Raw genomic sequence first — 69,776 nt, 5'->3', positions numbered from 1 at the left:
TCCTGGTCATATGTCAATCAAAAAAAAAAAAAAAGAAAAAAGAAAAAAAGAAAATAAGTTGCAAATCTCACAAAAAAGTCAACAAATTTCCTGGTCATATGTCAATAAAAAAAATAAAAAAAAAAATAAAAAAAGTCTAAATTTTTTTTTAATAGAAATGTCCTGGTCCTATGTCTATCAAAAAAAAAGAAAGAAAAGAAAAAAGTTGCAAATCTCACAAAAAAGTTTCAAGAAATGTCCTGGTCATGTGTCAACCAAAAAGAAAAAAAGAAAAAGAAAAAAGGAAGTTTCAACAGTTTCATGACAGTGAAGCACATTCAGAACCTCCTTCCTAATTCTCAATAGCTTTTGACATGTAACATTTTTTTAAAGTAATTATTTAATTACTAGAATTACATCAAGGTAGCATTTCTTTTTAAAAACCTCAAATTTGTCATGAACAAAAGTCATAACGTGATGCAAAAAGCTTTATTTTCATTATGCATTTTCTTTTAATTGATCTCTTGATTTTAAGATGAAATATGACCACGTTGCTTTGTGAGCATCTAGGTTCTTGGTTTTAACTGTCAAGAGCTTTCTGAATAGTTTAATGTTTTATTGCATAACTGTCTCAAAGACATCACGATAGTGTCAACAGTCCAAACGCTAAATCTAAAATCAGACCCGTTCGTTTTTGCAGAATTTTAACTCATTTAGCACAAATAATCACCATCCATCAAACTAAAATGCATTCACTTAAACATAACACTCAAAAACACGCATCAACCGTTAACACACAGGTTTGATGATACCAGCTTAAAATAGATGTACATAATAGTACACTGAAACTTAACTGTACATTTCTTGGCCTATTACGTTTTTTTTATATTGTTGAAAGGTGGTTAAATGCAAAACAGACACAAAGCTGAGTCTACAGGTCTGTTGAATACATTTTATTACATTAGCCACATTTTTTAGACAGATGACCGGAAACCAGACAGGAAAAGAAATGCGTGTGTGTATATGAACGGCATGCAATGACAAGCCATGTACAATTTAAATGAGGAAACTTTCACTAACCAACTGTTTTTCTCCTTGTGAACTGCAGATGGAGCAGAGGATAATAAAAGTAGAGCACGTTTCGGACACAAATTATTCCATGACAATGTTTGATTGCTCATCCTAGCAATACTTTACTTTTTTTTTCTTCATGTAGAAATTGGTGGGCGCATATTTTAAGGGCTTGCGAAGACATTATGAATAAGAACATAGTCATTCTCCTTAGCAAACATTTGATTTTGCGATAAACAGGGCCGTAATTCAATTCTAGATCAATTTCTAGAACTTCAGTCCACAAAGGCTTCATACACCAAATTCTCAAAGAGTTTCCCTCTTTCATATGGTCTCTCAGCCCCAGTTGTATTTGTCGTTCTCTGTCATGGGGAGGATTTCTGTGACCAGGCCCGTGCCGATGGTTTGGTTGCCGTCCCTGAGCGTGAACCTTTGGCCTTTGTCAAGAGCCATGGGCTGTCGGAGGGCCAGGATTATAGACGTGTCCTCGCCCGGCATCACCATCTCCTACCAAACGAGAGACGGAGAAAATTCAGAGCAAACGCTTCAACAAGAACTAGTGCTGATATTCAGTATTTCTACAGTTGAAACGAACCTTCCCGGGAAGCAGCTCTACTAGACAGGCCATGTCCCAGGTGTGGGAGAACATGATAGGCATGAAGTTTGTGCAGAACGGCTTGTGCCTGCCGCCCTCCTCCTTGCTCAGAATGTAGACCTGCACACGCACAGTTTAATCGGTTGGTGAAGCAGGACAGAAGGTGCTGAACTGATGTTTAATGTTCACTAATGCACACACCTGAGCTTTGACCTTCTGGTGAGGCTGGATGGATCCAGGTTTGCTCATCACCATGCCTCTCCTGACGTCCTCTCTCTTCAGACCACGGACCAGAGCGCCCATGTTATCGCCCGCCTCCGCCCGGTCCAGGGACTGATGGAACATCTCGATACCTGAGAGAAGCAGAGCTGGAGTTTCATTTCTGTGTAATGACACAGTCGGACCCTAAAAAAAGTGACTCAAACACTTAAAAGATTTGATTTTATCTATTCTGTTTGCTGTCAGAAGAGAAATCCACATTAGAGAGAGAGAGAGAGAGAGAGAGAGAGAGAGAGAGAGAGAGAGAGAGAGGAAAAAAGACAATAACTGAAGCAACATGTTAAACATTTACCATAACAATAATGTAGTATTATATATTAATATTTTTAATTAGCTTTTAGAATTCAGAAAGTATTCAGCTTGAAATAATTTTTTAGCAATTTTAGCACTTCAAACTAATAATCAAACTTAGTTGGTTTCAAACTTATAATAATCAAACTTAGCATTATATACCATTGTAGCATTTATCAATATTTGAGTTAGCTTTTTATATTTATATTTAAATTTTTCTTTTTAATTTTGAAGTATTAGTAATTTTATTATACACACACACATAATATTTTAGTTATGTTTTAGAAAAATTTTGTTATCTGAAAAAAAAAAAGGGAAACCTACAGCTATAGGCTTTATTTTACTGTGCAAAAAAATGCATAGGAAAAGCATACATTGACTACAGCAAAATCCGTTATTCATATTTTTCAGTTCTTTCTTGTTTTTGCATGCGTTCATATTTTCTTTGTATGACTGACTGGCCAAAAATCACGTCCGCAATATTTCACGTTTCATAGCGTTATCACCACAAATAAAACAATTGACAACAAGCACAACTATGCAATATGCTTACAAAATCTATAACAATTTTTTAATAAAATTTGAATAAATCCTGTAGATTTTTTTCTCAGGCCATACATCACTTTTGGCCACTACTGTATATATTACTTAAGCTTTATTTCAATTAATGAAAATTATTTTATAATAGTTTTAGTTAACAATTTCAACACTATATTTATATTGCTACTTTCTAAAACTCAAAGACACTTTCAGATTAATACAGAAAAAAAATCTTTCTTAATCTTTCCTATTAGCTTGCCATAATACAATGTTATGCTTTCAGATTTAGATACTATTATTATACTATTATGACACTATTATACCATCATCTGATTCTACTGTGCTTATATTTTTCCCAATAATAATATTTAAGCACCAAATGGTGTTATTTTTGCACCACAACACAGAGACATTAATTGTGTTCAATGCAAGATCCATTCTAAATGCATTAACCATATTTTGCACATTGACTGCCTATTATACATGTGCATGTTTGTGCAATGAGCAGGAAAAAAGTAACTTCTCACCAGTGATGACGGATTTAAAGGAACGACTGTGTCCGAGAAATTCACATTCATCTCCTTTCTTGATCACTCCTCGCTCTAGTGTGCCAGTGACCACAGTACCACGACCTGCACACACACACTTCTGAGAATCACAGGCAGAAATACTCTGACAAAATCATGCTGGATATGAAAACAAAAACTATTATTTATTAATTTTGGAGATGCTTTTACCCAAAGCAGAAAAGCACAAATAAATCATACAGAGTATAGATACTATATCAGCAGCACTACAATAAGAAGACTTGTATTACACACACCTGGAATAGAGTAGACTGCCTCTATGGGCAGCAGGAATGGCTTATCCAGATCTCTCTTTGGCAAAGGAATAAATGTATCTACCACATCCAAAAGCTTCATAATGGAGTTGACACCCAGCTCCGGCTGCTTGTTCTAAACACACACAATCATAACAGAAGCAAAGCCGTGAAATTTAGGAGCCACTTGTGATTCAACACAACTTAAAACATCCCAGTTTCTTCATTTCGGCACGTGTTGTGTTTGTGTGTGTGTGTATATATATTAGTTTATGAGGATTCATATTTAAAGTCACCCAGGAATAAAAAGAAAACACACAATTATTTTAATGGAATATAGCAGTACTTATTATAACTGATTTATCTGTGCATATCATTTTTTTTTTTTTTATTCATGTGCCTCATAATCTTATTTAAAATAACTTCCCCTCCTCTTGCATCTCTTCTTTTCTCTGTGTTTACTGGCATGAGGGCGGGGCAACCTGTCTCTCACATGAGATCCACCAATAGCACACCACAACCATCCAATCAATTCCACATAAACAAAATCAAGTCCCGCCCTACATTTACTCTTGTGAGTTTCACTCATATACGTCACAATAGGGAAGAAAAAAACTATCGCAACTTCCATTTCACGCCGACTTCTAATCAGTTCAACTCCAACTCTCCATCCTTACCTCCAGAGCGCAGAGTGCCGATCCAATAACAACCGGTGTATTTTCGCCATCGTAGCCGAACTCGGTGAGCAGCTCTCTGATCTCCAGCTCCACCAGGTCCAGCATCTCTTTGTCCTCCACTGCATCGGCCTTGTTCACGAACACCACCACGTGCTCCACGCCGATCTGCCGCGCCAGCAGGAGGTGCTCGCGCGTCTGGGGCATCTGACCGTCGGTGGCCGCCACCACTAAGATGCAGCCGTCCATCTGAGACGTGCCTGTGATCATGTTCTTCAGAAAGAGATGTGCATTTATAATACACATGCAATGACAACACACGTACACTACTGTTGGGTCGGTTAGATTTTTCTTGTTTTTGAAGTCTTCACCAAGGCTGCATTTATTTGACCAAAAATAAAGTAAAAATTGTGAAATATTATTACAATTTAGAAGAAGTGTTTTCTATTTGAATATATTATAAAATGTAATTTATTCCTGTGATCAAAGCTGAATTTTTAGCATCATTACTTCAGTGTCACATGATCCTTCAGAAATCATTCTGATATGATGATTTGAAAAACATTTCTGATTATTATCAATGTTGAAAACAGTTGTGTTGTTTATATTTTTGAGGAAACTGTGATGCATTTTTTTCTCACAGGATTCTTTAATGAATATAAAGTTCAAAAGAAAAGCATTTATTTGAAATATAAATCTTATGTAACTAAATAAATGTCCTTACGGTCACTTTTGATGTATTTAATGCATCCTTGTTGAATAAGCGTATTAATTTATATAAAAAAACAACAACATACTAACAGACAGACAGACGCTATGCTATCTGTGTGCAATACCTTGACGTAGTCGGCATGACCGGGGCAGTCTGTGTGAGCGTAGTGTCTGTTGGCGGTGGTGTATTCCACATGCGAGGCGTTTATGGTGATTCCTCTAGCCTTCTCTTCCGGAGCGTTGTCAATATCCTCATACGTCTTATAACTTGCACCACCGGCTTCGGCAAGGACTGACACAAACACGGGAACAAAATACAGTCAGCACACTGCTTTTTGAATAGTAAGAAATGAAAACAAGTCGACAATATACCTTTGGTAATGGCGGCGGTCAGCGTGGTTTTGCCGTGGTCTACATGACCGATAGTCCCGATGTTCAAATGGGGTTTAGAACGAGAGAAAACCTTCTTCGCTTCTGCTGCGAAATTCCTCCGACTTAGAGGAACTGCAAGCTAACAGAACATAATAAAAGAAATACATTAATGCACATGATGATAATCACAAATAATTATTTTACTCTCTTATTAAATATTTTATCCCCTGGTTTCACAGACTAAGCTTAAGCCTAGTCCCAGACTAAAATGCATTTCAGAGCAGTTTTAACTGAAAGTAATTTGCACTGGCATATCTTAAAATATGTGAGTGCCATTTTTTTTTTGTCTCAAGATGCACACCAGTAATGCTTTTTTCTAAGGCACGTTTATAAAAGATACTTAAATGCCCTAATTGAACTAAGGCCTGATCCCGACTTAATCAAAGCCCTGTTTGTGAAACCAGGCCTATATTGCATTAAGTTACAAATATTTTAAACATGAAAACTTACCAGTTTATAGGAGCTGTGCAGTAAACTCGGGGAGGTCAACTGAAGGGCTGGAAACAGGAGAGAAAATGTGCTTAATGTCATGTAAAATTTCATTCATTAGCATGATTTATAGTGGCTTATGGTTTAGATGTGTCTAAGCATTACTTCAGCAACTATTCCAAATAAAATCATGGCTAATAATCAACACACCACAAAACAACCATTTAAAAAGTTCAATGCCTCAAAGTCTCAGTCTCATGGCACAGCTGTCAAAAGTATCTGAGACTGAAACAGCCCTAATCTATTTCCCAGATGTCTAATCTTTATACAGGACAGATCTTCAATTACGTATGCATTAAAGTCACTATGCATTTATCTCTCTCGATGATGTAAGGTACAGGCAGCCGCTGAGGAACTTGACCTTGCTTACGGAACGCACGAGCATCCTTTCTCAATTCACAATCATTGTCATTTCCACACTCACATATACACACACATGTATATGTGGTACATCTCGCACGCAAAACACTCGTAGCATAAACACAATGTCAATGGCACGCGAAAAGAAAAATACACAGATTTTGTAACTTACCGGAGAGGCACGCGCGGACGCTCACGAGCGCAGCCATTTTGCGGACACTGGCAAAAGCGCATGCGCGGAGAAATACACATACGCCATCAACACGCGTCTTTACCGTAACAGTTCTAAACAATGGAAGTTGATATTAAGCGGCCTCTTTGAAAACCAAATTTCTTTCATTTCATTAATGACTACTTACTCATTTATTGTATTACAATGAGACTATTGCTAACACTAGCTACCACTGTTATAAACATAAGTTAAACAGCAGAAAAATAGACCGTAAAAAAAGACTGTAAAAAAACAAAAACAAAAAAATTAACGCTAGTAACAACTGGTATTTTAATTATAAACATGGTATATCTATCTATCTATCTATCTATCTATCTATCTATCTATCTATCTATCTATCTATCTATCTATCTATCTATCTATCTATCTATCTATCTATCTATCTATATGTCTCAAGATGCACACCGGTAATGCTTTTTTCTAAGGTACATTTATAAAATATACTTAAAATGCCCTAATTGAACTAAGGCCTGATCCCGTCTTAATCAAAGTTAGTTATAGTTATGTATAAATTATGTGCGTAGTCATATTATAATATAATACAATGTAATATAATTTTAACAGCTAATATGATGCTAATATAATTGTAGGGTTTACAATGGTTTTAATTATGCAAATTATTATTTATTAAATCCCTTTGGTGATTGAGATACAACTACAATGATGATCAAAATCATTACGGTAAGGGTCTTGACGTCATCGCGCGTCGACGGTTTCTGCTGCACGCGCCGTTAATGTGCGGCAGCATCTGGAAGCTTCTGGATCAGCGATGGTGTCTTTATAATTTCTGCGCGGAGATCACGCACATTATTATTAATACTGCTGCGAAACCTCTGGACACATATCCTTGCAACGTCTACTTCTAAACTTTGACACACAGCATTTCCAAAGGTAACGTTAGGCCCGAGTTTTACCCGTGTTTACATTTTGAACATTAGAACCTGTTTCGGTTTCGTTGTATTTGGCTGTTCCTTATCTTTGAGTCTGACACGTTATATCTGTTAAATAGGCTATGTCAAAAATATTTTATCTGCTATAACATATCTGTAACTGTAAGGGAAATATAAAATGGATGTCATAAAATATTATAAGTGATAATATATCTGTAAGTGAAACAAAATAAATATGTAAATGTCACAAAAATGTAGTATCTTTTATAATACATCTGTAAGTGTAACATAAGAAATAAATGTCACAAAATATATGATATGTCTAAGTGAAATAAAATAAATTTAATATCAGAAATAAATGTCACAATATTAAAATGGCATAAAATATAAGAAATGTGTCACCAAAAATATATTATCTGAACACATTTCTAAGTGAAAGAAAAAATATCAAAAGTATATTATCTGTGTAAGTGAAATAAAAGATATAAATGTAAAAAATAAAATAAAAATAATCACTGTATTCTCAACATGACTAGAAGTTACCATAAAAATCAACCAAAAATATTTAGTATTATACTGAAAATAGCAGGAATGTGATTTTGTGCATCTCATTTGTCTTTACAAAGGGATTTTGGCAAATTTTAGTAAAGTTGCCCGAATATGAAATTTATGTATTAAGCCTGTTTAAAAGCATTTACGGATTGTCAGAAAAGCTTTGAATCCCGAATATCATATGATGTGTCTTTATCTCCTTAGATGGCAGAAGGCAGGGGTAACAGGCAACACCCCCGTAATTTGCAAGGTGTGCTTCAGATGGCAGTGGAGGCCGGCTCGGCTTCGGACGGTCCGGCTCCACCAGAGCCCATGACGCAAGAGGTGAGCAAGCATGCAGTCTCTGAAATATGTCCTGATATGTCTGGTCTGTAATGTTGATGTTTATTTTTTGTTGTTTATTAAAATACTCATATCCCAGTTTAATATACAGTCATCTATAAGTAAACCACATTCTCTCTCTTTGTAGAGGTTGGAGTTTCTGAGAGGAGCTCTTGCAGAAGTGTGTAAAGGACAGATGGATGAGGTCGAGCAGATGAAGCAGTGTTTGGACGTGCTGAATAGAGATGAACGCAGGGAGGGAGAGGAGGAGGAGGAAGAGGAGGATGAGCGAGAGGAAGCCCTGGAAATGCTTTCTGAGCTCTGTGAGAACCTTGACAATGCGAGAGGTGTGTGTGTGTGTGTTTGCTCTTCAGACTTTCTTGTCGTCTTCTTGCAGCATCTAACACATGCATCACTTCTCTGTGTGTTTTGCAGATCTGATGAAGCTGGGCGGTCTGGACTTGTGTATGTCCCGGTGCCTCTGTCACTCCGAGGCGGGCATTCGCTGGAGAGCGGCTCAGCTCATCGCCAGCTGTGCCCAGAATATGCCCGAGGTGCAGTTCTACCTGCTCAACCAGGGGGCGCTACTGACACTCCTGCAACTCACAGATCACGACGCAAACAGCACAGTTAGAGTTAAAGCACTCTACGCGGTGTCCTGTGAGTATAGTTGCGCATAAAAGGAACTGTCTGGATTGATAAAGTCCAAGATTTTATATTGAGGATTGGGTGCATACACACAAATTTGTGTGTGAAATGATTTACCAATAACTTTCGAATTTAATTTATTCTAAATCTAGAGAGTAATGTTGGAACTGATACCACACATGCGCATAAATCACAGAATTTGCATGGAAATATGAAATAGCTCTACACAAACTCTATCTCTGGTAGCATAGCATCCATCTACTACACAGCCACTCTCAAGTCGGTCTGTATGTTTTTTTCTGATATAAATTAATAATCAAATATGAAATAATATTATGCTCTACATAATCTATCTCTGCATCTGCTCTAAGTTTGAGTCGATGAATTTGGGGGGATAAAAAATGCAAATCATCTTCCCAACCGGCTGTTGTCAACAAAAACCTTCAAAAATAAATGCTTGACAGTTTAAAGTTTGAAAATGAAGATGTTACAAAGTATTGTAATTTTACCATTGCAAAAGAAAATGATTATTATTATAATTTTTTTCTTAAATACTGCTTTTTTACTTTACAGTGAAGGATTGCAATAGCAACGTTTCTTATTTTGTTTAACAATTTTATTTAGTAGTATAATATTCATTTATTTATTTAGTCACAGAATTTTGGCCAAATTGTGCATACCTACAAATGCACTAAAATCGCATTTTATATCACACTTTACATTTTATCTCCAAATCGTACAGCCCTAATCAGCCTATTTATTTTATTATATTTAGCCTATATGATTTAGGTTACTTTTGGTTGGTGACCCAACATTGGATCTTTTTAAGTGAAAGGCCTCCAATTCATTTAAGTCTCCTCCTTATACTGCCTCTGGAATTAAGCATCTTCAAATCTTGTCTTTCCCAGGTTTAGTCCGGGAACAGGACGTAGGTCTGCGGGACTTCCTGTCACATGATGGTTTTTCAGTGCTGATGAGGGGAATGCAGTCAGACAGTGAGAAACTGAGAACTAAATCTGCGTTCCTTCTCCTCAACCTTCTGTCCAGTCACCCAGAACACAAAGGTAGCGCTGAATCTGAATGCGGACTCTCCGAGCATCTAGAGTCCAGTTTGTACGAGTGTTTTATGTATACATTCTTAATTTGTCAGATACAGTGTTGTCTATGGGGATGGTTCAGCAGCTGGTGTCAGTTCTTCGGTCCCCTCATTCCTCTGTACATGAACATGTACTTGGTGCCCTCTGCTGGTTAGTAACATTGATTGCATGATGATAATGAAACTTCAGTATGCTGATGGAAGTACATCAGCTTTTGGAGTTTGACGCTTGGTTTCTGACTGTTTTTTTGCGGTGTGTATGTGTGTAGTCTGGTTGAGGACTCTCCCCGTGGTGTGAGTGATTGCAGAGATCCGTCGCTGGGCTTGGAGGAACTGCTCAACCAGCGAGTGCAGGACCTAAGGGGACAAGAGGAGAGCCAGGTAAATTCATTCACTCATCTCTTAACTGTTGTTTGTCTCTCCTGTACTTTGTCCTTCAGTCTCACATTCACTTTCATATCAAATATTTTAAAGTCCACATGTAATAAAAATGGACCCTTTTTACTTTTTCCCTTGTCTTATTATGTGTGATTTGTTGATGCATGTTCTTCCAAAGAAAAAAACTGTGGTTTCGTAATCCTTCATTGATAATAAATAACTTGTCTTGCCTCTGAAATGACTTTCTTTCTTAGCTGACATCACATAGGCCTTTCATTTATAGGTGTGAGCAACATGGGTAGGTAAAATAATAGAGAAAATAATGTTTAGCAATAATCTAATAGTTTTTAGGCATTGTTTTAGGCTGTCCTTGTAGGTAATGAAGCCTTTTTAAAATCGTACACAATAATTAAATGCAGATTAACATTAACATAATACAATTCTACCACAATAATTGCAAATAGCATTACATTTGCCAAATATCATGAGCCAGTCCGTGTTTGGTATTTGAAAATAATTTAAACAAAATATAAATATTAGGTAGAAAACTTAATGTAGAAATGTTGACTTGGCAGAGGCTAAAGTACTAAAATGACGAAGCTAACATAATTATAAAATAAACGAATAAAAGTTAGAAAAAGCGCAAAATTATTAATTTATATACTAATTAAAAAATATGAAAAAGGTAAAGCAAATACATTTTAAAAGTAAAATAGGTTGCAAAAAATGCTTCACAATGTCTGACAACTCTGAATTTTCTTTTCCTGCAGGAGGAGCTGGAATTTTGTGAACGTTTACGAGCGGCTTGTTTCCAAGGGCAACCCCTGGAGGACAGTGGAATGGATCGCTGAGGTCTTTCTGGTGATTTCTGGTGACGCAGGCTGTGTTTGTATTCCCTCTCTGTTTAAGAGAGAAATAAAAACTAGAAATAGAATTGATCAAGAGATAAACTTGAAAGAGACTTTAACTCTGAATAGAGTTCAGTTTGACCAGCTATGTGTGCATGTGCAAACTCACATACCATGAACTGTACACAAACACATAAACTTGTGTTATAATATGAATATGTACATTTTTGTATAAAATGTCAGTTTGTTGTTATAAATTATGTGCTGTTTAGGCTCAACTTTCTAAATGTTTATTCTTCCTCTTTACACAAATACAAACCCATAATGTAGAACTACATATAAAAATAATAAAACATAATTTGTAGATTTAAAATAAAGAGTGTTCTGATTCAAACCTCTGTTTAAGTTCAATTCTGACCTAAAATTACTTTGTAGTGAGTGTAAAAACACATGTACAAACATGAGCCTTTTTTACACCCATTGTATTATCTAATAACCACGATTCTGTACTTTAGAAGTACTATTATAGATACATTTTTGAAGTGAAACGGCCAGAATTTAGAAATTTTGTCACCTGCTATTTTAGCATTGTCCTGATTCATCTGTAATTTTGGAGGAATCCATTGCAATATGTTTAACGCACAGCTGATTAAGATATTTATGGTAATATAGATTTTGATCCCATGATAACTTATAATGAAAAGTTGTCGTGGACTTTAGAGTCCTGTTGTATGACAAGAAACAGGACACTTTTTGATGATTGATTTCAAAAGCGATCAAAACGTCTATTTATCTAATATGATTTAAACCTGGACCAGATAATCACTGTCTATAGGCGTACTAGAAACTTCCAGACAGGAGTGTTGAGGCTAAAGTTGGAGCCTAACTCTGCAGGACAGTGACGCTCCAGGGCCGAGTTTGGACACACCTGATTTAAACTTTAATAAATGTCCTTGGAAAACCTAACCCAGTTTCCTTTGGTGAATAAGGACCTTGTGATAAACTGTCTCAAATGAAGATTTGATATCGAGTAAGACCAAAATGGAAGCTTTATCTATCCACAGTTTCCAGTCATTCCCAACAAGAACTAATATAGGTTTGTTTGTTTTTTTGCTAGAATGATCTGAAAGATTATTAGCAATATGAAAACACTTTTCTACATAAAGAAAGGTTAAAATGGGTTTTTTAGCATTGATTCATTATTCATAAGACTCTTATGTAAAACTAAATCAGATTATCTCATACCACAGACTTAAAAATAAAGGTTATTTACTGGCATCCAGGATTCAATGAAGAAATGAATTTATTACCCTTTCTTAACTCAGTTGAAGAAAGTTTTTTCACACAATTTTATTTATTTATTTCAAACTACATAAATTTAATTGGGTCAACACATTTTAGTTGGTTTAAGCCAAATTAATTGAGTCTAGTATGTGTAAATGAACTAAATAAACATGCAGTTTCATTCATCATTATTTACAATAATGAACAAATAAGAAAAGTCTGGAGTCAGTACTGACTTAGTTATCTTATAGTTATAGATTTATAGTTATCACTCACAGCCTGAGCACAAGTGCTACTCTTCAGCACAATGGTAACCACATAATTCAGAAACATTACAGAAACTCCTCTATGTCCAACATAACTGAACATGAAACACTAAAATGTATTTTCCTTTACCAAAAAACACATACAATAACACCTTAAAGAAGTCTTAAATCAGAGCAGAAAGTCTTTAAAATCATGTCATTCATCAAATGTTACGTGTATTGTAAAAAAATTATATCTTCCTCAGTATTTTCGTCCTGTTTTCCACAGTTCAAACATCTAAGCATTCTTAAATCAAGATTCATTTACTTGAGATGCAAATGTAAAATTAAGTCTTGAAAACATGAAAAGAATGAAGAGTGTTTACGCTTAAACCAAGAATAAATATCTGTCAATGAGTTATGAAAACTTCCCTTTGAATTAAGTTGATTTTTCTGAGCCCATTGGCAGATATTTGTTCTTTTTAATCACAAACTCGCTTTATTTTGATCAATTTCACAGAACACAAGACTTAATTTTTATGTTATTCCAGGAAATTTGTCTTGATTAAAGAATCTTTAGACGTGCACTGGAAAAAAAGACAAAAATACTGATGAAGAACAACACTTTGCAGTGTGATCAGAAGGTCCAGTAAAAGTTATTTCCATGTTTTAGTGTTTGGGAACAGAGATCAAGCTACTATTTTTGAAAAATTAATTAATAAGTAATGTAATACAACTCTAGACATTTACATTTAGAGAACATATTGATGTATTGTGTTCCCTTCCATTTATTCCTTAAATTTTCTTTACTTGGTCTTAAGAAGGTCTTTATAAACTCTTGAATTTCCATTTATAAAACCTGCAGAAACCCTGGAATAAGAGACAAAATCATATTTTAAGTGCATCCATTGAACGTTTCCATTCCACAAAAAGTTCTTAATAGTGGAAAAAGTATTAAAATGTTCTTCACACTGAGAAAAAGGGGCTCATTTAAGAACGGTTCATTGAAAGATTCTCAAGATGGTTCTTCTATGGAAACACTGTGAAACACACTTTTGGAATCTTAATTTTTAAGAGTGAATAATACACCTTTTTTTGTGAAGTCTTGTCAAGATTCTTGACATATTTCTTTCTTTATCATGGGTTTTGGGCAGTTTATTTGGGGCACACTGAAAGCAGCTGTCACTTTCTCAAACCTAAATTGACATTTATGGAACGCAGTTAATCAGTACGTGCTTACATAAGCGTTAGCATGTATTTATAATGCGTATGAGGTGCAGGTAGACACACATCCATTCTGTGTGAACAGAGAATCTTCAGTGCTCGTAACTTCTTTCCTCATGGCTTGGCACTTGCCGTTGCTTGTTTCTTTGCTTGTGGTGTTTGCCAGTGGCTTCACTGAAGGTAAGTCATATTCAATCTTCTAGTCACTATGCTGAATAATTACTGATCATATACTCTTCATTTGGTGTACAGACAAATATTAGAAAAGTTTTTTAAAGGGTTTGTTCGCTCAAAAAATGACTTTTATTTCCCTTCTTGTCATTCCAAACAGAAGACGTTCTTTCGTCATGAACCAAACCAAAACATCAAAGAGTTTTTCAATAATAGGACCAAAAAAATAGCACCATAAAAATACAGAAAAAGTTCTTTATGTGACTGAGTTATTTTCTAAGTCTCCTAAAGCTGTACGGTAACTTTGTTTGAGAAACAGACCGAAATGAATGTGAGTTATTTACTTAAAATATTGCCTTACGTCATCACCGATTTCACATCAGTGACAAAAACATTTTACTTTCATTAACGTCAAATATGGTTTTGTTAACATTTGTTAATGAACAATATATTTATTTAACAGAATTTATTCATCTTTGTTAATGTTATTAAAAATACAATTCTCAAATGTTTGTTCATGTTAATTCATAGTGCATTAGCTAATGTGAACTTTAGATTCTAAAAATGTATTAATAAATGGTTAAATTAGCATTAACTAAGATTAACAGGTGCTGTAGAAGTTTTGTTCATTGTTCGTTCATGTTTACTAGTGAAGTTTACACATTAATAAATGAAACCTTATTGCAAAGTGTTTTACTGCTTGGGTTCGCTAAATGTTTAGGGTATTTTTATGGATTGTGGAGGAGTTTTTGGGTCTGAAACTCACAGTACAATGAATTCTAGATGTTTGAGTCCTTGTTATTTGACTCCTTTAATAGCTGTGGTTGCATTATTACTATTTAAAATGTCCATGTTTTCTTTATTTGTTTCATAAGTGAGCACCACAAGGCGCATGGATGACTTCATCAGTGCTGTGGAGAGAATTGAAGCAGAGAATCCAGGACTTCAGATACTCAATGTGGTCAAAGGTTTACGTAAGGCTGCTGGCTTTGAAACCGACCTCATCAAGCGTCACCTTGGTGACCTCAGTGATGCACGCGACCTTGCGACTGAACCATCCGTCATTTCATTCTTAAGCAATGTCATTAATCATAGCATAACACAGTTGGGTGAGGAGGAAGGTGTAGTTCTGACTTTAGATGGTTCAAATGTGGCGTTGGCCCCAATGCTCCTCGGACTTGAGGCTGGGCTGCAGTCGACCATCCAAGGCCTGTACCCTTTAACCTTGACCGAGAACCTGGTTGCCTCTTTAGTCCATCATGCCCACAATGAGCAGTCCAGCGCTCCTCTGGGCACTACAGGTTTTTGGGATAGCATTAAATCCCCAAAGGTGTACACTCTCTCTGGTTTGCCCTCCTTGGCAACAGACGCCCTAATAACCGGAGGAATGGATGGGTTCATTCTCGGGTCAGAAGTTGCCACATCTAACCTTCGTGAGCTTTCACTGAGTGACTTGCTGAAGAGTTACTACAGCCACCAGCTTGATGCCGCAGGGTTGGACGCAGCGCCCCGTCTGATTAGTCAAAATCGAAGGATGAACTTTAAAAAGGTCCTCAGCTTCTCTTTGCTGAAAAGCCAAGTGGTTCAGGCTCTAACAGTTCGCCGTAACTTAAATGAGTCTGACAGGAAGAGGCTGGATGATGTTGTGAACGAGGGGTTTGAGCAATTTGTCCATGTGTATGCGGGTAAGTAAACCTATTCATTTATTTATTACTGATGTTAACCATTGTATACTGATTAGTTGTAAAAATTTATATTTTAAATATATATTTATCAAAATATATTTTCTTTTTTTTAACTATTTTTTCTATTTATAAACAAGTTTGTTAGATTACTCTATTTTAGAATTTTAAATCTTTTTCTGTTAAAATGTTTAAAATATATATTTATAAAAATAAATTTCTAAGTAAATATAACAATTTTAAGTATTAACCCTTTAAGGTACGCACCATGAAAAAAGCAAAGGAAAAATTATTTCTTTGCATTTTTTATTCAATTATGATAACAATAACAACAATCAATATTTTTTTTTAAATTAGATCCTACAGTATTTTAGATACAGTGCTCTACCAAACGGTTGAGATGTCTGTTCATAGTAAAAGAACAACATTCAGAACAAGTCATATTAAGTGCAATTTCTTGACCAATAAAAAATCTGATGGTTGCTATTGATGGCTCCAAACACATCAAGAGTGAGTGTGTGTGTGTGTGTGTGTGTGTGTGTGTGTGTGTGTGTGTGTGTGTGTGTGTGTGTGTGTGTGCTGGTGCAAAATTTCAACCAAGATTTGATTAGTACGGAGCCCCCCCAAGTCCCACTTTGTCAAAAAAAATTTATTATAACTATCTTGTGGCCTCAGGATAGTAACTCGTGGCCTCAAGATTTTGTTACTATCTTGAGACCACAAGTTACTATCTTGAGGCCACGAGTTGCTATCTTGTGGCCACAAGATAGTATCTTGAGGCCACAAGTTACTATCTTGAGGCCATGAGTTACTATCTTGAGGCCACGCCCACGAAATACTATCTTGAGGCCACAAGTTAGTATCTTGAGGCCGCGAGTTAGTATCTTGAGGCCACGAGATAGTATCTTGTGGCCACGAGTTAGTATCTTGAAGCCACGAGTTAGTATCTTGAGGCCACGAGTTAGTATCTTGAAGCCACGAGTTAGTATCTTGAGGCCACGAGTTAGTATCTTGAGGCCACGAGTTACTATCTTGAGGCCACGAGTTACTATCTTGAGGCCACAAGACAGTATCTTGAAGCCACGAGTTAGTATCTTGAGGCCACGAGTTAGTATCTTGAGGCCACGAGTTACTATCTTGAGGCCACGAGTTACTATCTTGAGGCCACAAGTTACTATCTTGAGGCCATGAGTTACTATCTTGAGGCCACGCCCACGAAATACTATCTTGAGGCCACGAGTTAGTATCTTGAGGCCGCGAGTTAGTATCTTGAGGCCACGAGATAGTATCTTGAGGCCACGAGTTAGTATCTTGAAGCCACGAGTTAGTATCTTGAGGCCACGAGTTAGTATCTTGAGGCCACGAGTTACTATCTTGAGGCCACGAGTTACTATCTTGAGGCCACAAGACAGTATCTTGAGGCCACGAGTTACTACCTTGAGCCCACGAGTTAGTATCTAGAGGCCACAAGTTAGTATCTTGAGGCCACGAGTTAGTATCTTGAGACCACGAGTTACTATCTTGAGGCCACGAGTTACTATCTTGAGGCCACAAGACAGTATCTTGAGGCCACGAGTTACTACCTTGAGCCCACGAGTTAGTATCTAGAGGCCACAAGTTAGTATCTTGAGGCCACGAGTTAGTATCTTGAGGCCACGAGTTAGTATCTTGAGGCCACGAGTTAGTATCTTGAGGCCACCAGTTACTATCTTGAGGCCACGAGTTACTATCTTGAGGCCACAAGATAGTATCTTGAGGCCACGAGTTACTACCTTGAGCCCACGAGTTAGTATCTAGAGGCCACGAGTTAGTATCTTGAGGCCACGAGTTAGTATCTTGAGGCCAAGAGTTAGTATCTTGAGGCCACGAGTTAGTATCTTGAGGCCACGAGTTACTTTCTTGAGTCCACGAGTTACTATCTTGAGGCCACAAGATAGTATCTTGAGGCCACGAGTTACTACCTTGAGCCCACGAGTTACTTTCTTGAGCCCACGAGATAGAGATACTATCTTGAGGCCACGAGTTGCTATCTTGAGGCCACGAGATACTATCTTGAGGCCACGAGATACTATCTTGAGGCCACGAGATACTATCTTGAGGCCACTAGTTACTATCTTGAGGCCACGAGATACTATCTTGAGGCCACGAGTTGCTATCTTGAGGCCACGAGATACTATCTTGAGGCCACGAGATACTATCTTGAGGCCACTAGTTACTATCTTGAGGCCACGAGTTACTATCTTGAGGCCACAAGACAGTATCTTGAGGCCACGAGTTACTACCTTGAGCCCACGAGTTAGTATCTAGAGGCCACAAGTTAGTATCTTGAGCCCACGAGTTACTATCTTGAGGCCACGAGTTACTATCTTGAGCCCACGAGTTACTATCTTGAGCCCACGAGATACTATCTTGAGGCCACGAGTTACTACCTTGAGCCCACAAGTTACTATCTTGAGGCCACGAGTTACTTTCTTGAGCCCACGAGATAGTATCTTGAGCCCATGAGATACTATATTGATACTATATACTATATTGATCAAATATTTCTCATCAAATATGTAATTTAATAATATCAAATGTATCATTTTACCAACACTAACCCTTTTGTTCATTGTAAATAGCTAATTTTACCAACATTAGCTAATTTTACCAACATTGGCTAATTTTACCAACATTAGCTAACTTCTCTACCCTAAAAGGACTACTCAACCGTTTGGTAGAGCATTTTTTGAAAAAATTATTTGACCCTTATAAGACTTATTTTTGTTTAATTAAGTTACATAATTCTGTTTAACATCTCCTCTGAAACGATAATATGTCAACAAAATAGTTTTACCTTTAAAAGTCCCGCCGATATGCGTCATCAAAGGATGAGTAAATTTTTGCTGTGTCACATGCTGTTTGAAGGAACAATAAAAAGGCATGCTGCTCACAGACACAGCGCCATCTAGTGGATTTTTTTAGCATTGCACAACTACACCAAACAATAGAGATGACTCATTCAGGTTGAGTTAAGCTTGATGCATTTTTCAATTAAATATAGTGACTTAAAGTGGGGTCTACCAAACGGTTGAGTAGTACCTTAAAGGGTTAACTAAAAAGCTTCATACAATTAAAGCTTTTAAATAACAATTTTTGTTCATAAATTTTAAGCTGACTTAATTATGTCATTTTACAACTTTAGATCATTCTGAATATAATTTGAGTTAGTAAATCAATTTATTTATTACTGATGTTAACAAAGACTGTTTTATTTCATTATAAAAATATTTTAAATCTATTTTCCTACTAAATATATATAGTATACTATCAAATATACTACTCTTGTCTTTAATTGTACATTTAAAGCTGACTTATGTATTTTACTGTTTTAACTGTTACATTTTATATTCTTTTATTGTTAATATGAGAATAGGAATTTTTTAATAATACCATTAAAGTAAACCACTTTATTTGTGACAAATTAGCAATCTGCCAATAGCAATTTTGTGTTCTCATATCGCTTTTTTTCCCCTGCCAAGTTTGTCCCAAAATCATTACGAGATCTCAATGGGGGGCTGCATCTTACATCGGTTCTCCCTCCTACCTGTCTCTCCCTGTGCCGTACCTTTTCATCCACCACACATATCGACCCTCCAGTCCTTGCACCACCTTTGAGCAATGTGCCAGTGAGATGCGGTCCATGCAGCGCTATCACCAGCAAAGCAATGGATGGTCTGACATTGGATACAGGTTAGGAAAGTCCCAATGGGTATTAAATAATTTAAGATATTCTGTACCATAAAGCCCTGCACTGATTGATTGCAATTTAATTTCTTGTTCTTCCCCCTGAAGTTTTGTTGCTGGCTCTGATGGAAACTTGTACGAAGGCCGCGGTTGGAATTGGGTGGGTGCCCACACTTACGGGTACAACTCCAGAGGCTATGGCGTCTGCTTCATTGGAGATTATACCTCCACCCTCCCCTCCAGGAGTGCGATAAACATGGTGCGGTACGACTTCACAAGCTGTGCTGTGAACGGAGGTCGACTGTCTTCATCTTACTCCTTGTATGGACACAGGCAAGCCGATTCCACAGAATGCCCAGGAAACACTCTCTACCGTGAAATCCAGACATGGGAGCGTTACAAGGTAAAAAGCTAAACAAAATATTAATGGGATTTATTGATCTTATGGGGTTCTGACTGCTCAGAGTCAGAATGTATTGCTTTCCTAACAGTTCAGTTGTATCTCTGTTTTTGTCCCACAGAGCTATTTGCCTTGATGACTGTGGCATCAACAATGGACATCTAATTGTGTCTCTGGAACACAGTACATGATGTATTACATGTATCCCTCATAATAAATGCATGTCTTTAAAAAAGTATATCAGTTGTTTTTTATTACACATTACATTACAAAATCTACATAAGACATCCTGTATTGAAATGGCTGATATGTGAATATACTCTCAGAATTAACATAACTCTCAGTTAAAATGTGCATTAAGGTGATGGAAACAGTTTATTCACATACTGATGATGATTTTGACCATTTGTGCATGTAAAACATCATGGCATTATTCAATAAGCCCAACTAAAGGTCTGACCAACATTGCCCTTGACATTCATATAGAATTCGGAAGATTTAATCTAGTCATAGTCATTTTTCCAGCCTTTGAACAAAACGGCCATTCTAGCCACCAAACGGCCGGTTTTACGGCACGCACATGTATAAGCTACTGCATTAAAGTCCTAGCATATAGAAAACTCATTTCAAAATAAAAGCAATCTCCCACTTTATTTAATTCTGCATTATTCAGTCAGTGTGGCAAATAAGCTCAAAAGGAAAAAAATAATAATTATAAGTATTTAGATTAGTTAATCGAATTAACTTGATGTAGCTGAATTAATATTTCAATCAATTATTGTATCTATCCAGCGAACACTCAGCATCGTCTATCAACTCTCAGAAAGGATAGTTTTTTTGGCCACAGAAAGAAAACTCTTTCTTAGCATGTAGCTGTGATCGCATAGTTAAAGTGATGTTGATTTACAAGCAGGGACCAGAATCAAACTCACATGAATGTGCACAAAAGTTTTATTTAACAAAATCCATATTACTGATCTAAACAACACATGTTACAGAAAATCATGCATACAAGGGGTAAAATGTGAAGTGAAAGTTAATGAAACCGGAACATAACAGGGGGATGAAGTTATGAAAAGAAGCTCCTTCTTAACAAGGCGTCTACTGCTTATACCGAACCTCTGTTTATTTAGTTAAATGTTTGCAGAGTCGTTGAACAAGCGTCCGGATATGCAGTCTCAAAATAAAGTCTTGATTGTTTAGTGGCCAATAGTGTTGAATTTGCCATCAATTTCTTCAGCGTTGAACTTGCGATGTTCTTACTTAGTTGTTGTCGAGGAAGTCACTCACATGACTCCTGGACAAAAGTCCCGTAGTATGGCAAGCCATTTTAGCTTAAATTGTACCCAGCGTTACTCGTCTCATTTTTACTAGTAAGAATTCAATTAGAGAGCCCTACAATTCATTTCTTACTAGTAGCAATTACAATTAGAGAGCTCTCTAATTCAATTATTACTAGTAAGAATTACAATTACAAAGCTCTCTAATTCAATTCTTACTAGTAACAATTCCAATTAGCGAGCTCTACAAATGAATTTTTACTAGTCATATGCCTCCATTGACTTCCATTCATTTTTAATTACGGAGCTCTACAATTGAATTGTTACTAGTAAGAATTACAGTTAGAGAGCTCTCTATTTCAATTGTTACTACTAAGAATGCAATTGCAGGGCTCTCTAATCCAATTATTACTAGTAACAATTCCAATTGGAGAGCTCTCTAATTCAGTTGTCACGGGCACATTGGCACTTCGTTTTATGGTTGGGTGAGGGATTATACACTATGATGGATTATACACTCACCTAAAGGATTATTAGGAACACCTGTTCAATTTCTATTTATATATATATATATATATATATATATATATATATATATATATATATATATATATATATATATATATATATATATATATATATAACAGAAGGAAATGTCCAATGAAAGTCAAGTCACCTTTATTTATATAGAGCTTTTTACAATACAGATTGTATCAAAGCAGCTTCACAGTGATAACATGAAAATAATACAACAAAGTTTGTTTCTAGAATAAAATTGCATCATCATCCACCTTAAGTAAGGCAGATCAATAATATTGTTGAATAATAAATGCCCCCAACTAAGCAAGCCAAAAGCCAAGGCAACAGTGGCAAAGAACCCAAACTCCATCAGTGACAGAATGGAGAAAAAAACCTTGGGAGAACCCAGGCTCAGTCGGGGGCCAGTTCTCCTCTGGCCAGCGAATGAACAGTGTATGATTATGATCCAGACAGCATTACAGGTCAGAAGTCAGATTGGTCGTGTCGATGAGGCCTTCACAGGGCTGATGAGGCTGGCACTTCAGGGATGCGTCGTGGATGGGTCCAGGTGCAGGTCCACCATCTGATCTGGATACGGCCGGGATCCAGCTGACTTCAGTAAACAGCTGAGGGACTGGTTGACACTTCAGGACTGCGTTGTCATCGTGTCCAGGCGCAGGTCCTTCATTGGATCTGGATACGACCTGGATCCGGCGGACTGCGGTAAACCTCGGATAAACAGAGAGACTAATATTAGCGTAGACGCCATCCTTCTTATCATGTAACAAGTACATCAGGATTTATGGGAAGTGTTCCTGGTTCCGGCTGACCTAATCTATGCAGCCTAACATTGAATTATAGAAGTCTATAATGTGTTATGTGTATGCAAGGTCAAAGAAATGTGTTTTTAGTCTAGCTTTGAACTGACAGAGTGTGTCTGCTTCCCGGACAATGTTAGGCTGTTCCAAAGTTTTGGTGCTAAATAGGAAAAGGATCTACCGCCAGCAGTTGATTTTGATATTCTAGTTATTATCAACTGGCCGGAATTTTGAGATTGCAATAGACGTGAAGGACTATAATGCGTTAAGAGCTCGCTAAAATACTGTGGAGCTAAACCATTTAGTGCTTTGTAAGTAACGATGTTTAATAGGCAGCCAATGCAGTTTTGACAGAACCGGGCTAATATGGTCATACTTCCTGATTCTGGTAAGAACTCGAGCTGCTGCGTTTTGGACCAGCTGTAGTTTGTTTATTAAGCGTGCAGGGCAACCACCCAGTAGAGCATTACAATAATCTAGCCTTGAGGTCATGAACGCATGGACTAATTGTTCTGCATTTTTCATTGAGAGCATAGGATGCAATTTAGATATATTTTTAAGATGAAAGAATGCGGTTTTACAGATGCTAGACACGTGATTTTCAAATGAAAGATTGGTATCAAAGAGCACACCCAGGTTCCTAACCGACGACGACGAAGACTTAACAGAGCAGCCATCAAGTGTTAGACAGTATTATTACGTGAGGAAGTTTTTTTGTCCAATAATTAGAATCTCTGTTTTTTCAGAATTAAGTAGTAGGAAATTACTAGTCATCCAATTTTTTATATCACCTATACATTTCATTAATTTTGTGAATTGGCAAGTTTCGTCAGGGTGTGAAGAAATATACAGCTGAGTATCGTCAGCATAACAGTGAAAACTAATGCCATGCTTCCTAATGATATCTCCTAATAGTAGCATGTACAGAGTGAACAGCAACGGTCCTAGTACTGAGCCTTGTGGTACTCCATACTGAACTTGTGATCGATGAGACATCTCTTCATTTACTGCTACAAACTGATAACGGTCAGATAAGTATGATTTAAACCATGCTAATGCAATTCCACTAATGGCAAAATAATTTTCGAGTCTATTTAAAAGAATGTTGTGGTCAATGGTGTCAAATTCAGCGCTAAGATCGAGTAACACTAATAGCGAGATACAACCACGATCAGATGATAAGTGCAAATCATTTGTGACTGATTTGAGCAGTCTCAGTAGGCCTATATGGTACGGTCTAAATCCTGACTGAAAATCCTCGCAGATATCATTTCTTTCTAAAAAGGAACATAGTTGTGAAGATACTGCTTTTTCTCTAGTATCTTTGACAGAAAAGGTAGATTTGAGATCGGCCTGTAATTGACTAATTCTGTAGGATCAAGTTGTGGTTTTAACAAGCAGTTTAATCATAGCCAGCTTAGAAGTTTTTGGTACGTATCCTAATGACAAAGATGAATTAATGATATTAATAAATATTTCATATATTAATATGATATTAATATATGAAAGGGGATGGTTCAGCAGCTGCTGTCAGTTCTTTGGTTCCCCATTCCTCTGTACATGAACATGTACTTGGTGCCCTCTGCTGGTTATTAACATTTATTGCATGATGAAAATGAATCTGCATTATGCTGATGGAAGTACATCAGACGTACATTTTGGATGGAGTTGGTGCACAAAAGGATAAAACATTTCCATGTGTACAAATAAATATACTGCTGGATCTTTAATGTTGTGGGCCTATTTGTCTGCCACAGGTCCTGGACATCTTGTCCAGAAACATGGAATCAAATAGCAACAGATCCTCAAAACCTGGCTGCAACTGCTACAAATCTAATAATGGGACTTGTTTGGATCTTCCATCAGTACAATTATCCAAAACAAAGCAGATTTCCGTTAATCTGGTTTAAAGGGCCATAGGCTTAAACTCTGTCCGGGAAAATGCCTCTAAGATATTTATGGTAATTTAGAATAGAGAAATAGTTTTGATCCCATGATAACTTATAATGCAAAGGGTCATGGTCTTTAAAGTCCTGTTGTATGACAAGAAACAGGACACTTTTTGATGATTGATTTCAAAAGCGATCAAACGTCTATTTATCTAATATGATTTAAACCTGCTCATGGAGGGCCAGTGTCCATAGAGTTCAGCTCCAACCCCAATTAACCTGGACCAGATAATCACTGTCTATAGGCGTACTAGAAACTTCCAGACAGGAGTGTTGAGGCTAAAGTTGGAGCCTAACTCTGCAGGACAGTGACGCTCCAGGGCCGAGTTTGGACACACCTGATTTAAACTTTAATAAATGTCCTTGGAAAACCTAACCCAGTTTCCTTTGGTGAATAAGGACCTTGTGATAAACTGTCTCAAATGAAGATTTGATATCGAGTAGGACCAAAATGGAAGCTTTATCTATCCACAGTTTCCAGTCATTCCCAACAAGAACTAATATAGGTTTGTTTGTTTTTTGCTAGAATGATCTGAAAGATTATTAGCAATAAGAAAACACTTTTCTACAAAGAAAGGTTAAAATGGGGGTTTTAGCATTGATTCATTATTCATAAGACTCTTATGTAAAACTAAATCAGATTATCTCATACCACAGACTTAAAAATAAAGGTTATTTACTGGCATCCAGGATTCAATAAAGAAATGAATTTATTACCCTTTCTTAACTCAGTTGAAGAAAGTTTTTTCACCCAATTTTATTTATTTATTTCAAACTAAATAAATTTAGTTGGGTCAACACATTTTAGTTGGTTTAAGCCAAATTAATTGAGTCTAGTATGTGTAAATGAACTAAATAAACATGCAGTTTCATTCATTATTATTTACAATAATGAACAAATAAGAAAAGTCTGGAGTCAGTACTGACTTTTCTTATAGACTTTTTAAGTTATCTTATAGTTATAGATTTATAGTTATCACTCACAGCCTGAGCACAAGTGCTACTCTTCAGCACAATGGTAACCACATAATTCAGAAACATTACAGAAACTCCTCTATGTCCAACATAACTGAACATGAAACACTAAAATGTCTTTTCCTTTACCAAAAAACACATAAAATAACACCTTGAAGAAGTCTTAAATCAGAGCAGAAAGTCTTAAAATCATGTCATTCATCAAATGTTACGTGTATTGTAAAAAAATTATATCTTCCTCAGTATTTTCGTCCTGTTTTCCACAGTTCAAACATCTAAGCATTCTTAAATCAAGATTCATTTACTTGAGATGCAAATGTAAAATTAAGTCTTGAAAACATGAAAAGAATGAAGAGTGTTTACGCTTAAACCAAGAATAAATATCTGTCAGTGAGTTATGAAAACTTCCCTTTGAATTAAGTTGATTTTTCTGAGCCCATTGGCAGATATTTGTTCTTTTTAATCACAAACTCGCTTTATTTTGATCAATTTCACAGAACACAAGACTTAATTTTTATGTTATTCCAGGAAATTTGTCTTGATTAAAGAATCTTTAGACGTGCACTGGAAAAAAAGACAAAAATACTGATGAAGAACAACACTTTGCAGTGTGATCAGAAGGTCCAGTAAAAGTTATTTCCATGTTTTAGTGTTTGGGAACAGAGATCAAGCTACTATTTTTGAAAAATTAATAAATAAGTAATGTAATACAACTCTAGACATTTACATTTAGAGAACATATTGATGTATTGTGTTCCCTTCCATTTATTCCTTAAATTTTCTTTACTTGGTCTTAAGAAGGTCTTTATAAACTCTTGAATTTCCATTTATAAAACCTGCAGAAACCCTGGAATAAGAGACAAAAATCATATTTTAAATGCATCCATTGAACGTTTCCATTCCACAAAAAGTTCTTAATAGTGGAAAAAGTATTCAAATTTTCTTCACACTGAGAAAAAGGGGCTCATTTAAGAACGGTTCATTGAAAGATTCTCAAGATGGTTCTTCTATGGAAACACTGTGAAACACACTTTTGGAATCTTAATTTTTAAGAGTGAATAATACACCTTTTTTTGTGAAGTCTTGTCAAGATTCTTGACATATTTCTTTCTATATCATGGGTTTTGGGCAGTTTATTTGGGGCACACTGAAAGCAGCTGTCACTTTCTCAAACCTAAATTGACATTTATGGAACGCAGTTAATCAGTACGTGCTTACATAAGCGTTAGCATGTATTTATAATGCGTATGAGGTGCAGGTAGACACACATCCATTCTGTGTGAACAGAGAATCTTCAGTGCTCGTAACTTCTGTCCTCATGGCTTGGCACTTGCCGTTGCTTGTTTCTTTGCTTGTGGTGTTTGCCAGTGGCTTCACTGAAGGTAAGTCATATTCAATCTTCTAGTCACTATGCTGAATAATTACTGATCATATACTCTTCATTTGGTGTACAGACAAATATTAGAAAAGTTTTTTAAAGGGTTTGTTCGCTCAAAAAATGACTTTTATTTCCCTTCTTGTCATTCCAAACAGAAGACGTTCTTTCGTCATGAACCAAACCAAAACATCAAAGAGTTTTTCAATAATAGGACCAAAAAAATAGCACCATAAAAATACAGAAAAAGTTCTTTATGTGACTGAGTTATTTTCTAAGTCTCCTAAAGCTGTACGGTAACTTTGTTTGAGAAACAGACCGAAATGAATGTGAGTTATTTACTTAAAATATTGCCTTACGTCATCACCGATTTCACATCAGTGACAAAAACATTTTACTTTCATTAACGTCAAATATGGTTTTGTTAACATTTGTTAATGAACAATATATTTATTTAACAGAATTTATTCATCTTTGTTAATGTTATTAAAAATACAATTCTCAAATGTTTGTTCATGTTAATTCATAGTGCATTAGCTAATGTGAACTTTAGATTCTAAAAATGTATTAATAAATGGTTAAATTAGCATTAACTAAGATTAACAGGTGCTGTAGAAGTTTTGTTCATTGTTCGTTCATGTTTACTAGTGAAGTTTACACATTAATAAATGAAACCTTATTGCAAAGTGTTTTACTGCTTGGGTTCGCTAAATGTTTAGGGTATTTTTATGGATTGTGGAGGAGTTTTTGGGTCTGAAACTCACAGTACAATGAATTCTAGATGTTTGAGTCCTTGTTATTTGACTCCTTTAATAGCTGTGGTTGCATTATTACTATTTAAAATGTCCATGTTTTCTTTATTTGTTTCATAAGTGAGCACCACAAGGCGCATGGATGACTTCATCAGTGCTGTGGAGAGAATTGAAGCAAAGAATCCAGGACTTCAGATACTCAATGTGGTCAAAGGTTTACGTAAGGCTGCTGGCTTTGAAACCGACCTCATCAAGCGTCACCTTGGTGACCTCAGTGATGCACGCGACCTTGCGACTGAACCATCCGTCATTTCATTCTTAAGCAATGTCATTAATCATAGCATAACACAGTTGGGTGAGGAGGAAGGTGTAGTTCTGACTTTAGATGGTTCAAATGTGGCGTTGGCCCCAATGCTCCTCGGACTTGAGGCTGGGCTGCAGTCGACCATCCAAGGCCTGTACCCTTTAACCTTGACCGAGAACCTGGTTGCCTCTTTGGTCCATCATGCCCACAATGAGCAGTCCAGCGCTCCTCTGGGCACTAAAGGTTTTTGGGATAGCATTAAATCCCCAAAGGTGTACACTCTCTCTGGTTTGCCCTCCTTGGCAACAGACGCCCTAATAACCGGAGGAATGGATGGGTTCATTCTCGGGTCAGAAGTTGCCACATCTAACCTTCGTGAGCTTTCACTGAGTGACTTGCTGAAGAGTTACTACAGCCACCAGCTTGATGCCGCAGGGTTGGACGCAGCGCCCCGTCTGATTAGTCAAAATCGAAGGATGAACTTTAAAAAGGTCCTCAGCTTCTCTTTGCTGAAAAGCCAAGTGGTTCAGGCTCTAACAGTTCGCCGTAACTTAAATGAGTCTGACAGGAAGAGGCTGGATGATGTTGTGAACGAGGGGTTTGAGCAATTTGTCCATGTGTATGCGGGTAATTAAACCTATTCATTTATTTATTACTGATGTTAACCATTGTATACTGATTAGTTGTAAAAATTTATATTTTAAATATATATTTATCAAAATATATTTTCTTTTTTTTAACTATTTTTTCTATTTATAAACAAGTTTGTTAGATTACTCTATTTTAGAATTTTAAATCTTTTTCTGTTAAAATGTTTTAAATATATATTTATAAAAATAAATTTCTAAGTAAAAATTACAATTTTAAGTATTAACTAAAAAGCTTCATACAATTAAAGCTTTTAAATAACAATTTTTGTTCATAAATTTTAAGCTGACTTAATTATGTCATTTTACAACTTTAGATCATTCTGAATATAATTTGAGTTAGTAAATCAATTTATTTATTACTGATGTTAACAAAGACTGTTTTATTTCATTATAAAAATATTTTAAATCTATTTTCCTACTAAATATATATAGTATACTATCATATATACTACTCTTGTCTTTAATTGTACATTTAAAGCTGACTTATGTATTTTACTGTTTTAACTGTTACATTTTATATTCTTTTATTGTTAATATGAGAATAGGAATTTTTTAATAATACCATTAAAGTAAACCACTTTATTTGTGACAAATTAGCAATCTGCCAATAGCAATTTTGTGTTCTCATATCGCTTTTTTTCCCCTGCCAAGTTTGTCCCAAAATCATTACGAGATCTCAATGGGGGGCTGCATCTTACATCGGTTCTCCCTCCTACCTGTCTCTCCCTGTGCCGTACCTTTTCATCCACCACACATATCGACCCTCCAGTCCTTGCACCACCTTTGAGCAATGTGCCAGTGAGATGCGGTCCATGCAGCGCTATCACCAGCAAAGCAATGGATGGTCTGACATTGGATACAGGTTAGGAAAGTCCCAATGGGTATTAAATAATTTAAGATATTCTGTACCATAAAGCCCTGCACTGATTGATTGCAATTTAATTTCTTGTTCTTCCCCCTGAAGTTTTGTTGCAGGCTCTGATGGAAACTTGTACGAAGGCCGCGGTTGGAATTGGGTGGGTGCCCACACTTACGGGTACAACTCCAGAGGCTATGGCGTCTGCTTCATTGGAGATTATACCTCCACCCTCCCCTCCAGGAGTGCGATAAACATGGTGCGGTACGACTTCACAAGCTGTGCTGTGAACGGAGGTCGACTGTCTTCATCTTACTCCTTGTATGGACACAGGCAAGCCACTTCCACAGAATGCCCAGGAAACACTCTCTACCGTGAAATCCAGACATGGGAGCGTTACAAGGTAAAAAGATAAACAAAATATTAATGGGATTTATTGATCTTATGGGGTTCTGACTGCTCAGAGTCAGAATGTATTGCTTTCCTAACAGTTCAGTTGTATCTCTGTTTTTGTCCCACAGAGCTATTTGCCTTGATGACTGTGGCATCAACAATGGACATCTAATTGTGTCTCTGGAACACAGTACATGATGTATTACATGTATCCCTCATAATAAATGCATGTCTTTATAAAAGTATATCAGTTGTTTTTTATTACATTACAAAATCTACATAAGACATCCTGTAAATGGCTGATATGTGAATATACTCTCAGAATTAACATAACTCTCAGTTAAAATGTGCATTAAGGTGATGGAAACAGTTTATTCACATACTGATGATGATTTTGACCATTTATGCATGTAAAACAACGTGGCATTATTCAATAAGCCCAACTAAAGGTCTGACCAACATTGCCCTTGACATTCATATAGAATTCAGAAGATTTAATCTAGTCATAGTCATTTTTCCAGCCTTTGAACAAAACGGCCATTCTAGCCACCTTAACGGTTTTACGGTACGCACATGTATAAGCTACTGCATTTTCGTCCTATATAGAAAACTCATTTCAAAATAAAAGCGATCTCCCGCTTTATTTAATTCTGCATTATTCAGTCAGTGTGCCTGTCAATAATGAATGTGTGTGGCAAATAAGCTCAAAATGGAAATATGAGTAATTATAAATATTTAGATCAGTTATTCGAATTAACTTGATGTAGCTGAATTAATATTACAATCAATTATTGTGTTCATCCAGCGAACACTCAGTATTGATCGTCTATCAACTCTCAGAAAGGATAGTTTTTTTGGCCACAGAAAGAAAACTCTTTCTTAGCATGTAGCTGTGATCACATAGTTAAAGTGATGTTGATTTACAAACAGGGACCAAAATCAAACTCACATGAATGTGCACTAAAGTTCCCTTTCAGTTGGTCACGTTCGACATAACGTCGACATCACAGACGTATTGGGATCTCGCCTGAGAGCCCAATCACCTTCGAGTGTAAACTAAATGAGCCAATGAAGATTGGCATGTGAGATTTGCATCTCGCGCTCCGATCCGCAACGCGAGTATAAATTAGGAAGCGGATGCAATGCACATTTGGCTTTTGCTTCGGATCCGAGCAGTGCTTTTATGGTCTGTTCCAGTCTCCTGAGAGTGTGCTACAAAGACGAGCGTTCTTTAGGAATAAGCCCTTTGTCCTAGTGCTGGTGTTATGGCGTGACAGCGGGTGCCGCGATCTTTACAGCCGCAATCTCTTCAGCTTCACGATAACAAAAGCTTGTGTGTTAACCCGTGTAAAACACACAAACCCGTTTGTTTCTGGGTCATTTCCTGGCGCCGGCTTACGGTCACGAGCACTGTCTCACATGTTTGGGCATTCAACATGCTAAGGCTGCGTTCGTGGATGACCATCTCGGTGTTACGGTCGAGACTCCAATACCTCGAGAGGTGGGGTCCCCTCACCTATACCCCGATCTAGTTCCTCTTCTGGCCAGAAAAGGGCTACTTCGGTGAATAGCCTGGATGACTTGAGGATCACAGTGAGGGCTTCCCCGCCGAGGCAATCTCTGTGGGCCCCTCACTCCTCTAACACACCACAACCAGTGGAGCTTCCTAGTGAGCGTGCTGGTCCTTCTCATGGGGATCAGTCTTTCATTCGAGGCTCCCCCCGACGACCAGATGTCGATTGCTGCATCAGAGTGAGCTAGTTTCCTCTGGGGATGAAGACTTGGCTGCATTGCCCCCTTCGGGGAAAGTAGCGTGTCCTGAGCCTGACCCGGAGCTGACGGCTATGCTTTCTCGGCCCGCCGAAAGTGTCGGGCTCGAGTGGAGGCCTCCAACGTGTCCTGAACCCTCAAGGTTGGATGATTGGTTTCTTGGGGCAGGGCTTGATGAAATTACCAGATCGTGGACGACACCTTTCTCTCCCTGAAACCGATCTGGTACCTCATCCACCCTCGCTACCCTCGATGGAGGAGAGGCCAAAGGGTACATGGACATTCTACCAGTGGAGCACGCTGTTGTGCTGCAGTTGTGTCCTAAAAGCACTTCCTGGTGGGGTGTTTCGCGTCATCCATCAAGAGCCGCTAGACAGGCTGCCTCCTCCCTGCACGCCAATACCTGGCTGATATGTGGGAGGCCGATAAATATTGGTTCTTGGACTCCCCTATCTCCCAGGCCGGCCTTTTCGGTGACTCGGTGGAGAACTTCACACAACAGTTCTCCACTGCATAGAAACAGACGACGGCCCCAACGGCCAGGATGCTGCCTCCCTACCACCCTGACATCAACTGTCAGGGTGGTCTCATACGCTCAAATGTGACATACACTCAAATCGTATGTCACAACTCACCCACCATCTCCTTCTATGGAGTCAGAAGCATCTGAGGTCGTTTCGTGCCATTCACATCCCTGGTCTGCTGAATCGTGCAGCCGACGAGCTTTCACGCCAGCCTGTGTTTTCGGGAGAGTGGCGACTCCTTCCCCACGTGGTCCAGCATGGATGCATGGATGCATGGATGTGCTGACACACAGCTGGCCCAGGGGCCTACGCAAGTATGTATTTCCCCCAGTGAGCCTTCTCGCACAGACACTGTGCAAAGTCAGGGAGGACGAGGAGCAGGTCTTGCTAGTTGCCCCGTATTGGCCCAACTGCACCTTGTTTCCAGAACTCTTGCTCCTCATGACAGCCCCTCCCTGGCACATTCCTCTGAGGAAGGACCTGCTTCAATTGAAAAATGAAAAAAATATTGCCTTATAACGTAAAAATAATTTTATATGTTGAGTAATATTAAACGCAGTTTCAAAATAATTTCAAAACAACAGTCTGATGTTGAATTACAAAATAAAAACTAATTTATTTTATCTGCAAGTTTATATGGGTATAAAAAGTAAACTCCATGTTTCCACTTTCTTTTCTGATTAATTGTACACCAACCCAGAGTGTCCCTTACCCAATGTCAGGGCCATCTAATGTTGAATTGTAGTATTAGGTTCTACACGGTAGCATTAGAATGCATAGAATATGTGTGGAACATATATTTAATGTTACGGTACTAGTGTTCATGTTAATAAAGTTAACAGACGTTTTGGCTCGTCCGTCCTCCATTAGTACCTATTAAAAGCCACCCCCCACCCCTGTCACAGAGTCAGCCACACCATCACAGCACCAAGCATCACCCAATCACTATGATCTGACCACTCATTCCCAATCACCTGATTATTGACTCGCTGCACCTGCATTCCCTCATCACCCCTCACTACATACAGTGAGGAAAATAAGTATTTGAACACCCTGCTATTTTGCAAGTTCTCCCACTTAGAAATCATGGAGGGGTCTGAAATTGTCATCGTAGGTGCATGTCCACTGTGAGAGACATAATCTAAAAAAAAAAATCCAGAAATCACAATGTATGATTTTTTTACTATTTATTTGTATGATACGGCTGCAAATAAGTATTTGAACACCTGAGAAAATCAATGTTAATATTTGGTACAGTAGCCTTTGTTTGCAATTACAGAGGTCAAATGTTTCCTGTAGTTTTTCACCAGGTTTGCACACACTGCAGGAGGGATTTTGGCCCACTCCTCCACACAGATCTTCTCTAGATCAGTCAGGTTTCTGGGCTGTCGCTGAGAAACACGGAGTTTGAGCTCCCTCCAAAGATTCTCTATTGGGTTTAGGTCTGGAGACTGGCTAGGCCGCGCCAGAACCTTGATATGCTTCTTACAGAGCCACTCCTTGGTTATCCTGGCTGTGTGCTTCGGGTCATTGTCATGTTGTAAGACCCTGCCTCGACCCATCTTCAATGCTCTAACTGAGGGAAGGAGGTTGTTCCCCAAAATCTCGCAATACATGGCCCCGGTCATCCTCTCCTTAATACAGTGCAGTCGCCCTGTCCCATGTGCAGAAAAACACCCCCATGCTTCACAGTAGGGATGGTGTTCTTGGGATGGTACTCATCATTCTTCTTCCTCCAAACACGTTTAGTGGAATTATGACCAAAAAGTTCTATTTTGGTCTCATCTGACCACATGACTTTCTCCCATGACTCCTCTGGATCATCCAAATGGTCATTGGCAAACTTAAGACAGGCCTTGACATGTGCTGGTTTAAGCAGGGGAACCTTCCGTGCCATGCATGATTTCAAACCATGACGTCTTAGTGTATTACCAACAGTAACCTTGGAAACGGTGGTCCCAGCTCTTTTCAGGTCATTGACCAGCTCCTCCCGTGTAGTTCTGGGCTGATTTCTCACCTTTCTTAGGATCATTGAGACCCCACGAGGTGAGATCTTGCATGGAGCCCCAGTCCGAGGGAGATTGACAGTCATGTTTAGCTTCTTCCATTTTCTAATGATTGCTCCAACAGTGGACCTTTTTTCACCAAGCTGCTTGGCAATTTCCCCGTAGCCCTTTCCAGCCTTGTGGAGGTGTACAATTTTGTCTCTAGTGTCTTTGGACAGCTCTTTGGTCTTGGCCATGTTAGTAGTTGGATTCTTACTGATTGTATGGGGTGGACAGGTGTCTTTATGCAGCTAACGACCTCAAACAGGTGCATCTAATTTAGGATAATAAATGGAGTGGAGGTGGACATTTTAAAGGCAGACTAACAGGTCTTTGAGGGTCAGAATTCTAGCTGATAGACAGGTGTTCAAATACTTATTTGCAGCTGTATCATACAAATAAATAGTTAAAAAATCATACATTGTGATTTCTGGATTTTTTTTTTAGATTATGTCTCTCACAGTGGACATGCACCTACGATGACAATTTCAGACCCCTCCATGATTTCCAAGTGGGAGAACTTGCAAAATAGCAGGGTGTTCAAATACTTATTTTCCTCACTGTATACACACATCACCCTCACATCAGTGTCTGGTCTCGTCTCTGCTATTACGACGTACAGATTACCTACTTGTCCCCTGTCTGTTCTTCATCTCTCGTCCAGTTCCAGTTCACCGGACATCTTAGCTCAGCACCATTTGCACAGAAACCCAACATCAGTCTATAGCCAGCTAAGTCACCACCAACAATCTTCAGTCACCATCCACTCACCATCGCCTGGTTCCCGCTGTTGTCTCTACCCTCTGCTTTACAATAAAACCCGTTTCACATAACTCACCTGTCTGTTCCCTTCTGTATTATGGCAACCCCCCCCCCCCCCCCCCCCCCCACCAAAACTAGTTTATTTTATCTGTAAATTCATAAAGGTAGATTATTTCCCCCCATTTCCAGCTTTACTTAAATGAAAGGTTAGGTTTTTGTGATTTTTTTTGTTGTCATTTTTTTGTTCATATTTGCCAAAGGTGCCAATAATTCTGACCACGACTGTATGTGTCCAAGTAATAAGTTTCTTCTTTGAAACACAATGTTAATCTGAAGTTAAACCTGCCTCCTGGTAGGTTTGATTTATGACTCAATTTAGTCCTGAAGAAGTTCTAGTCTTTCTCCAGGAAATCAGCTTATTAAACTCTGGACTGATTAAGTCAAGGACTATTTAAAGTGACAGAGAAAGCAGTTCCGTTTCGAGGGAACTCGCACTCGATGACGACACTATGGGGAACGCATCTTAGCGTAACACGTCTGAAGAATGCAACTAATCCAATCCTATTGAGGTTGCTTGATAACGTGCCGTGTGACGGCATACACGAAAGCTACAAAGAGACGCCAGCACACAACAGCTTTCGCTCTTCAGCAAGCGCTCTCTGTTGTGTGATCTGTCTATTTGGTGTTGTTTGTCCCTTAGGAACTTGAATTGTTAGTTTAAGCACAGCTGAAAGCGTGTGTTTTCCTGCCCGCGCTAAACTCCGGGAGGTGACACGCGATTGGTGTGAGTGATACCGTTTGGATGCGAGGCATGCACAGTCAGCTCTTGAGGGTGCAGCCTCTGTTCGTGCAAAAATATCTTGACGCGTACAGTAAAAACAACAACTGGATATCGTTTTCGATTATTCCCTGCCGGTCCTCCGCTTCAGGGTATCGAGAACGAAACAGAAGGAGCCTCCCCTCTGGGGAGCCCTCAGGAATCGATGTCTGTATCCCGCCGCCAAGTGCGCTCGGGACACATCGTTTTTCCAGTGAACGCATGTTGCAGTGTCCGCCCCAAAGGCTTGCAGCCAGGCAGTGTTCGTGTCCACAAACTGGAAACCGCTTTACAAGAAGTCTGTGGCAGGACAAGCATTCTTCTTGGCTCATAAACTGCCTAGAGATGTTTGCGGTCTTCCAGGCTCTGAGGTCCTTCCAGACCTCAAAGGTCACCATGTTCTTGTGAGAACAGACAATACGTCGGTGGTGTCCTATTTAAACCACCGGGGGGGTCTGAGTCTGCACCCTCTATACAGACTGGCACATCAGATCCTCCTGTGGTCCCAGGGGAAACTGTTGTCTCTCAGGGCAATGTATGTCCCAGGGGACCAGAATTGGGGAGCAGACATCCTGTTGAGGCAGGGGCTAAGGCCCGGGGAATGGAGACTTCACCCCGGCCTGGTGAAGTCGATATGCAAGAGGTCCGGCCTAGTGGAAGTGGATCTGTTTGCGTCGCGAGAGACGACACACTGTCCACTATGGTTTTCTCTCACGCATCCAGCCCCCCTGGGTTGGATGCCATGGTGCAGGTGTGGCTGAGGTCAGTCTACTTCTAGTAGCTCCGTTGTGGCCAGCCAGAGTATGGGTCTCAGACATGATATCACTCCTGGCAGACGCCCCATGGGAGATTCCCATCAGGAGGGACCCGCTGTCGCTGGCAGGAGGCTCAATATTCCACCCTCGCCCAGAGCTGTGGAAGCTATGGGTCTGGCCCCTGAGGGGGCACAGTACCTAGAGGCTGGCCTGTCACCAGGGGTAGTCCAGACCATTCTCCGCTCCAGAGCTCCGTCCACCAAGAAGCTGTAAAGCCTAAAGTGGAATGTTTTCACCACTTGGTGTAGAGAGCGTGGCATGGACCCAGTTAACTGCCCAGTGACTTTAGTGCTGGAATTTCGCCAAGACCACTTATCTGCTGGTCTTACCCTGTCCACACTCAAGGTGTACGTGGCTGCCCTTGCAGCTTTCCATGCTCCTCAGGATGATCAGCTGGTTGTACGTTTCCTCCGTCGGGCCTGGAGGATGAGACCTGCGACTCGGACCAGAGTTCCCACATGGGACCTGGTAGTGGTTCTCGAAGGGCTGGTTGAGGCCCACTCCAAACCTCTGGAGTTGGCTGGGGCCAAGAACCTGTCACTTAAGGTGGTCTTTTTCCTTGCCATTACCTCTCTTAAGAGGGTAGGAGATCTCCAGGTGCTCTCCATATCTCCGCAATGCCTTGAATTTACTCCTAGGAGAATTAAGGCCATCTTGCACCTATGTCCCTAAAGTGCCGTCTAATATGGCAAGGTTGACGGTTCTGTAGGCATTTAATCCCCCACCTCATGTGATGGCGGGATATGGGAGACTTAATTTGCTCTGCCCTGTCAGAGCACTTAAAATCTATGTCCAGAGGTCTTCTCAGTGAAGGAAGGAAGACGGACCAGTTGCTGCTGTGTTTCGGGTCACCCAACAGCCTCTAAACAGATCATAAGCAACTGGATTGTTCAGGCTATTTCCCTGGCCTATCAGGTGCGCAGTTTGCCTTCACCTTTGTCCATGAGGGCACACTCTACCAGAGGCATGGAGTCCTCTAGAGCCCTCCTTCCAGGTGCACCTATTCATGAGATATATGATGTGGCTGGCTGGGCCACTCCACACACATTCATGAGATTTTATAGTCTGGACCTCCTCTCTACACCCGGTGCACGAGTGCTCTCGTCCTAGTTGTGCCTGAGACAGCTTCACTCTGGGACAGGCAGGCTTCATTGTGAGAAGATTCCCTGAGAAGGGAACGAGACACTGCCTTTGCCACGCCTCCTCCTGCCTGGGAGCGGTTTGCTTCATCGCGAAGCTAACGCTGTTGTGTGCTGGCGTCCCTTTGTAGCTTCCGTGTATGCCGTCACATGCTACGTCATCATGCAACGCCAATAGGATTGGATTAGTTTCATTCATACTTCAGACGAGCTACGCTAAAAGGCGTTCCACATGGTTTCGTCATCGACGCAGTGTCTCGTTCCCTTCTCAGGTTTCCCGAGACTATTTCTGTTAATCTGGTTTAAAGGGCCATTTTAGTCTGTGACTAGGCTTAATCTCTGTCTGGGAAAACGCCCCAAGAAACAGGACACTTTTTGATAATTGATTTCAAAAGCGATCAAAACCTCTATTTATCAAATATGATTTAAACCAGGGGTGTGCAGTCCTGCTCCTGGAGGGCCACTGTCCTGTAGGAGTTCAGCTCCAACCCCAATTAAACACACCTGGACCAGATAATCACTGTCTTACTATAAGGCGTACTAGAAACTTCCAGACAGGAGTGTTGAGTCAAGTTGAAGCCAAACTCTGCAGGACAGTGACGCTCCAGGACCAAGTTTGGACACACCTGATTTAAACTTTAAAAAATGTCCTTGGAAAACCTAACCCAGTTTCCTATTTGGTGATTTCAGGACCTTGTGAAAAAAACGTATCAAAGGAAGATTTGATATCGAGCAAGATCACTGTAACTTCATTACATTTGTCAAACTAAGTTTTCTTATGTTGTTCCAACTTATTTTTTTTTTTGTTAACTCACTGAAGTTAAAACAATTGTCTTATGTTTAAACATGCAGTTTCATTCATCATTATTTACAATAATGAACAAATAAGAAAATTCTGGTACATAATTCAAATCATCTGTTGTAAGTTGTGTTGTCAAACTCTGAAGTTGCTAAAACAACACATATATTGTGTTCCGTTCAATTTATTCCTTAAATTTTATTTACTTGGTCTTAAGAAGGTCATTAAAAACTCTTAAATTTCCCTTTATAAAACCTGCAGAAACCCTGGAATAAGAGACAAAATCATATTTTAAGTGCATCCATGGAACCTTTCCATTCCACAAAAGGTTCTTAATAGTGGAAAAAGCATTAAACTCTTGGTTTCACTTTATTTTGATGGTACCTTTAACACATTCTGTTGATTATAAGTAGCGTCGCACCTACATGTCTACTAACTGTAGAGTATTAGTAGACTGTTAGGGTAAGAATAAGATGACATGTAGTTGCAAAGTTACCAGTAGAATGTCTGTTGGAGGAGCATCACAATAAATAGTAGATATTAAGCAAACACTCTACTTGTACTCTAATGAAAGTTAGTTGACATGTAGTTGCAAAGCTACTTATAGTCAACAGAATGTTCAAAAGGGAACATCAAAATAAAGTGTTACCAAATGTTCTTCACACTAAGAAAAAAAGGCCACATTTAAAAATGGTTCACTGAAAGGTGATTCTTCTATGGAATCACTGTGAAAAAAACCCTTTTGGAATCTTAATTTTTTGGGGTGCATAATATTTTTGTGATGTACATTAAGAAACTAAGATTATTGACATTTCTTTCTTTATCATGGGTTTTGGGCAGTTTATTTGGGGCACACTGAAAGCAGCTGTCACTTTCTCATGTCTAAATTGACCTTTATTATGTTAACCTTTAGTTAATCAGTACGTGCTTACATAAGCGTTAGAATGTATTTATAATGCGTATGAGGTGCAGGTAGACACACATCCATTCTGTGTGAACAGAGAATCTTCAGTGCTCGTAACTTCTGTCCTCATGGCTTGGCACTTGCCGTTGCTTGTTTCTTTGCTTGTGGTGTTTGCCAGTGGCTTCACTGAAGGTAAGTCATATTCAATCTTCTAGTCACTATGCTGAATAATTACTGATCATATACTCTTCATTTGGTGTACAGACAAATATTAGAAAAGTTTTTTAAAGGGTTTGTTCGCTCAAAAAATGACTTTTATTACCCTTCTTGTCATTCCAAACAGAAGACGTTCTTTCGTCATGAACCAAACCAAAACATCAAAGAGTTTTTCAATAATAGGACCAAAAAAATAGCACCATAAAAATACAGAAAAAGTTCTTTATGTGACTGAGTTATTTTCTAAGTCTCCTAAAGCTGTACGGTAACTTTGTTTGAGAAACAGACCGAAATGAATGTGAGTTATTTACTTAAAATATTGCCTTACGTCATCACCGATTTCACATCAGTGACAAAAACATTTTACTTTCATTAACGTCAAATATGGTTTTGTTAACATTTGTTAATGAACAATATATTTATTTAACAGAATTTATTCATCTTTGTTAATGTTATTAAAAATACAATTCTCAAATGTTTGTTCATGTTAATTCATAGTGCATTAGCTAATGTGAACTTTAGATTCTAAAAATGTATTAATAAATGGTTAAATTAGCATTAACTAAGATTAACAGGTGCTGTAGAAGTTTTGTTCATTGTTCGTTCATGTTTACTAGTGAAGTTTACACATTAATAAATGAAACCTTATTGCAAAGTGTTTTACTGCTTGGGTTCGCTAAATGTTTAGGGTATTTTTATGGATTGTGGAGGAGTTTTTGGGTCTGAAACTCACAGTACAATGAATTCTAGATGTTTGAGTCCTTGTTATTTGACTCCTTTAATAGCTGTGGTTGCATTATTACTATTTAAAATGTCCATGTTTTCTTTATTTGTTTCATAAGTGAGCACCACAAGGCGCATGGATGACTTCATCAGTGCTGTGGAGAGAATTGAAGCAAAGAATCCAGGACTTCAGATACTCAATGTGGTCAAAGGTTTACGTAAGGCTGCTGGCTTTGAAACCGACCTCATCAAGCGTCACCTTGGTGACCTCAGTGATGCACGCGACCTTGCGACTGAACCATCCGTCATTTCATTCTTAAGCAATGTCATTAATCATAGCATAACACAGTTGGGTGAGGAGGAAGGTGTAGTTCTGACTTTAGATGGTTCAAATGTGGCGTTGGCCCCAATGCTCCTCGGACTTGAGGCTGGGCTGCAGTCGACCATCCAAGGCCTGTACCCTTTAACCTTGACCGAGAACCTGGTTGCCTCTTTGGTCCATCATGCTCACAATGAGCAGTCCAGCGCTCCTCTGGGCACTAAAGGTTTTTGGGATAGCATTAAATCCCCAAAGGTGTACACTCTCTCTGGTTTGCCCTCCTTGGCAACAGACGCCCTAATAACCGGAGGAATGGATGGGTTCATTCTCGGGTCAGAAGTTGCCACATCTAACCTTCGTGAGCTTTCACTGAGTGACTTGCTGAAGAGTTACTACAGCCACCAGCTTGATGCCGCAGGGTTGGACGCAGCGCCCCGTCTGATTAGTCAAAATCGAAGGATGAACTTTAAAAAGGTCCTCAGCTTCTCTTTGCTGAAAAGCCAAGTGGTTCAGGCTCTAACAGTTCGCCGTAACTTAAATGAGTCTGACAGGAAGAGGCTGGATGATGTTGTGAACGAGGGGTTTGAGCAATTTGTCCATGTGTATGCGGGTAAGTAAACCTATTTATTTATTACTGATGTTTACCATTTTATATTGATTAGTTTATACTGATTAGTGTATGTGCAGCTGAAATAGCCCAGATAATGAGGTGCAGGTGGATGGTTATCAGTTTCAGGTATGGGTATATGGGAAATGGAGTCCGAGGAAAAAGTGTCAATACTCAGGTGATGGAGACCAGGGCTTGACATTAACACCCTCCCATCGGCCAAGTGCAGGTGGATTACGCCGATACTGAGGTATTGGGGTCTCGTCTGGGAGCCCGATCACCTCCAAGTGGTAACTAAACGAGCCAATGAACATTGGCCAGTGAGATTTGCATGTTGAGTCACACCTACCCGGACATACGGTTATAAATAGGACCGGCATTACTCACTTCATTCATATTTTGCTTCTGAGCCGAACGGTTGTACAGCGATCACTCTTTTCCAGATTACCTTCAATCAAAAAAGTGCATTTCAACTCTGAGAGAGCAAACAGCTCTTTTTATTGCAATTAGGAGTTTACCTCTGAAAACAGCAATTATTATTCCTTCTGTTTTTTTTTTCAGCTTGTCGTGGGTTCTACTTGGTGTAAAGGCGCATTCCAGCGGTGTGAATCGGATCCAGAGCTGACGGCCATTCTTTTCCCTTTTACTGCCCGAAGACGTTCTTTTTCCTCCTCCACTCTCACTACCCTCGATGGCGGGACTGCCATGGGTTACATGGACGTTCCACAGGTGGATTGGCAGTTGCGGTGCACTTGTGCCCGCAAAGTGCCGTCACTTGGCGGAATCGTCCGCGCCTCTTGTCCAAGGTGGGTAAGACGATGGCATCTCTGGCTGCTAAGACTTACTCCACCGCTGGACAGGCCGCCTCCGCCCTGCATGCTAGGGCCATCCTGCAGGTCCATCAGGCAAAAGCTTTCAAAGAGCTGCACGAGGGTAGTTCTGAGCCGGGGTTGTTGCAGGAACTGCACATGGCGACTGACTGAGCGTTTTGCCCTCGGCCAGACGATGTCCACTCTGCTGGTCCAGGAGCGTCATCTCTGGTTGGACCTGGCTGAAATGAAATGACACCGAGAAAGTTTGCTTTCTCGTCACCCCCATCTCCCAGGCTGGCCTCTTTGGCGACACTGACAAGGACTTTGCCCAGCAGTTCTCGGCAGTCCAAAAGCAGATGGAGGCCATAAAACATATCTTGCCCTGGCGTGACACTGCCATCAAGCCACCTCAGGTTGGCCCCCAGCCTACTCATTGCAGAGGGCATCCCCCTGCGGCTGCACCAGCTCTGGGAAGTCTGGAGGCATCCTGTCGACCCTGGGCCACCCGCAGGAATGCGACACAGCCCGTCCAGACTGCTAAGCCCACCAAGCGACCATCCAAGTGGCCCTGAGATGGGTGCCCCAGAGATAGAGGGAACTGCTCTGTTCTAGGAGATGGTGAAGGCACCGCTCCTTCGCCCATAGGAGGACCAGGTGGAGAATCCTGTGTTTCGTTTTATTTCTGTTCCACCGCCTTTCCAAAACCTCTGGGCCATATCGGGTCTGTGTTGACAGTGAGCGACGCACTGCTCCCTCACTCTCAACCACACCCTCATTCACCACGGGCAGGGGGCTCTGAGGACGCACTGCCTCCTCGCGCCTCCCTACCCAGTCCCTCAGGGGACCCACAGACACAGGTAAGTGCACTACACTCACTACCTTTACTCCGGGACACTGTGCTTCCTGAGTTGGGCCCCATCACTTCTTGCTGCCCCCCTGCTGGTACGTCTGTTGCCCCTTTGGTGCCAAAGGAATTACGCCTACTTTCATGTCTCAATTCTGCCTCGACACAGACCGTTTCTACGCTTTGCGTTCGAAGGTCGAGCATATCAGTACAAGGTCCTACCCTATGGGCTGTCCCTGTTTCCCCACATCTTTACCAAGGTCGCGGAAGCTGCCCTTTCTCCGTTCAGGGGAGTTGGGCATTTGCATCCTCAACTATCTCGACGACTGGCTCATCCTGGCCCAGTCCCGAGATCAGTTATGCGAACGAACACAGGGACGTGGTGCTCAGACACCTCACCCATTTGGGGCTTCGGGTCAATTGGAAGAAGAGCAAGCTTTCCTCTGTGCATCATCTCTTATTTTGGTGTGGAGTGGGGCTCGGTCAATATGACAGCATGTCTCACCCATGAGTGTGCACAGTCGGTGCTGATCCGCCTGAATAACGACCCCCGAAAATGCCCAGTCGGCTCTGTGCTTTCCTTCCTTTAAGAGGACTTGGAGCAGACAATGTCTCCCTCCACCTTGAAGGTCTATGTTGCCGCCATCGCAGCTCATGACAATGTTGTTGATGGCAGGTCACTGGGAAAGCACAACCTGATCATCAGGTTCCTGAGAGGCGTCATGAGGTTAATCCCTCCCAGTCCTTTTGGGCTTACAGAGAGCTCCCTTCGAGCCCCTAGAGTCAGTTGAACACAAGTCTCTGAAGACAGTGCTCCTGAGTGCGCTCGCTTCCTTCAAGAGGTTAGGGGACCTGCAAGCATTTTGGGTCAGCAAATCATGCCTTGAGTTCGTGTGTGCCCAAATTTGTGCCCAAAGTTCCCAACACTCCTTTTCGGGACAGGTGGTGAACTTGCAAATGTTGCCCTCGCTGCCCGCTGCCCTGTGTCCCATTCAAGCACTGTGCGCTTACATGGACTGCACGCAGAGCTTCAGAAGGGAAAGATTCTCTCCAGACAGAGGTTGGCCCACTAGATAGTGGATGCCATCGCCTTCACTTACCAGTCCCAAGGCGAGCCGTGCCCCCTCGGGGTGAGGGCTCACTCCACTCGGGTTGTTGCCTCCTCCTGGGCGTTGGTGCACGGAGCCTCTCTGGCAGATATCTGCAGAGCTGCAGGCTGGGCGACACCTAACACATTTGCAAGATTCTATAATCTCCGAGTGGAACCGATCTCTTTCCATGTGTTGGGTACGAACAGGTAATGTACAGTAAGACTGGCTTGGTGTCTCGCTTGCGGCGCCATTCCACTCTAACAGAGGGATATGAGTGCCTACTTGCTCTTCAGGTGAGTTCCCCACTTGGTGAACCCTGATTGAGTTCCTCCAGCATCCTTCGGCAGTCAGACGTGGCGGAGGCGTCTGACGCTAGGCCCAGTACTCGTGTGCATGCCCGGCCAGTCAGCCCTTGTACTGGACTAGATGCCCATATGATCTGATTCCCCCTCGGTAATCCCATATGTGACCCCGCCTGTGAAACCCCGGCTAAAGTCGCAGAATCGAATTATGAGTTAACGAGCGTCAAAGTAGTCATAGCCATAAAAATGACAAAAATAGTCCATGTGTGTTTATTGCTGTAAATGATAGATTATACCATTGGTTTTGAGATGCAATACTTACATTTTCATTTATAACATGATAAATACTGAAATTACTGATTTTATTGACACTACGTTATACTTTTGCGCAAAAAAAAAAAAAAAAACGGACGTGGGCTTCCTAAACATTGATTTCAGTCGTCTCTGCGTTTATTTCGCGCAACAACACTGCTGATTCGTATATCAATCGGTTCAGGAACTTCTTTTCTGTGTATTTTCTATTCGAAAGAGTAAAAACAGACTTTAATATCAATCCGCGAGCGCCGGTAATCAGGTCAACACAATGCAAAAAAAGAGAGAGATGTCAGCCGCGTTTAGATGTCTGTGGTGATTTTTTCTTGTCATAGCCAATATTTTAAGAACTGCTTATTTGTTTTGTAGCTTAGTATTCTGCCAATAATATTAAACTTATTTTAAGGACATTTTTGGCCTGCTACGTGTTATTTGCTGGATGATGGTAACGTAATGCGTTGTTTTGACATCTGCCGGCGACACCGAAGTATGAGCAGGAACGGAAAATAGCTGCTTGCTTAAACAGCTTGCTTGATATTAATCTCGGTGGAATTGAACCCAAATTATGATTTAACCGGTTTTATTGCGGATTATTTTCTGGAGGATGATTGTGATGATGAACAGGACACTTCTTTGACGAAACTGACGAGGAATTTGACGGTAAGTTTTTGTTATTATTGTTTTATGCTAAATATGTAGGCCTAAATGTATACTGTCAGTATCCAGCCAATGTAATGCTAACACATATCTGTGATGCAAAAATAGTGGATTTAAATGTTTATTACATTTGTTGATTGGGATTTAGTCAGTTTAAATGAATTACGTTTATGGCATGATGTTTATTTGTTTCATTACACTCTGAATTGAAGTCTGCTAACCACCTATAGGCTGTTTCTTGTTCTTATGCCCTCCCCTCAATTAATCAGATCCAGTCTGACTAAACTGAAAAAATATTTTCTGATATTTTCATATAAAATGCTTCATTATCCATTTTAAATGTGAAATTAAACCCATTTCCCATTCTTGCATGTTACACAATCATGTTTTTAGGTATCTTGCTTTGAATTTAATTGAAAAAAAATTATCTTTGCTTTTTCAGGCAGTGACCAACATGATGAGGAGGACAAGCCAGTTTTGGTGATTGAACCCCAAGCTATTTGTCTGGCGAACATGAAGAGGGAACACCAGCAAGAAGAATTTGCTTTGAATGCTGGAAGTCCAGATGTGAAACTGAAAATCAGTTTCTCTTGCAACTGCAAGTATTTCAATGGGGAAAAGTGTTCTTTATTTTTCAAGGAGGGAGAGTTGCTGTCACTCAGGATTTTATTTTGCATCTAGACAATTTTAGAATGTGTACAAAGTTTGAGACTGACCTGTTAAAGGGATAGTTCACCCAAAAATTATTTACTCATACTCATACTCACCCTCATGTTACCCTATCCAATCCTGTATAAGTTTATTGCTTCTGTTTAACAAAAAATAAGATATTTTAAAGAATGTTGGTAACCAGACAGTTGGCGGCACTATGGAAGTCAATGGGGTCCGTCAACTGTCTGGTTACAAACATTCTTTAAAATATCTTATTTTTTGCTCAGCAGAAGAAAGAAACTCATACAGGTTTGGAACAACATCAGGGTGAGTAAATTATGACAGAATTGCAGTTTTTGGGTGAACTATCCCTTGAAATTTTATTTGTTTATTTATTTTTTACTCCAGATTTACTCAATGTTACACCGTGGGCCAGTAAGAGAATGATAATTTCAGAGAATGAGAAATGGTATGTTATTTAATTGATATATTATTGACATTTCACTGATATTTCATTTTACTAATAAAGTTATACAAATCATTCCACTGAATTGACATGGTAATTGTTGCTACGATAAAGCTCTTGTGGTACCCCCATTCGTTTTCAATGTTTTTATGCTTTTAGCTTTTTGGACATGCACATCATAATAAATAGATCTGTTTTACAAAACTTTAAGAATTTTTCCACTGATGTGTCATATATCACTAAAAAGGGGAGAATCTCAGCTTTAATGTGTTATAAGTCACATATGCAGGATAACTATGGATCAAATGTGTTGCAGTTTTAAAAAATAACTTATCTTTAAATTGGAATTTCTCAAAAATATGATTTTCTGAGGCCGAATTTGAGCAAATCTTTGACATGGCCTTACTCAGTCAATTTTAAAGATATTAAGGTTATATTTTCACAGAATGTTCTTTACATTGTGTAGGATGATTTTATGTAAAAAACACTGAATCACAAAAAAATGACTTTAGCTGGGTTTTCACAGGCAGGGTCACATATGTGTTTTCCTGTTGGTAAACCCGTGTCTTTCCCTGGGCGGTTCCATTCTGCCCGGTCTCTGCAACCTGAGACCTTCCATACTCTATGTAGCACTGCCCCATGGGTCAGTCCATATGTGTATTTTCACACATTACCTCCCTTCGGGCAGGGTGTGGTCTCCATGGCGTTCCCCTCCTTTGGGATTGGGCACGCTTCCCCAGCGTTTTGGTCATGGCTGAAAAACAACGGGAATTGAGTTCCGAAGCACTCTTCCCTGGGGAGGAACAGCAGCTTCGACCGTCCTCAGAGCAAACACTGTTCCTCTTATACCATCTGGTATGGAGGACTACCCCTCGGGCTTGCATGGGGCGCTGGGTAGGTTACGACTTTGTGAGAGCAGTTTGCTAAGTAGCACGCAACAGCTTGCCAGCATCTGCGTCTCCGACACTCGTAACACAGTTCAGTGGCTATGGCACTTTCCAAAGGGACCCCAATACGTCAGTATTGACGTAACATCAAACGTGACTGACTGAATGGGAACGTCTATGTAAACCCCGTTCCCTGATACAGCCCTGAACCACCGCTGAATGGCCGGGCTCTTGTCTCGGCTCCTCAGCAAAGCATGAATGAAGTGAAGAATGGCGGTCCAATTTATACCCATATGTCCGGGTAGGTGTGACTCAGCATGCAAATCTTACTGGCCAAAGTTAATTGGTTCGTTTAGTTACCACTTGGAGGTGATTGGGCTCCCAGACGAGACCCCAATATGTCAGTATCGACGTAACGTCTCTGTTCCCTCCTTCAGGGAATGGGGGTTGCATTACTAACCTAGATGTTTCATTACAGGGCTTGAATTTCACTGTGGGATTTCGCATAATTTTACTCATTCCCGCAGATTTTGTGCTCACACCCAAAGTGCGTGCACATAAAGACAAGTATATTGGCTATATAAAACAGTATAATGGGTCCGTGTGTCAGGTCTTCAAGTGACAGCAGCCTAATATACCTAATATACCGGCTGCCAAATTATGAGATAATATAAAACATATCTATATGGCCCAATGGTATCAATGTCCAAATTGTGGCCAGTGAAAATGCTGAGTTGCTAGTAACTTTGGAAAACCACTAGCAGCCACAGTGGCTGGTGAGCAAAAAAGGTTAATGTCAAGCTCTGATGGAGACCTCTGGTGGTGAGCATACATACATATATTTTGTTTTTTACATTTTTGTTTTTAATTGTAAATTTAAAGCTGACTTATATTTACTGTTTTAATGGTTACATTTTATATTCTTTTATTGTTAAATTAGAAATATTTTTAATTATACTATTTATGCACTACCAAGTAAACCACTTTATTTGTGACCTATTTTCTTTTTTGTTCTCACATTGCTTTTTTCCCCTGCCAAGTTTGTCCCAAAATCATTACGAGATCTCAATGGGGGGCTGCATCTTTCATCGGTTCTCCCTCCTACCTGTCTCTCCCTGTGCCGTACCTTTTCATCCACCACACATATCAACCCTCCAGTCCTTGCACCACCTTTGAGCAATGTGCCAGTGAGATGCGGTCCATGCAGCGCTATCACCAGCAAAGCAATGGATGGTCTGATATTGGATACAGGTTAGGAAAGTCCCAATGGGTAGTAAAATAATTTAAGATATCATTCTGTACCATAAAGCCATTTTAACTTCTTTTCTGTACTGATTGTTTGCAATTTAATTTCTTGTTCTTCCCCCTGAAGTTTTGTTGCTGGCTCTGATGGAAACTTGTACGAAGGCCGCGGTTGGAATTGGGTGGGTGCCCACACTTACGGGTACAACTCCAGAGGCTATGGCGTCTCCTTCATTGGAGATTATACCTCCACCCTCCCCTCCAGGAGTGCGATAAACATGGTGCGGTACGACTTCACAAGCTGTGCTGTGAACGGAGGTCGACTGTCTTCATCTTACTCCTTGTATGGACACAGGCAAGCCACTTCCACAGAATGCCCAGGAAATGCCTTCTACCGTGAAATCCAGACATGGGAGCGTTACCAGGTAAAAAGATAAACAAAAATGTTATGGGATTTATTGAACTTATGTGGTTCTGAACTTCTGACTGCTCATAATGTATTGTTGTCCCAATAGATCAGACCTTAACCGTGTATCTGTGTGTATCTCTGTTTTTGTCCTACAGAGCTATTTGCCTTGATGACTGTGACATCAACAATGTCAACTGTGTCTCTGGAACACAGTACATGATGTATTACATGTATCGCTCATAATAAATGCATAATTTCTTTAAAAAAATACTTTTGGTCTAAAGCTCCTTTAAAATTTTAATGTTTAAGTATATTACTTTGATCAGAAACATTACCACCCTATTTTTACATTGATAAAATATAATAAAATAAGCAAACCTAGCTTATATGATGTTGTAAATTTACAAATCTGACTGTGCTGTGGTTATAATTAAAACAAGGTATTTTTAATCAATACCCCTTGAACACAACTTAATTTTACTTATTTTAAAAATTTTAGGTATTTTCTAGCTAAAATTATCTAACTGTGGTACACTGATGTTGTAAGGCATGTGGAAATGTACAATGTATGACTGAGATAGATGGATAGATAGATAGACAAAATGACAGACGGATAGATAGATAGATAGATAGATAGATAGATAGATAGATAGATAGATAGACAGACAGACAGACAGACAGACAGACAGATGTATTATATTATTATAAAATATATTTGTATGCAATTACTTAATAAATTATATAGTATTTATACATTATAATTTATTAAATGTCCTTAAATTTTTTTGCAATATTTTCTTTTTTACATATTTATAGTTTATGTGTATTTTAAGCTGACTCGATTATTTTACCGTTTTTAACTGTAGCATTTTACATTCTTTTGCACTTAAAATTAGTGACGTTTACAACAAGCACTAATAAATGTATGCTACTGAAATTGGTCAGCTATGCACCGCGTAGGTAACAACACCGTTGCTACCGCACTGATCAAGTCTTGTTCATCTCTCAACCTGCTGTGAAAGAGTTACACCGTGGCTGATACTTAAACTGCTTTCCCCTCCCCACCAACGTCACCATCCCTCCGAAACTAACAACATGGAGTCCGGTGTTTAGAGTGCAAAGGCGGTCTTCACCGTTAGCTAAACCTACATGCTTTTCCCGGTGATCCTGAGGGAAGGCTGCGACGCTCCGGGACGCATACAGCGCAACGCACACATGCTCTATAAGCGCCCGTGCGTTCGTGCCTCTTGAATCCAAATAGGACATGGAGAAAGCGATGTGATTGGACGCAGAGGATTCCAAAGACAGGCCGCTTTCCGTGAGTGTTGCACAATTTCATCCTCACCTCACACATCCTGGGAAATGTTTAACAGTCTCAGATTATGCTGCTGGGTAAGGACGGCATTTGCAGATGGTCCAGTATTAATATCGCAAGTTAAAAACGCATGTGAACTACATAGACGAGCACCATATTTTCGGGAGCCGGTACTAGCCTATTTTTTTTCTCCAGTAGAAAACGGCCTCCTCTGATATTATCAGCGTAGGAAATGAGGCATGATAAAATAGGTCAGACAGAGTGATACTCCTCATGAATTCAGCACAGATTTAGTTAGGCTATTCAAATGCACTCTTTCAGAGACTAAATAGCACAGAGCAGTATGTAATTTATCCCCACATTAACCTCTTTGTAAACATCTTGCAACTGCTTATTTGTAGAGTTTATTTAAATACACCATAACATTATGAGATTTTTGTGGCTAATAGTCCATATTTATTGCTTTCAGGTGGTCAGTCTTAGATTGCATCTTAGTTGTGTTTGTTTTTGTCCAGAAATGGAATTGCTCTTCATAATGTAGAACAGGAGAGGTGGATTGCAACTGCACACAAGCCTGTGCACCAGAGGATCATGGAGCCTGAGGATGATCTCTCGACCAGGGACCCCCAAGATCTGATGTCCAACCAAGGGCTACTGCCTTCAACATCAACATCCTTACTCAACTGCACCTTCCTGGTATAGCCAAGGCCCTAGACAATGGATCTTTTTAACGCATTAATTTATTCCCCTTTTCCAATGGAAAAAAACAATAACAACTAACTGTTAAAATATGAATGTAAAACATTATATGTGGGAGTCATTGTTTTAATACAGTTAGATGCCTTTTAATAATAATAGTTATTGTATACATTTCTGATTCCTATCTTTTAACAGTTAGCGTACATGTGTGTGAGAATCTTGCAACATTTTATTTCTCTCCTAAACAGAACTATGTAATGTTGGACTTGTTTCAACCCTCTGAACTCACAGGGGGGGTTATTGCATTGTGATGAAGTGGAGAAGGGTGATGGAAATGGAGATTCAGAAGGTCCAAACTGCTTTTTCCCCACACTGGAACATTGTGGTAAAGTACAGAGAAGTCCACGTTCTTCAGGCTTTCCCTCATCTCTCACATGGGACTCGGACTCGGAGAAAGAAACCTTGGATGGTAATTGTCTCTCTGGTTCATTCTTACTTTCATGTCAGTGAAAAATACATGGGTGTCTATCTAAATCATAAGAAACTCAAAAAGTCTTGAAATGAGAATTTGCAATCATTCAGCTACATTCAGGTTGAACTATTATGTGTTTGTACTGTGAAACTTGTCTCTCTGTGAAAAGTGTTAATGGTTTTGTTTGTCTACATGCTGTATTTATAACTGTGAGTCTACTGCTTTCTGTTAAGTCATGTGTATATTGTTTGTGTTCCTGTGTGGATTCCAATGGTTTATGTCAGAGGAAGAACTTCAGCACTTTTCTAACCCTCATGGTCTGGCTGCTCACAGCCCAGGGAGTCCCACCTCTGTACTACAACAAGACAGGTGAGATGCAGATAATTACATGGAAAAACAGGTTTATAGACAGGGGTGCACATTACTTTTTTTGGCCTGGTCCTCAAGGGAGCACCTGGAGATGATGCTTGGTACTCACACTTTACGCGGCAAACTTATCCAACAAGCTGTCGTCATCACTTTCTTCCTGACTGCTCTCCTCACTTTAACACCATTTGTTCACTGTAGAAATTAAATAAAGGTTCAATCTGTATTCTTTATTTTATATTAAAATAATGACACAGACAACAGCAGGAATATTAAACTGCTGTCACTTTAAAGACAGAATGCACAGATCGAATATACTGAAACACATACGGTTTCTTTCTCAACTGTTCACTTATGACATAACCGAGAGAAAACTTGCAGAGACACGTATTTTGACATAATTTTGTGTGTTTGTGTCCGTTCAAGCGCAAGTAAACACGAAAGAGGAATCAATTCGGTGTTCGAGTGCTGTCTGAAACGTGCCTCTTTCTTTCTCTGCATGCGGCTTTGCACACAGATAAGTTTTGCGCAGATGCGCACAATTTTTGCCTCTTCTTTCACTTTTAAAATCGTTTGAATGTGTAAATTGGCAAGACAAAACATGTCCAAATAACAAACTTTCACTCTGTGATGGTTAAACTTAGCAATTAATCTGCGAATCACATGCGTTACACACCTATTAATAACTAATAGTTAATGAACACACTTATCATCATATTGCTATCTTACCAGAGATGGACAAAAATCCAGTTAGATTTTTCTCCAGTAAGATTTTTCTCCAGTAAGTAAACGTGTCTCATTCTGTGCCCAAAAATGTTGGCACTCAAAAGCGCTTCCCTCCATGTTTTCTTCTGCACATTGTTTATTTTTTCCATTCATGGTCACCTGCGCACCAGTTATGTGCACCCCTGTTTATAGAAAGGTGCATATATGAGGATTTAAATATTGAGGGGTTTGATGGAGATAAATATAGAGCTGAAACCTATTCATCAGTCTTAATCCTTATACTTGCAGCTTTGACATTGATCCGTGCCAAGAACCTGTGGAAACCAAGCACTTATTTCTTGATAAAAACCCACTTCCCCTCCTGGAGGTGGAGAATAAAGGAGATGCTACATACATGGAGCCAACAACAGACTCCAGCCTACCGAAGCGTGCAGCAAAACGTAAAAAAACGAAAAGTACTGTACCTCAAAGCATGTTTGAATTCATGTCAATACCACCATGTGAAATAAGAAAATACTCAAGTCAATAAAACCTTTCCCTATTTACTTGCAGTGGAAAAAGACAAAGTGAGCCATCTACCAGATACTACACCAAAAGAGGGATGCCAAAAAGAAGAGAAAGATAATCAGAAAGTCCTTAATCGCAGAGGGCAGGAAGAGAAGATCACCAAAGAGGCAGATGTATACACCTTCCCAGCAGACTCTGAGCCAGAGAGTCCACCACCTGGACCTTGGGCGCACTGCACCTTCATCCAGCGCAGAAGGAAAAAGAGGGTCATACTGAGGCCTTTCTCTGGTTTAGGCACCTGGCAACGCACAACGGGAGCCGGCAGAAGGACCAGGGGAAAACCCTCTGGAGCAAAGCAGCGTAAGAAAACCGTAAAGGATGGGGGAGGGATGTTTGATTTTAAAGAGGAAAAAACAGAGAAGGTACGAGGTAGGCAGAACTCAGTAGTAGACCACCAACTGGACGGAGACCTCTCCCAAGAGATTTTCACATGTGTAGAATGTAGCATTTACTTCAAAAAACGTGCCCATCTACGTGAACACATGCTTGAGCATGGCCAGGTCGGTAGACCTGGGAAGAAATGGCAATGTGGAGAGAAAGAAGCTTGGAGCGGACATCTTAATAAAAATGCTTTTGAATGTATAGAGTGTGGTCAGGAGTTTGTAGACAAGGTACTGCTGCTAGATCATCACCGATGCCATGAGGAGTCACGGCAGAAAATCCTTGAAGAGATTGGAAAATTAAATGAGGAGGAAAAGCGGGTGGCAGTGCAAGCCAGTTGCATTAATGCATCGGAGCCAGTCATCCAAGAGTTAACAAAGGTCAACTGTGGCCAGTTTGTGTGTCTTGAGTGCAACTTCAGCTGTGATGTGCCTCAAGAGCTTTCCGAGCACGCCAAGACGCACACCACCCGAAAAAAGGCTGGCGTTTATCGAACTTCACCCCGCTTCCAGCAGAAATCCTGCAAGAAAGGACAGGTCCAGTCCTCTGCAGATGTTACACCAACTTTTATCACTTCACCTCTCAACAAGAGGTACCCCATCCGAGCATCCAAAAAACCTAAAGAAACACAGCCAGACATTGCCCCTTCACAGGTGGACTCTAGTTCATTGTCTTGTCAAAGAGCTTCTGCAACCCCAGGAGAAGCCACAGACCAACCTGATAAAACAACCCTGCATGCAAATACAGACCATGCGGAGGAGTCGAGACAAACAGGAGAGACATCTCCGGCTAATTCTATGGAAGAGAATGTTCTACAACCTCAGCATCTAATGTCTCCTCCTCCAAATCCAAGGCGTAAGGATGTGGCATTCAAGAGCATAGGAAAAAAGCGCTCAGTCCGGGCTGCAAAGAATAAACTGGGGCGCACAAGAGCAAGTACAAGACTTGATCGTAAGTCAACCCTGACTACCGGTGTAACAAAGCAAGTCCAAATCTCAAACCAGACTGCAGATAAGGGCCAGAAAGAAGACATTCTAACACCAGAACCAGAGCATGATTCAGAACAAGACTCCAAAACAGGTAGGTCAATAACAAGTTATAGCACCAAGACCAGTCAATGCTTAGCTGTGTAACTAAACTGGTAAGGTGATAGCAATGACAAGGCTTCAGTTCCCAGGAAACAGACATATGCACTTAGGCAAAACTTGAATGATCTGCAAGTTGCTTTGGATAAGGTGTTTTCCAAATGCATAAATGTAAATGAATTCAGTCAATGCTAACACTTAGTATTGTCAGCAGCATTTGTGTAAAGGAAACCATACTTGTCAATGCAACACTTACGTAGGGAACAAGAGAGGATGCAAAATAGCATAAACTAATGGTATATTTCTAGTTAAGTTGTTAATGCGTTTTCAGAAAGGTCTTGTTTTTATTTTCCATAAATTTCTCGCCATCCACTTATAACATTAAATATATTAAATAATACATTAAATAATACTGTCATTAACCACCACAACAGAACAATTAGAATTTGCAGTCACAATTCTAATTTCATATTTGGAATAAATACATTACCTGTACTTCTGTCTTTGGTCTTGTAGTGATGCATGCTTATGTGTATATTTACTGTATGTATTGTTGTGCTATTGTGATGCCTAGATTCAATGTGCCTGAGTCGGTTGAACCAAATTTGTGTAATGGAACATCCTCGTCGATTGGCCACTGGTTAAAGGAGTGACTCTCCCCATTCCATTGGCCAGTTATTATAGTTGTGAGGTGTAACTTCCTGTTCCATTGGCTGATGCTCACTATTAGCCACTGTTGGTGGTATAGTGACTTTCTTCCTTCAATTTTTACTGTAGGAGAGGAACAGTTAATCCAGTCAGTGGCCATGGTCACAAGGACCAATATTTTGAATGGAGGCAAATGCCAAGTCTTGAAATTCTAAAAGCACATAGTTCACATGAGTTGTGCTTGGCCATAAACTTGGGGAAATCCCAGGTTTCACCCTGGCCTTGCACCTGAAAAGCAGCTTCTCAGCCAGCCTCTGAGGGGCAGCAGAGAGGCTGGGGTTGCTTGAGGGGCAGCAAACCCAACTAAGAAACAAGTTACCCCTCGTCATAATAGAGTCTCTCAGCTCTGACCTCCAAACTCCCCTCTCATACAGCAGGGTGATGGGTGAATGATGAGCAGTGCCACAGAGATCGTAAATGGTTGCAGAGTAGTCAGGCCAAAAAAGAGAATTCTGTCATCATTTACTTTCCATATTGTTGTTCCAAACCCATATGACTTTCTTTCCTCTGTTGAACGCAAAAGGAGACATTTTGATAGACATTCTCTATACTCTTTCCTTTTTTGGAGCCCCTGACCCCAATATGCGTTTGTTGTATGGAAAAGAGAAGCATGAACATTCTTCAAAATATCTTGTTTCATGTTTCATAAGAAGTCATTTGTGTTTCAGACAACATGAGGGTGAGTAAAAGAAAACAGAATTTCCATTTAGATCAACTTTTATCTTTAACCAAGCTTGCCATCATTCTCATTGCATCCCACGAACGTTTTGTTGCGCAATAATTGCAATAATTGATTGCACAATAATCATCTTGGTTTGTTTGTTTATTTTTTTCATAACTGCTAAATACTCTTTAACACTCCACTTTAACCTCAGGGAGTGAGCCACCTGCCAGTGCTCTGGATATCAAAGCCAGCTCCTCTTCACCAAAGAAGAGCAGCAAAAAGCTTGAAGCAAAGGAGGAGGAACCCAAACTCAAAAAAGATAAATCTGATAGTCAGGGGAGGAGCAAAGAAGACACACTTGTTGTTACAAAACTAGAGGATGGTGATGATGATGATAATGAGGATGAAGAAGATGAAGATGATGAAGATGTTGTAAATCGTCTTATTGGTGCATTAACTGAGGAAGATGATGAAGATGATGATAGAGAGGGGTTGTTCAAGAGTGTGGAAAGAAAATGCCCTTATTGCCCAGATCGATTCCATAATGGCATCGGACTAGCCAATCACATTAGGGGTCACCTGAACAGAGTGGGTGTCAGTTACAACGTTAGGCACTTCATCTCCCCAGAGGAGGTTAATGCCATTGAGAAGAAATTCTCCTACCAGAAAAAGAAGAAAAAAGGTGAGGAGACTTCTAAATGTAAACGTAGATGGCTTTTTGCCTACTATTGTTAATGTCTGTGAACTTGATGTCTCATGAAAATGTATTTTCCTACGATACAGAACCAAAGGCTTGTGTAACTTTTTTTGATGTAAAACTTTCCATTGCCACCTCTAGTCGCCAACTTTGACCCGTCGACCTTCAGTGTTATGAGATGCGAGTTCTGCAGTGCCGGCTTTGACACCAGGGCTGGTCTCTCCAGTCATGCCCGAGCCCATCTCAGAGACTTTGGCATCACCAATTGGGAAGTCACGGTTTCTCCCATTAATATTCTCCGAGAGCTTTTTGCCAAGCATCCAGATCTTGTTCTACCCACTGCTCCCACACATACCCTCCAGTCAAGTCAAGATGAAAACTCTGATGAAGAGCAAGAGAGCAGGAAAGATATGAAAGATGAGGAGAACATGACTGCAGATCTTGCGGCTCTTTCTTCTGACTCTCCAAAACAGCACTGGAAAGAAAAGCACAATATCAGTGAACCAGAGGGTAAGTGAATGGGATTTACTTCTTGATTTCTCAAATAAAGATTTGGTCACTACATAGTTATTACTAAGTTCTTTAAATCACTGCAAAAATGGCTGTTAGAAAATAATAATGCAAAAAAAGTCTGACAGAATATATTTTGACAATATTTGTGATTCTGCATTATTTCTGCCATTACTCAAATGCTAGCTTATTTGTACAAAAAGTTCAGATGTTCTTGCATAGAACTATTAAAAAAAGCACAAGATGCTTTTTGAAACATTGTAATGTCATGCTGGATAACAAGGAGGGTTCGCAAAAAAACTTGTGGAGTCATACTAGTTCAACTGCATGCAGTAAGCAAAAGGGTGAACACATAAAATAGTAAGATCATTTAAAAATTCTGAAATTGAAATTGTTGTAATCATAATATAATTTGCAATAAAAATGTTTGTATTGCATTAGTGTTTAGATGTCTTTTCAAAGGTTGAAGTGACGTTCTAATGTTCTTACATTACTTGCTTATAAGTTACTTTTCTTTTACATAAATAGCCTGCCCTTTACTTCGCCTGCTTTGTGGCCAGAAGTCCAAAATATTGCTAGCTTACTAAAGAGAAACCTCTAAAGCTTGTTGGTGCCTTGGATTTTTTGTAATGCTGTCAGGGGTAGTTGTAAAAGCAGTTTTAAAGATTTTTTTGTATGGTGCAGAACACTTGCTAATTTCTTAATGCAACATTCGTTAATGTAATTGATGTCTGTCTTGCATTTAATAGTTATCCTAGTCTCCGCCTTTATTCGGTTCGTCACGCCTTGGTGCGTTAGTGCATGTGTGCGGGGCAAAATGGCTGCTTCCACCTCCCCGCAGACACAAACAATAGCGGAAAAATTGTCTGACTGTAGGTGCTGTAATAAGTCCGATGCGCTGCAGCCGCTGAATGGTGAGTGCATGCACTTCCGCGCCGTGCATGGGGATGCATGAAAGATGCATATGATCGGAGCTTAGCCACTTTTCAAGCTTGCATGGCATGCAATCGTGTTAACATTTAAGACAAGCTCCTGTCATACCCGATGTGCATTTTAAATTACTGATGCCTGAAAGGGTCTAGTGAGACAGAGTGCGCGTGTGAAAGCCACTGATTCCCCTGCTGTCTGTCACTTTTCTAAAAGTAAAGATATGTGACATTATGCGCTCAGGTACTTAATAAACGCAGTTTTTGATGTCCTGTCTAAATGACGGCAAATATGTCTTTATGATTACCGAAATTAGGCTGAGTCTTCGCCATTTTACTTGAGGTGCTTTTTAATGTTGAAATGGAGCGCGCCAACGCGTTATTCTTGCTCTTGATTTTTATTTCTTTTTCCGCGCACTTTCAGAAAAACGTTTATGAAAAGAATAGCATGACAACGCTGCTTGTTTTCTTTTATGTTGTCCTGAATAAGTTGTTTAACGGTTGGCTTTTATGTTTAACTTACTGCATTTGATGTCTTTTGCCTATTTGTCTGGTTATTTCATGCGATGTGTGCCATTACAATGAATTTTCATTTTCAGTCTGAGGAGAAAAAGGGCTGATGTTGCTAGAATTGTGTCTAGGACAGATCAAATGACAGAACAGAAACGCCCACCGCAGGAACGCGTTCACAGCTTATTATATTGAATATGCTGAGAAGAGCAAGACCAGCAGGAGCTTCAAAAGAAAAACACTGTGTGCTACGACTGTAGTAGGCCTGCTGAATTTATCTCTGGAGTGAATGAAATATATTGGTTGTGTTTATCTAATTGTTAGACTTGAGCATTCAAAATAAAACAACTCTTAAGTCAGATAAACCTGTTGTTTTATAGCCTTGTCTAAAAATGTAGTTAAACTAGAATAGTAGCCTAATCTTGTGGCTGTTTGAGGTCAAGACTATTAGCTGTACCTTATGGTTTCATCTCCTAAGTTTGTCCATTTTAAAAACACTGAGTAAATAACTACAGTGAGTTTAATGCTGCCTCAAAATTGCAATCTACTGTGAAAGCCCAGACTTAGCAGAGTGCTAGGATGGGCTATGCTCATCTAACATTTTTTTCTGTGCAACATGATGCTTAAATTGTGAGAAAAATAAAATGAGTTAGAAATAATTGTTTAGACGCAGATTAATATGTTAAACTTTTGCCAAAATAAGTGAAAGACAGTAATGATATGAAATACGATCGGGAATGTTGGACTATTATCTCAAAGTTCAAGCAAGAAATTGATGTGAATTTTAAGGGCTATATCATTGAAATGATTTATTTCATCTTTTGATGAAATTTACATCAAACTATTTAGTATATTTTGTGATTGCCCTATAAGTTTCTGTCCCCATAATGAAAAAAATATTTACCAGGTGTCTTTTAGCAAATCTCTCAAATCACGTAGCCAGTCAATTATGCATGAATTAACTATGAATTATTTTATTTTATTATTTATTGTGCATATGGGGAAGGGAAAGCTAGTAACTGTTAGTTTTAGGGAAACATTCATTTCAGACCTTTGTGGTTGTCCTTGAAAGGCTTTGGCTATTTAGCTCATTTAAAAATGTTGTCTCTGTCTGTGCATATTCAGGTGGGGAGGAGGCAGAGGATGAGGAAGAGGAAGATGAAGAAGAGGAGGCCCAAATGCCCCTTACGGATAAGTTGGCCACAAGTCCAGAAGAAAAGACCCTGTTTACTCTAGAGGAACAGAGCCCTGAATCTAAAGAGACCGATTCTATGGGTAATTTGAATTTTATTTTATCTCAACTCTTTTAATCTGCTTTTAAAAGAATAGCTCACCCAAAAATCCAAATATAGTCTTTAAAAATTCACCCTTTTTGTTCCACAGAAACATAAATTCATACAGGTTTGGAATGACTTGATAGTGAGTAATTGTGGACATGAATTTTTATTTTTGGATTAAGTATTTCTTTAAATACACCTGAAGTTGCTAGTATTAATTGCATCTACGTGGATATTTGAGCTGATGGGATGAAACGTCAAATACATTTGCCCTTATTGGCCTGGTCTGCCATCTTGATTTTTCTTGTTTTTACGTGACATTTTTCAACTAATCAAAATTAGTTTTTATTTCCACAGTCAGTAAATTACTATTTACACTGCTTTTTGATTAACTGTGCAATCATGAAAAGACCAAATGTTAATGCCCTCCAAGACTCAATTGAGAAGGGTAACAATCTGATCACCTCAGGAGGTGGTTTGACATGCATACAAGATGAAACGCATTCCAAGAGTAAATGCATCATGTTGTTCAAGCCATGCATACCCAATTGGTTAGCAGTCCCATCTATCAAAATTCATTAAGTGAATAAGTGTATATAGGCCTTGTATCACCATTTATCTGTTTTCCAGGCTCCAACTTGTTGAAATGTGAGTTTTGTGGTACTACATTTGAGACACGTCGTGGTTTGTCTAGCCATGCCCGCTCTCACCTACGGCAGCTGGGAGTTGGCATGTCGGAGAACAGTGGAGCACCCATTGATCTCCTCCACAAGATCACTAAGGAACGTTCAATGGATGCATGCTTCACTGGCACCTCCCCTACTATGGAATCATCTAAGAAGCCCCAGCACCATGCCCCTATTGTTCCTATACCTAGCCCCACAAAAGATGTTGAAACTGAAGAAGGACTGCTGGACACAAAGCCCCCTGTCCCGTTTTCTGTAGCTGGTTCCGCTATTAAAGTTTCCTCTTCCCCAACTACTCCATCTGCAGCTGGCTCTCTGCCTTCCTCTCCATTTTTAAAGTCTCGATCCCCTTCCCCAGTGCTGAGAAAAGCTCCCATCTCTTCCTTACTACCTGTGTCTTCCCCACTTCGATCCCAGGAGCATAAGGCCTTAGGAAAGAAACAATCTACAAACCTCTCCAGTCCAACCAAACCATTCTGGGCACCGCAAGAGACAGATGCCCCTTTGAACCTTAGTAAGAAAGCATTTAATATACTAAATACTAATGAAGAATTTCAATAAATTGTTTGCGATTTGTTTTTATAGTCTTGGGGCCATCAATTGATCCTTCTTGCAAATTTATTGTCTATATGTCCTTAAAATCTCTTAAACTTTTCTGTTCCTCTCTCTTTTTTTTCTAGCGATGGACATGGACTCTAAAGATATTATTTGCCAGTTGTGTGGTGCATGGTTTGAAACAAGAAAAGGCCTTTCAAGTCATGCTCGTGCACATTTGCGCCATTTTGGGATTGAGTACTCAGAATCCAAGGGCTCCCCCATTGACTTACTCAACCGTTTCATCTTGACTGATGACTTTAAGCACAAAGCAAATTCTTTTCTCTCCGATGGTCCTGAGGACCTGAGGTCCCAGAAGACCAGCATGACTTCCCTCTTACCCTCCACTTCCACTTCCTCTTCTAAGAGACATATTCCCTCCAGCCCTGTCCTATATAAAATGGCGACTTCTTCTTTGAAGACAGCCATTGGCTCCAAAGCTACCTCGTCTTCTACCCACACCCTATTGGGCCCACCCCCAAAGAAGCTGAAATCCTCCTCTTTGCAGGTCCTTCGTTTCAGTGGTGGGGAAGTGATGTCCTTTCCTATAGGTAACAACTTTTATGTGTTTTGCATGTCCTATGTTTATTATATGCTTTGTTAATTACATAAGGTAATTTACACACATAAACTTTAGTCTGATAAATTGTTCTGTATACTTCTATCAGAGCCAATGAAAGACGTGGGCTGCGAATTTTGTGGAGAACTTTTTGAGAACCGCAAAGGCCTCTCCAGTCATGCTCGCTCCCATCTGCGCCAACTTGGCATCACAGAATGGTCTGTGAATGGCTCACCTATTGACACACTAAAAGAGATTATAGTCCGTCGAGGCCTACCGTCCATCATGCCTCTGAAGTCCCCCAAATCCCCCTGTTCTTCTCCGGGCCCAGGAATGCCTCGGCCTGCGGTCCAGTCCTCTTCCCCACCAGGGAATGTTCTTGGGCGCCTACCTTTCCACTTTGCCAAAACACCAAGCCACAACCAGCCTACTTATCGCAAAATGTCTCCTTCGACATCTGCTGCCAGTTCCCCCCAAACAGTAGAGCTGGTTAAGCCAAAACCAGAGCCTGAAATTGTAGAAGTTACTATGAAAGGATCAGACATGGGAGTAAATAAAGGCTACAGTCCAGAGCCATTACATTCCAGTTTAATTACTTCAGATAATGTTTATCCAGTCAACTTAGGTAAGTTTTTTTTTTTTGGGATTTCACACCTGTAGTCTATGTTTGTTTGTTTGTTTACTTTTATCATGTTTAATGATGTTAATGGATGATTGAATCATCTGTTGTCGTTTTACGGTCTTTCCTCCTACAGTCATGACTCAGGAGAAGGAACCTTCCCGTGATATTCGCTGTGAATTCTGTGGTGAATTCTTCGAAAACCGCAAAGGCCTCTCAAGCCACGCACGATCACACTTGAGGCATATGGGTATCACAGAGTGGTCTGTAAATGGCTCGCCCATTGACACACTGTGGGAAGTCATGAGGAGACAGGGCACAACCCCTGCATCTGTTGCCTTAGGTATAAAGGAGGAACCGGGACAGGATGGTGGAATTTCATTGAACAGTCCAGGCTATCAGACCTCTGCCCTGTCCCGCAAATCACCTCTTAATCTGTTACACTCTGGTTCGCGCCTCCATAAGCATGGGCTGGGAAGCATGACCTTGTCCCCCACCTCACCTGTGGGGAAGATTTTTGGAGTGTCTCCACTGAAGAAGAAGGTGCTGGTGGAGGAGGGACAGCCTGGAGAGAAGACACTGCTCATCCAATCTAAAAACTTCTCGCCTCCCCCACAGGACTATTCCTTTAAGGGTAAAGCCTCAACGGAGAAGCATGGGATAGGCCACATGGGTAAGGGAATATTTTTGTAAGACTTTTTTTTTGGTTCTTCTCCATAACATTGTTTGATGACTATTTGTAGTTCAATGTCTTTGTTGCTTCAATGTTTGCACAAGAATGACTCAAATAAATAAAAGACCTCAATTCAGAATTTCAAGACTTAAAATAGAGCCAATCAAGTTTGTGGTTATAAGCAAAAATCTGTATTAAAAATTAACCTATTTGCTTTTTTCTTTTTACGGATGTTCCTGGTGTTATTGTGAAATATTCATTGTTTGCTTGTTTAGCATTTTTTTTTCCTTGTTGAATATCCTGATTTACGTATTTACCTGAAATACGTAAAATGGTTTGTGAATTTTCTAAAAAACAATGTGGCTTCATCTTTTTGTTTTTCCTTTTCAGATGCTAGTTGTGAACTCTGTGGATTCTACTTTGAGAACCGGAAGGCATTGGCCAGTCATGCTCGGGCACATTTACGACAGTTTGGCGTGACAGAGTGGTGTGTAAATGGTTCGCCTATCGAGACGCTGAGTGCCTGGATACGCAGCCGTCCACAGAAGGCAGCAGAGATGCAGCAAAGTTATGTGCAAGGAGCCCGCTATACCCAAAAGAAAGTATGAAAGCAACTACTCCTCAGTAATTGCAATTCTGTGGTGTCTAGCTGTGAAAATATGAAAAGATTGCTCTTTCTATATCAATTATAATTTCTGTATTCTTTTGCAGAGGTGCAGTTCCACTCTCTCACCATCCTGTAACTCTGTCCCTACAACTCCTGTTTCCCAAAAGCCTGCTGTGTCCAAATGGGCATCTCTCACTTTGCCTCAAAAGAGGGCAATTGAACGTGATGCCAACAGTTGTTCATGGGGGTTGTCATCGCGGGGAACAGACGCAAAAAGCAGGAGTGGAAGTTCCACTCAGCATGGCCTTATTCCACAGCCTGGCGGCCATCATTCCAATAACGCTCTTCCACATGCACAGGTGGCCCATAGTGAACTCAACGTGCGTTTGCCACGAGGTCTGAGCAAAACTTTACCTTAATCTCTTCGTCTTCCTTTTTCCCTATGTATTTGCAAAATTGTACCTAAGCTGCCGATTTCATTCTCTTAAGGATTTGAGAGACGGCCACTTAAACACCCGTCACATGCTGAAGGAGGGGAGGGAGAGAGTGGCCCCCCAAAGCCTCGCTCCAGTACTGTTCCTGCCCTTGTGCCAAAGCCCCCCTCCACCCCACTGGTTAGACTTGTGGGTAAAATTTACTCACTCAAGTGCCGGTGAGTTGTACTTGCATATTAAGTCTTGTCCGTAATCTAGTGAGCTGCCTGGATATCTACAGCCTAGATAACTAGAATGCTAACTGAAATGGAAACTAGTAAGTGACTCTTGTAGAATGATCTAGAATCATAGATCTAGATAGATACATAGCTATCTCTTTTCGTGAGATCTTTGTGCTGTGAGAATGTCTATGATGCCTTAAAATGCCTTAATATCTTGGTATTCACTAGGGCTGTTCGATTCCGAAATTTTTGGAATCGAGTCCGGTTCCTGGTTCTGGAATCGATGGGAGTCGATTCCAAGAATCGATTCCTCACTGTTGTTTTCTATTCTTTTTCGATTCTTGTTTTTTTTTTCGATTGCAGGATCCTAATCTCACCATGGCTACAGAATAAAGGTCATAGAATGTTGCTCTCTCATAATATGAAGCTTTATTTGTAAAATAAAAAATAAATCTCTATAGCTCTGATTGATTTTACTATTATCGAGCGAGAGGCGAATTATACGCTTTGTTGAAATGAAAAAGGTTATAAATGAGGAGTCGATTCCCCTTGAAGGAATCTATTCCAACCTTTGGAATCGACTCTCTATTCCCAAGGCCTCAGAATCGAGGAATCGATTCCCAGCCCTAGTAGTCAGTTCATTCGGTTTTTGAACGCCTAGTGTACATGTAGTTTATTTAAGATCATATTTATGTCCTTAGTGTAGATGAAGCCTTGGTGTGTTGATATTTTTTTGAATAGCTTAGACATTTCTTTTTACAAATGTGTAGAACCTTATGTTTTATTTGTAAATCATTTCTTTTAGGTTCTGTGACATGGAGTTTCACGGCCCTCTCTCGGTACAGGAGGACTGGATCAGGCACCTGCAGCAGCACATCCTCAATCTTAACTACAACAAGACTACATCACCTACAAACAACACTCCTGTCCAAAGTGACACTCCTGCTCCAAACCCCATTGTCTCCGCTGCTACTTCCTCTTCCACTACAACCACAGCTCCTGCCGCGACCCCGTCCACGCCCTCCCCAATGCCCACTTCAGCCTCCACACCTACACCCACTCTCAACCAAGTCTCCGTCCGGCCACAGTAGAGCCAATTCCTTCGCCTGCAAATTAGACCATGTGTCCCTCCTACATATGTATGGGATGCCATCATCTTCACCAGTTATATCCCTAATTTGTTCTTTTTGGTTTCTGTATTGCTCATCTTTGAATATTTCTATCTCTGATCAAAGGGAGAGATTTTTTCGAAAATTCTCAGCTAGCGACCTTCTTACCCTGACCTACATCACAAGCATCTGTTATGATTCAGGCGAGAGGTAGGTGTGTTGCCATGACAGTTCTCATCTCCCTTTTCCCTCGAAAAGGATTGATCATTATTTATGGAAAAAAAAATTCACAGTACAATGCAACGTTTCATGCATTTATGCTTTGAAAAGGAGAAAGAGTATGTGGTGAGTTCAGTTTTGTAAGCTACCTGGCCCTTATGCCCAATGCCTAAAATTTGTTGTTCAAGAGGAACTCTTAAGACTACAGCAAAACCGTTTAGCTTACCTAATGTATTGTTAAATCGTCGACAAATCAGAATTACAATCAAAAAGGCACAGAGATAAAACTATAAAGCACTTAGACAAAAGGCCTTGGCCCTTTGAAACAAAGCTTTTCTGTTTCAAGCATTTGCAAGTTCACAGTTTTTAACTGTGATAATTAAGTACAAGCTTGCACTGCCATGCAGTTATAAAAAGATGCGAGATGTTTGTTTTAAGCAGACATAGATGGGTTCATGTCAAAACGAGACATGCTTTTCCTTTTCTGTTCCTTTGGATCCTTTTCTGCTCCATTGCTAAGGGGTCATTATCCCTCTGCAATCTTGATGTTTATATTCTCAGTTGAATCTTGCAACTTAGAGATGATCAAACTTGTCTGGAACCATTTGCTGCTAAATATTTAAATAAGCTAAGCACACTTAGTTAAATGCATTGTTTTAGCACGTCCCACATTTGTACAAAATAAGCATGAAAAATTACGTCATGCCTTCCAGTTGTATTCGAACATACGTATTTATGCCTTCATTGCTCTTTCATGCAGCACATTATTTTGTAGCACGTTTGCACAAGTTTATGCGATGCTTTGCATAATGCTTTGACGATTTTGATTCTAGATCGCTCCATTTTCACAACAGCTTTCTTGTTACTTCTGTGCTTGACACAAAGTAAACTCCAAATGAAACCGTTGACTCCACTGTCTAAAAGTCTTCTGGTTGCTTTTTAAATGATAATGAAGCTTTCTGAGAAATTGCTTTGAAACAAGTTGATGGGCTGAAGTATTTTAGTCTTATAAAAATAAGACTATTAAGATTAAGACCCCCCCCCTTCCTCCCAGATTTCAAGAGAACCCAAATTTATGGCTCTTTTGAATGTTGAATGAACTGAACTATTTGGCTACACTACATTGAATGTTTTACAAGAGTAAAAAGACGATGCACTTTTATCTGCAACGAATTAGGGAGCGTTCGTGTGTTTAAACTCTTGTATATATAAATATATATATATATATATTGTTTTTTTCTGAGCATAAAGTGCTAAATGCCTGTGTATGACGCTTTTTTCTTAAGAAGTTTTTCCCTGTACCAATCTGAAGGCGTTTTCACAAAAACAAAAGCAAGAAAAGGATTTTAAGAACTGTTTAAATTTGCCAGTGACAGAATGTGCCAAAGAGGACGTCACACATGTTTTGGTAGCTTTGGTAGCTTTAGCGTTTGCAAGTCCCCGTTCTGTTTTGTCTTTGAGCAGTGGACGGTGGCAGCAGATTTGCTGCTGTGGATTTGCTTTAAAATAAATAGAAATTGACAACTAAGTATAGTTTACTATGTGAGTATACCATACAAGTTCACCATACTTATGGTGCTTGATTCATCCAAGAATTGACTGTCGATTTTTACTTCAAAAACAGTGACTGCCTCCCAAACATACGAGTGCTTTTGCTCATGTTTCCATATCTTCACAGGGAAGCAATGACAAACTGGTCCACTATGGATGTTTGTTGCAGCTTTCACAACTTAACTCTGACTGTTAGGTTTTTAGTATTCCAAAAGGGAATATTATTGATATATCTTACCTAACATATGTATAGACAAGAAGAAGATATTAACAGTTTAACACTTCAAATGTGATCTTTGTGAATTTATTTCAATTTTTAATGCTGTGTATTTTTTAATGAGATGTGCATTCCTTTACTTGCAGTTACATACCAGTGGAATAGTGTTTTATTTTTTATTCTGTCAGTTTCTCTTTTAAGATTAAGTACATTGGTGCTCATGTGAACGAGTGGATGTGAATGGATTTTTAATTGAAGATTGTTTCAAAGGGAGATTGTCAAGTCCTCGTCCAAGGACTCTAAAAACGTGTCTTAAATGCAACTGCTATGTATGTTGTTATTGGTTAGTTGGGTCATTTTGTGACTGTTGCCCAGTTGGCATGTGCTTCACAGCAGATGGTGTAAGATCTCCTAAAGATCTCCTCAGCTGGTTTAGACTGCAGTCTCTGTACAAGTGTTTGTGTTGTATGAGAGAGAGGAAAACATGACTTTTTGTGACTGAAAGAGAGAAGTGCCATGGAAGTGTTGACCAGAGATGGATTCATGTGAATCTGCTCTTGAATGAAAATCATTAAATGTGCTCTAAAATCTCAGCAAGTTGTGCACTCGTCATTTTTGATTCATAACTCAGCAGGATGATCAACAACGCCCTGATTTAATTGGACGGAGTCTAACGTTCCTTTGCATACGTCTTATCAACGCTGGGAATCGTAAACAGTCTGATAGCAAAACAAACCACTAGTAAATGGTTAAAGTGGATGTGATGGGAACACGGTGATAACAAGCTTCCTGAACTCTTGTTCTAAACCTGTAAAACGTGTGCCGCTTTCCATGAATAGGGCACAAATCACGTTTTTGAGCTATTATTATGGGGGGAAAAAACGATAAATTGGCATGCAAAGCAGTAACATTGTATCCAGTGTGTAGGCCAAACTCGAAATGGACTGGGAGTCGATTCCGAGGCATTTGGAATTGAGTCTATTCCTAAAAAGTCCAGAGTCGAACAGCCTCATTGGTCTGTCCAGCCTCTCGACTGTATCTAGTAATCATACAGCATCATAAGAATGACAATCTGTTTTAATATTTATTTCATTGTAGTCAAAAATTGTAGAAGGAACCCAAGACCCTATGAACCCTTTTCTACTGAAAAATAAATAATCTCTCTCATTACATTTTCTCTTTTTTTTTTAATGCTGTTCATCGAGCTAAACCATTACACCGTATTACTGAAGTTAAAAGAGAATATGTAAATTATTTTAAAGTGGTTGATTTTGATTTCACTTTTGTAACTTTAGTTAGTGTGTAATGTTGCTGTTTGAGCATAAACAACATCTGCAAAGTTACAATACTCAAAGTTAAAAGCAAAGGGAGATATTTGCTTTTAAAGAAATTGCTTTTTAAGGACTACAACAAACGGCTGGTAGGGACTACACGACATTCCTTCCGGGTTAGTGACATCACGAAACCTAAAATGTACATAAACCCCGCCCCCGGGAACGAGATTTATAGATTATCATGACAGAATATGCTAATCAATGACTAGAAGACAACTAAAGCTACATAAATTCATCATCTAACCATTCAGAAATGTTGTCTACATGCATGTTGACACTTATTCTTGAGTCTCTCCATCTTTGTCGGACTCCGGTTTGAACATAGAAGGCTAAAAGTTTTTGAAATTTTCAGTGCATGTCTGTATGAGGTAATCGAAGCTCCGCCCTCTGTGCCGGGAGCAGCAGCTCATTTGCATTTAAAGGGACAGACACAAAAACGTTTTTTGCTCACCCTCAAAAAATTTAACATGCTATATAAAAATATCTGTGGGGTATTTTGAGCTAAAACTTCACATACACACTCTGGGGACATCAGAGATTTATTTTACATCTTGTGAAAAGGGCATTATACCACCACTTTAAAAAAATTATCCCAAATTAATAGGTTTGTCAAGTATATTAATATTATGAACAAATATTTGGTCTCAAACTAGCTCTCTACTGAGTTTAATTTAGGTTTAACCTACAATCCTGTTATTCTTTTCTTCTTTTTTTTTGCATGGAATTGCATTTTGTTTATTCAATGTTTAATGCTAAAACATAAAATCACACAATCAGGGTTTTAAACATTATTTAGATATGTTCTCAAATCGTATAAAATAATTGTAAAAGTATGAAGTAAAAAAGAATAGTAAAACCACAAGTATAATATTTAGTTTGACCTCCTGAAAATGAAAAGAATATACACTTTAGTTTAGGGTCCAGTTCTCACTATTAACTAGTTGCTTATCAGCATGCATATTACTAGAATATTGGCTGTTTATTAAAGCACATATTAATGCCTTATTCTGCATGACCATATTCTACATCCCTTAACCCTACCCAATACCTAAACTTAACAACTACCTTACTAACTATTAATAAGCAGTAATTAGGAGTTTATTGAGGTAAATGCCGTAGTTAATAGTG

At 39.6% G+C, this 69,776-nt stretch overlaps 7 protein-coding genes across 9 annotated transcripts in view; 6 read left to right on the top strand and 1 right to left on the bottom strand.

Annotated features, from left to right (window-relative positions):
• Positions 1–256, top strand: part of LOC307158635 (uncharacterized protein) — an 8,416-nt gene extending 8,160 nt beyond the window's left edge. The window contains exon 11 of the mRNA XM_079871379.1: positions 1–256. This exon is cut by the window's left edge and continues 1,029 nt beyond it. The gene's annotated coding sequence lies outside the window, so the exon portion shown is untranslated.
• A 661-nt stretch (positions 257–917) lies between these two features.
• On the bottom strand, positions 918–6,503 carry tufm (Tu translation elongation factor, mitochondrial). The gene is made up of 10 exons (XM_079871353.1): positions 6,414–6,503; positions 5,843–5,889; positions 5,333–5,471; positions 5,086–5,252; positions 4,253–4,522; positions 3,579–3,711; positions 3,283–3,387; positions 1,847–1,998; positions 1,646–1,765; positions 918–1,557 (listed from the first exon to the last, which is right to left on the bottom strand). The coding sequence occupies exons 1-10, from the start codon at positions 6,448–6,450 to the stop codon at positions 1,387–1,389; spliced, it is 1,341 nt and encodes a 446-aa protein (XP_079727479.1). The 5' UTR covers positions 6,451–6,503; the 3' UTR covers positions 918–1,386.
• Positions 6,504–7,156: 653 nt separating this feature from the next.
• On the top strand, positions 7,157–11,406 carry hspbp1 (HSPA (heat shock 70kDa) binding protein, cytoplasmic cochaperone 1). The gene is made up of 8 exons (XM_079871364.1): positions 7,157–7,364; positions 8,120–8,239; positions 8,385–8,583; positions 8,672–8,896; positions 9,793–9,948; positions 10,035–10,131; positions 10,250–10,361; positions 11,129–11,406. Exons 2-8 carry the CDS (start codon positions 8,120–8,122, stop codon positions 11,207–11,209), a joined length of 990 nt encoding a protein of 329 aa, XP_079727490.1. The 5' UTR covers positions 7,157–7,364; the 3' UTR covers positions 11,210–11,406.
• Positions 11,407–14,027: 2,621 nt separating this feature from the next.
• LOC307170949 (N-acetylmuramoyl-L-alanine amidase-like) lies at positions 14,028–20,167 on the top strand. Its single transcript, XM_079892273.1, has 5 exons — positions 14,028–14,139; positions 15,006–15,815; positions 19,334–19,544; positions 19,647–19,941; positions 20,060–20,167. The coding sequence occupies exons 1-5, from the start codon at positions 14,076–14,078 to the stop codon at positions 20,072–20,074; spliced, it is 1,395 nt and encodes a 464-aa protein (XP_079748399.1). The 5' UTR covers positions 14,028–14,075; the 3' UTR covers positions 20,075–20,167.
• A 6,582-nt stretch (positions 20,168–26,749) lies between these two features.
• LOC307161951 (N-acetylmuramoyl-L-alanine amidase-like) lies at positions 26,750–30,047 on the top strand. Its single transcript, XM_079876930.1, has 5 exons — positions 26,750–26,861; positions 27,728–28,537; positions 29,212–29,422; positions 29,525–29,819; positions 29,938–30,047. The coding sequence occupies exons 1-5, from the start codon at positions 26,798–26,800 to the stop codon at positions 29,950–29,952; spliced, it is 1,395 nt and encodes a 464-aa protein (XP_079733056.1). The 5' UTR covers positions 26,750–26,797; the 3' UTR covers positions 29,953–30,047.
• A 9,413-nt stretch (positions 30,048–39,460) lies between these two features.
• On the top strand, positions 39,461–49,374 carry LOC307170659 (N-acetylmuramoyl-L-alanine amidase-like). Its single transcript, XM_079891863.1, has 5 exons — positions 39,461–39,576; positions 40,443–41,252; positions 48,312–48,522; positions 48,644–48,938; positions 49,078–49,374. Exons 1-5 carry the CDS (start codon positions 39,513–39,515, stop codon positions 49,090–49,092), a joined length of 1,395 nt encoding a protein of 464 aa, XP_079747989.1. The 5' UTR covers positions 39,461–39,512; the 3' UTR covers positions 49,093–49,374.
• Positions 49,375–49,932: 558 nt separating this feature from the next.
• wizb (WIZ zinc finger b) lies at positions 49,933–67,907 on the top strand. 3 transcript variants are annotated; one of them, XM_079891207.1, is made up of 17 exons: positions 49,933–50,240; positions 50,753–50,933; positions 51,228–51,405; positions 51,693–51,777; positions 52,789–52,940; positions 53,053–54,528; positions 56,117–56,587; positions 56,744–57,112; positions 59,674–59,823; positions 60,456–61,025; positions 61,192–61,656; positions 61,774–62,289; positions 62,420–62,956; positions 63,347–63,558; positions 63,668–63,959; positions 64,053–64,215; positions 65,024–67,907. In XM_079891207.1, the coding sequence occupies exons 2-17, from the start codon at positions 50,829–50,831 to the stop codon at positions 65,307–65,309; spliced, it is 6,027 nt and encodes a 2,008-aa protein (XP_079747333.1). In that variant the 5' UTR covers positions 49,933–50,240; positions 50,753–50,828; the 3' UTR covers positions 65,310–67,907. The 3 variants fall into 3 exon arrangements, with proteins under 3 accessions (XP_079747333.1, XP_079747332.1, XP_079747334.1); XM_079891206.1 differs by having other exon boundaries at positions 52,789–52,955; XM_079891208.1 differs by having other exon boundaries at positions 49,934–50,240; positions 51,185–51,405; positions 52,789–52,955.
• The last annotated feature ends 1,869 nt before the right edge of the window (positions 67,908–69,776 follow it).

This window comes from Squalius cephalus (genome assembly GCF_949319135.1).
Source record: "Squalius cephalus genome assembly, chromosome: 1".
In the NCBI taxonomy this organism is placed as follows: Eukaryota; Metazoa; Chordata; class Actinopteri; order Cypriniformes; family Leuciscidae; genus Squalius; species Squalius cephalus.
This window is presented reverse-complemented; position numbering and strand designations above follow the sequence as displayed.

What these genes read in the sequence shown, in the direction of transcription:
- LOC307170659 (XM_079891863.1), top strand. Translation starts at nt 39,513, where the DNA reads ATGGCTTGGCACTTGCCGTTGCTTGTTTCTTTGCTTGTGGTGTTTGCC. An exon ending in TGCCAGTGGCTTCACTGAAG is followed by an intron (nt 39,577 to 40,442) that starts GTAAGTCATATT and finishes TTGTTTCATAAG; the next exon opens with TGAGCACCACAAGGCGCATG. An exon ending in ATTTGTCCATGTGTATGCGG is followed by an intron (nt 41,253 to 48,311) that starts GTAAGTAAACCT and finishes TCCCCTGCCAAG; the next exon opens with TTTGTCCCAAAATCATTACG.
- LOC307161951 (XM_079876930.1), top strand. Translation starts at nt 26,798, where the DNA reads ATGGCTTGGCACTTGCCGTTGCTTGTTTCTTTGCTTGTGGTGTTTGCC. An exon ending in TGCCAGTGGCTTCACTGAAG is followed by an intron (nt 26,862 to 27,727) that starts GTAAGTCATATT and finishes TTGTTTCATAAG; the next exon opens with TGAGCACCACAAGGCGCATG. An exon ending in TGGTCTGACATTGGATACAG is followed by an intron (nt 29,423 to 29,524) that starts GTTAGGAAAGTC and finishes TTCCCCCTGAAG; the next exon opens with TTTTGTTGCAGGCTCTGATG.
- tufm (XM_079871353.1), bottom strand. Translation starts at nt 6,450, where the DNA reads ATGGCTGCGCTCGTGAGCGTCCGCGCGTGCCTCTCCG. An exon ending in GTCATGCCGACTACGTCAAG is followed by an intron (nt 4,523 to 5,085) that starts GTATTGCACACA and finishes CTCTTTCTGAAG; the next exon opens with AACATGATCACAGGCACGTC. An exon ending in GGCAGTCTACTCTATTCCAG is followed by an intron (nt 3,388 to 3,578) that starts GTGTGTGTAATA and finishes GTGTGTGTGCAG; the next exon opens with GTCGTGGTACTGTGGTCACT.
- LOC307170949 (XM_079892273.1), top strand. Translation starts at nt 14,076, where the DNA reads ATGGCTTGGCACTTGCCGTTGCTTGTTTCTTTGCTTGTGGTGTTTGCC. An exon ending in ATTTGTCCATGTGTATGCGG is followed by an intron (nt 15,816 to 19,333) that starts GTAAGTAAACCT and finishes TCCCCTGCCAAG; the next exon opens with TTTGTCCCAAAATCATTACG. An exon ending in TGGTCTGACATTGGATACAG is followed by an intron (nt 19,545 to 19,646) that starts GTTAGGAAAGTC and finishes TTCCCCCTGAAG; the next exon opens with TTTTGTTGCTGGCTCTGATG.
- hspbp1 (XM_079871364.1), top strand. Translation starts at nt 8,120, where the DNA reads ATGGCAGAAGGCAGGGGTAACAGGCAACACCCCCGTAATTTGCAAGGT. An exon ending in CAGTCACCCAGAACACAAAG is followed by an intron (nt 9,949 to 10,034) that starts GTAGCGCTGAAT and finishes TTAATTTGTCAG; the next exon opens with ATACAGTGTTGTCTATGGGG. An exon ending in GGGGACAAGAGGAGAGCCAG is followed by an intron (nt 10,362 to 11,128) that starts GTAAATTCATTC and finishes CTTTTCCTGCAG; the next exon opens with GAGGAGCTGGAATTTTGTGA.
- wizb (XM_079891206.1), top strand. Translation starts at nt 50,829, where the DNA reads ATGGAGCCTGAGGATGATCTCTCGACCAGGGACCCCCAAGATCTGATG. An exon ending in TGTTTATCCAGTCAACTTAG is followed by an intron (nt 62,290 to 62,419) that starts GTAAGTTTTTTT and finishes TTCCTCCTACAG; the next exon opens with TCATGACTCAGGAGAAGGAA. An exon ending in ATTTACTCACTCAAGTGCCG is followed by an intron (nt 64,216 to 65,023) that starts GTGAGTTGTACT and finishes CATTTCTTTTAG; the next exon opens with GTTCTGTGACATGGAGTTTC.